The 60,393-nt window shown below is 39.8% G+C and overlaps 1 protein-coding gene across 2 annotated transcripts; it reads left to right on the plus strand.

Moving 5' to 3' along the window:
• The first annotated feature begins 1,089 nt into the window (after positions 1-1,089).
• On the plus strand, positions 1,090-35,808 carry LOC140238867 (acyl-coenzyme A thioesterase THEM4-like). Of its 2 annotated transcripts, XM_072318765.1 has the most exons (5): positions 1,090-1,452; positions 7,822-8,111; positions 10,801-10,914; positions 11,777-11,874; positions 35,537-35,808. In XM_072318765.1, exons 1-5 carry the CDS (start codon positions 1,129-1,131, stop codon positions 35,551-35,553), a joined length of 843 nt encoding a protein of 280 aa, XP_072174866.1. In that variant the 5' UTR covers positions 1,090-1,128; the 3' UTR covers positions 35,554-35,808. The 2 variants fall into 2 exon arrangements, with proteins under 2 accessions (XP_072174866.1, XP_072174865.1); XM_072318764.1 differs by lacking the exon at positions 35,537-35,808 and having other exon boundaries at positions 11,777-12,921.
• The last annotated feature ends 24,585 nt before the right edge of the window (positions 35,809-60,393 follow it).

Below are 60,393 nucleotides of genomic sequence, written 5' to 3' on the forward strand. Positions count from 1 at the left end.
TTCTGAGACTTCATGAAATGAATTTTACTTCTACACATAGCTAAAAATGAGCGAATTTGGCCATACTAAAGATTTGTTCTTATCAGGCCTATGTAAAGACTAACGTAGTCTTTTATGTGATGACTTCATGAAACGGACGCCAGGTCAGAAAATTCAAGCTCGGCAGATTAGAGCCAAATCGTCCAGACCATCTTACAGTCCTCAAAACATCCCAAAGAGCGACTTCCAAGCAGTCGGTGTGACCCGTGATTGTGCTTGAAGCGGCGGGGAATGCTAAATTGCCATGGAATTATGTTACCTTATGTGCCAACTAATATGGTACCTCATCAGCTGACAAGCGAAAAAAAAAAGTCTTTACATATGTTTTTATTTTTGGTGACAAAATGCCCGATCGGCTGACAAGAAAAAACAAAACAAAACACTACAATAACAATGATTGTGATGCCCAGTCGCATTATGGTTCCCAATCGCACTAACATGGTTCCCATTTGCATTGTGGTGCCCAATTGCCCTACCTTTTTCATATGGATTATAGTGCCTAATCAACTGCTGACAAGCAAGCAAAAATAAATAAATAAATAAATAAATAACTAAAGGACCTCAAATTCTACGCTCCTATTAGCCACATGGCGCTCAATCGCCCAAACAAAACCGCACAAAAAAAAAAAAAAAAAAAACGTTTTCTTGACTTTTTATTGTCAATTTCCTCAAAAATTAGCGCACAAACTAACAAACCAACCAAAAAGAGGTACTGCAGTACACAAAACTCCTTGCGATTTCCTTTCTGTAGAAATTATTCTAGAATTATGCTAAAAAGAGCCAAATTATGCCTAGCATAATGTAAGATGCTGAAACGTCTAAAATATGCCAGAAAGCATTATTATTCTATACAATATCAATGCCAACTCTGGTAATTTGCTTCCAAGCGCCCGCACAAACTGAAGTCGGCCGGTAGATGGCGCAATATACGGCGGCACTGACGTACGTACGTACAGCTCCAGCCGGGCCGCGCACGTATGACCCTAGCATAGCAGCTAGCCCTTCTGCTTGTGCGGATTGCGAAATTTTATTGTAGTCCGGCACATTTGACTCGTCTCTGGTAGAGGAAAATTAATAATTGTCCAAATAATGACCTTTACTGGTGTACAAACCGTGCTGCGACACACAAGAACGTTGACATCGACCCAACAAAGCATTTCGCTGTGCTGGAACTCTCAATTAGCTTCCACGAGATTGAGTAAGCTTTCTACGTTCTCTACGAGCAAGAGGGGAGTGGTGGAAGGAACCAGCAGGGCCAGACGGTTTTACACGCATTCGTCGTGCAGGCGGGGTCCCGGGATTATTGCTCTAGGAGTCGCTGGCAGCGTGACTCTTGCAGCAGGAGCTCAAGGGAAGAAGCTGATAAGAATTTCCGGAGTTGCTGTCGGCCAAGCTCAGTCCTTTATGCTGAAGGTTTGTGCCAACTTGACTGCCGTTCATATGCTATAGGTATACGTCAGTCACCAGCTCAAATTGATTCAGCTTATTTTGCCATTCATTATTGTAACGTTAATTTCAGGTGTCCTTACACCACGGACCTAACTATACACAGCCCAGTCGCCGCTGTACATACGTAGCGCGACAGGGCTGTACCAACGAAGCTCCAAACACGAAGAGGGTCCAACGATAGCATGCGATCGGATTGAATTTTGATACTTTAGATCATTTTTTTGTCACTTCAAACTCATCTGACGAACAAAATGATAATGAGACTTCATATCTATGCTATGAATATTGAAATTTAGATTTGATAACTTACCTAAAATGATGGTTATATGCAGCATGTGTGAACGGTTCACGAACGGTACATCGTCTTTCACGCCAGGCCATTTCCAATATCCGGGAGGTCACATGATCTGAATGCCCTTTCAAAAGGTCGCGCTGTCGACCGTGCTGCTACACCAACACTCAAGCAGCGCATCGCACGCACGCAAAAGATTTCCGCAGAGATCAAGGCGCCATTTTGAATTCTGCAACGATGAACCCTGACGGTGTTAGGGAATCCGCCAGAAAGTATCATTTTTTGGTTCCACGGACTTATCACGAGGGCTCTCAATGGACTTACGAACCTTCTGTAATACAAGCATGCACTTAAGGTGAGTAACGTTTGGTAACGTGTACATTGTTTATAAAGAACGTAGGACCCTATAAATTTTCATAAGTTTTGTAGTTGTGTTGTGGTTCCCCACTTTGTAGGTGCCCGCTCGTTGGTCAGACGCTGTATTCGCGTAGCGTATTAACAGCGTCTGGTCGGGCTACCACGGACCTAGACCCCTAAACACGTGTAACAACTACTAGGCCCTCATGCTCACACACAGCTTTGCTTCGGACAAGTTTGGTAAACATGCTAGACTTCCATTGTAAATTTACATAGAGTAGGCCACGAGAATCCGGGGGCATCCCACGAGACCGACACCCACGAGTCATACGGTCCACGAGACCAACATCAATAATAGGTCCATGAGTCATACAGCCCACGAGTTATACGGCTCAGGAGTCATACAGCCCACGAGTTCGACACTACGCACAAAAGGCTCATGAGACCGACACCAAGCAAACATAGCCCATGAGACCGACACTAAGCAATAAAGGCTCATGAGACCGACACTAAGCAAAGAAAGCCCACGAGACCGACAGTAGGCAAAAAAGGCCCACGAGACCGACACTAAGCTAAATTAAGGCTCACGAGACCGACACTAAGCAAAGAAAGCCCACGAGACCGACAGTAGGCAAAGAAGGCCCACGAGACCGACAGAATAAACAGCGCCATGTCAATCACCTGTACAGGGTGTTCCATGAACGGAAAAATAACATACTGGCGGTTGTAATTTCGTCACGCTATCAATTGAAAGATGGTGACCATTTACATAATTATGAACGACATCAAACATGTATTTCTACATACTTCGGGGGGGGGGGGGGGGGCAAATGTGTCAGGGAGCAACATTGTTATCAAGTAGAAAAATAGAATTGTATTCTTCATGCCCCCCCCCCCAAAAAAAAAAAAAAAAAAATTAGAAGAATTACATGTAGTATTATTCTTCATCCCCCCCCCCAAAAAAAAAAAGAGACAAAAAAAAAAAACCACAAATGAATTAAAAAGAGGGCAAGAACAATGTATTGATTAATTTTAGAGCTTTAATAATGCCGTCGCGCTATTCTAAATAGGCTTTCCCAGGTTTTAGCTAGAAGATGGACAGGATATAATTTTTACCGCTTCTCTTTCCCGATTCACTAGTTACATTTTTGTACTTATTCTATTTTAGATATTCTACCCTCCTGCTTGGAAGTTTTGCAGTAAGATCTATTTGTAATTTTCTCTGTAACTATAGTGTAATGCTACTGATTAAAACGTTTTATATCGCAGGGATTCACCTCAATTTGTTGCTTGTGTTATTCTCCTCCAAACAGTACATTTTTTTTCGTGAAATACAATAGCTGTTTTCCTGGATGCAACTAATTTTTCCCGAATCCCTTACGGTACCTTAATAGACGATTACGTTATTATTTTTTTTTTTTGTTAATCAATACTAATTCAACACCCTCGCAGGTTTACTGTGGCAAGATCTGTTACACACTTTTACTGTACATGTACTTTCTTCATTTTTTCACAAACAAACACCCATGGATGCAAACACAATTAAAGATCCTGATCATTTCGGGGGGGGGGGGGGGGGGGGGGGGCAACTGATGGGGTTACACCCTGCCGGAGATGGCAACTCTTCTTTTCCATCTCTCATATCTTCCTATGCTATTATCAGGACACCCTATACAATTTATTGGTCTATAGGTGGCGCTGTTCATCCTGTCGGTCTCGTGGGCCTTCTTTGCTTAATGTTGGTCTCGTGAACCTCTTTTGCGTAATGTCGGTCTCGTGAGCCTTGTATGCGTAACGCCGGTCTCGTGGACCTTTTAAGTGTAGTGTCGGTCTCGTGGGCTTTGATTGCTTACTGTCGGTCTCATGAGCCTTTTGTGCGTAGTGTCGGTCTCGTGAGCCGTATAACTCCTGGGCTTATTTTACTTGATGTCGAACTCGTGGGCTTTACTTACTCAGTGTCGAACTCGTGGGCTGTATAACTGGTGGGCTGTATGACTTGTGAGCTGTATGACTCGTGGGATGTACACGTATTACTTGTGAGCTGTATAACTTGTGGGCTGTAAGACTCGTGGGTGTCGGTCTCGTGACGTGCACCCGAGAATCCTACCTAGACAGTAGACGGATGGTATCTGTCTCTTCACGGTGGGCTTCTTAAGAAACGGGGGGCTGACCATATACATGCCCCAACGTTAGATAAGAAGCCCACCATGATCAGAGACAGATACCGCTTGACCATTGGTCCAAGAGACTTTTAACTATGATACTCTGAACCCTGTTGGTTGAGTGTCGCTGTAGAGAAGTCCGAGATGTATGAGAATCCCAATAAAAATGGGCATTATTGCATGATAGGTCCCCACTCCATTCACTGCCATTCATTTTGTCATAGCCAGGGACTTCTTTCATCCTCCATTTAGCCCGACCAGACGCTGTTAATACGCTGTGCGATTACCTGTCGCTACTTACAGCGACTGGGCTGTGTATAGTTAATCCTCCATAGACTTTGCACATACGTGTGTAGTGGAGACGCACATACAGAACGAGAGGGGACCAATATCACAATTTGGCCTAAAAATGTCTATAAGAGCTAGCAGTGTTCCTAGTAATTGAGTGAAATATGAGAAAGATTTTAATTCGTTAAGGAGGCGGACGGACTGATTTTCACACATTTCCTATAGACACTACCCTGGGGTGCTCCTTCACACAGTGTTGGTATGTATACTCGTTTGGGCTGGTCGCAGTTACATAGACACATACGCGAGTATTTAGGACTCGATCGTCCTCAATGGTTAAGGGGGCCAAGATACCTAACCAGCTTAGTATTTACTTTTAGTACTGTCTTTGCAATCATGCAGAGGTTGCAGAACTTGGTGGGGGGGGGGGGGGGGGGAGTTGATGCAGCTCCCCAACTTTGGTTTAAAAAAATAAATAAAAATGGCACACACACACAGAAAAACAAAACTTGGGGTATTTCAAAGGTTCTGTTTACCTTTGGGAGCAGTGATTTAAAAAATGTTGAAGATATCACATTTGATGCATATGTGTAGGCCAGTTGTATTCACAAAACATCCTATAATATAAAATTTGTGCAATAAAGCATAAAATATAAGGAGGTATCACAATTTTTCTCATTAAACCATAACTGTAGATGGTGGTAGTCTGAAAACATTTTTTTTTTTCTTAACTATCGTTCACATTTTCCCACTTTAAGAATTACTTAACATCAATTATGCTGATTCAAATTTTTACATTGGTTGTTTCTATTACTAACTCACATTTTAGAATGAATATTTTTTTATTTTTTTTTTTTGTTAATCAATACTAATTCAACACCCTCGCAGGTTTACTGTGGCAAGATCTGTTACACACTTTTACTGTACATGTACTTTCTTCATTTTTTCACAAACAAACACCCATGGATGCAAACACAATTAAAGATCCTGATCATTTCGGGGGGGGGGGGGGGGGGGGGGGGCAACTGATGGGGTTACACCCTGCCGGAGATGGCAACTCTTCTTTTCCATCTCTCATATCTTCCTATGCTATTATCAGGACACCCTATACAATTTATTGGTCTATAGGTGGCGCTGTTCATCCTGTCGGTCTCGTGGGCCTTCTTTGCTTAATGTTGGTCTCGTGAACCTCTTTTGCGTAATGTCGGTCTCGTGAGCCTTGTATGCGTAACGCCGGTCTCGTGGACCTTTTAAGTGTAGTGTCGGTCTCGTGGGCTTTGATTGCTTACTGTCGGTCTCATGAGCCTTTTGTGCGTAGTGTCGGTCTCGTGAGCCGTATAACTCCTGGGCTTATTTTACTTGATGTCGAACTCGTGGGCTTTACTTACTCAGTGTCGAACTCGTGGGCTGTATAACTGGTGGGCTGTATGACTTGTGAGCTGTATGACTCGTGGGATGTACACGTATTACTTGTGAGCTGTATAACTTGTGGGCTGTAAGACTCGTGGGTGTCGGTCTCGTGACGTGCACCCGAGAATCCTACCTAGACAGTAGACGGATGGTATCTGTCTCTTCACGGTGGGCTTCTTAAGAAACGGGGGGCTGACCATATACATGCCCCAACGTTAGATAAGAAGCCCACCATGATCAGAGACAGATACCGCTTGACCATTGGTCCAAGAGACTTTTAACTATGATACTCTGAACCCTGTTGGTTGAGTGTCGCTGTAGAGAAGTCCGAGATGTATGAGAATCCCAATAAAAATGGGCATTATTGCATGATAGGTCCCCACTCCATTCACTGCCATTCATTTTGTCATAGCCAGGGACTTCTTTCATCCTCCATTTAGCCCGACCAGACGCTGTTAATACGCTGTGCGATTACCTGTCGCTACTTACAGCGACTGGGCTGTGTATAGTTAATCCTCCATAGACTTTGCACATACGTGTGTAGTGGAGACGCACATACAGAACGAGAGGGGACCAATATCACAATTTGGCCTAAAAATGTCTATAAGAGCTAGCAGTGTTCCTAGTAATTGAGTGAAATATGAGAAAGATTTTAATTCGTTAAGGAGGCGGACGGACTGATTTTCACACATTTCCTATAGACACTACCCTGGGGTGCTCCTTCACACAGTGTTGGTATGTATACTCGTTTGGGCTGGTCGCAGTTACATAGACACATACGCGAGTATTTAGGACTCGATCGTCCTCAATGGTTAAGGGGGCCAAGATACCTAACCAGCTTAGTATTTACTTTTAGTACTGTCTTTGCAATCATGCAGAGGTTGCAGAACTTGGTGGGGGGGGGGGGGGGGGAGTTGATGCAGCTCCCCAACTTTGGTTTAAAAAAATAAATAAAAATGGCACACACACACAGAAAAACAAAACTTGGGGTATTTCAAAGGTTCTGTTTACCTTTGGGAGCAGTGATTTAAAAAATGTTGAAGATATCACATTTGATGCATATGTGTAGGCCAGTTGTATTCACAAAACATCCTATAATATAAAATTTGTGCAATAAAGCATAAAATATAAGGAGGTATCACAATTTTTCTCATTAAACCATAACTGTAGATGGTGGTAGTCTGAAAACATTTTTTTTTTCTTAACTATCGTTCACATTTTCCCACTTTAAGAATTACTTAACATCAATTATGCTGATTCAAATTTTTACATTGGTTGTTTCTATTACTAACTCACATTTTAGAATGAATATTTTGAAGCACTAATTAAGATGGGTTTTTGTTTCATCTGCAAATGGTAAATTTTGCCTTTAAGGATCCACCCAGAGATTCTTTCCGTTTGAGAGGGGGAGGTTGGAGAGACAGCGAGAGGGTCGGGTGTGATTAACCCTTGACTCCCTCAGGGCCCACAGCTCTCCCCCATGCACTTCTTCAATATGAAACTGAAAGATCAGTACTTCAACAAGTATATAATGGTTGTATCTTTTTTTTTTTTTCTGTGCCAAATTTCTAGAAATCTTGTTAAAAGTCTAACATTGTCAGTCATTTACATTAAATGATGGTCATGTGCTGTTTCAATTTTAACTTGTAAACAATGGATGTTATATACACCATCCCATCCACTGCTTCCCCCCCCCCCTCACCCCCCTCCCCACACACACACACCAGTTATTGACCACTGATATTATTAAGTATTCATCAATTGGTCAAAACACAAACTTTATGTAATGATCATTTTTCATCTCCCTTGAATGTGTTTATGCAGAGCTCTTCCTGTGCTGAAATGTCCAAGGTTCAAAGTTTTTCAGAGGAAGACCTGCCAGGCTGGACTGAAGCTTCAAGAGACTTGTACAATCAGTACACTGCCAGGCTGGTGGGGGAGGAAGGGTGGAAACTGCTCCGCACCTCCGTGGGCAGGGAGCGGAATGCTGGTTTGTTTACTCTGAGTCACCCCGAAGTCGGCGCAGTCTTCGAGTATGCCCTCTTCTTCAGTGAGGAGGAGGAGAAGCTAGTATGCATCATGCAGTTTGGGCCCAAAGCAGAGGGTCCACCAGGGTGAGATTTAAAGAATGATGATGATGGTGATAATGATGATACTCGACTTCGATGTGCAAGTGATCTTTTGAGTTGTGCTTCTCATATAGTAGGTGCATGTTTTGCATCATAACAGCAAGAGAAAAGAATTTCACAATTATATTATGCAGTCATATATTAGGCCAAGATGTGTTAGATTTATCTTAGTATGGACAGAGTAAAGTATACAACCTGGTCATCATTTTTTTTTTTTTTTTTGAGTTATGGCCAAGTACAGCAATGCTTTATCCCTAAAAGCATGCTGGCTGTCTATTACCCCACCATCCAGAGGAGAAGATGGGACTGTGGAATGCCCAAAGCAGGCATTTGCCCATTGTTTGTCTTTATTTGGTCTGCTGTCTGTCCCAAGTGTCAAAATTTATGTTTAATTCTAACTTTGTGATCTTTTCTTACGCTTGCAACCACACTTTTTGTCGGGGATGCATCTGAGATGTTGGTGTTGTGTTGCTATTCAAGTTTCAAACTAAAATTAAACATGTAGATCAGAGTCCACAAATGTTGGAGTTCCATGTCCACCTCTGGAATATTCCAAAAAGTTGGGGACAGATACATTGTATGTAAGGAGTTCACGAAGAGCCTACCTCAGGATCTTTTTTTTTTTTTTTTTTTTGGGTAGTATTTTGCTGAAAGGAAAGCCTGAATTTTGAGGAGAAATACTTCCTAGGTTTTGACTGTCGTGATTTTTTTCTTTGAGATGCCCCTGTCATGTAAGATAAACTTGTACATTGTACAATTGACATAATTCCAGGAGTTTACTCCAAGTCTTTAATTGAATTGAATTGGTGTGATGTGTTGACTGTAAGATTTAATAGCAGCTCAAAGGTTTAAAAACTCAGTTTACAATAAGAATATAAAGATTACAATACATGTACTCACAACCTTGTAACAGTTAACTCTTTATGTGCCACGTTCGCACGTCCGACTCAGTCGACGCCGTGCCAACTTCGCATATTCTGCTCAACAAACAAAGCCGCCAAAACCGATTGATAAATCGCTAATCCCACGGTACAGTGAAAGCGTTTCTTGCGCTTTTGTTCCTCTCACATACGGCTTGCATTCTAAGTGGTGATTGACTATCAAGCGGTGATCCCGACTAGATTTGCGTGTACATTGTAAGTTTCTGTCACGGTTTTATGTGCAAAAGTCATGCCTTTACAGTAATGTAGCAACTGGTCATTCTAAAGACAAACTGAGAATAGATTTGTCATACAATTTATATCGAAGCAAAGTTTGGCATTCCTCTGTAACTTTGCTGACTATTATGTCAACCTTAAAGGTAGGGAATCCCATTTGCATGCCTAATCCCATTTGCACGCCTCAAATGAAGAGTTGTATAAATACAGTGGTATGTTGAAGAGAGTATCATTTTAGAAACTCCCATAAAGTATTGAAAGTGGAAGGTGACATTTAGTACATTTTTATTGACCGTTAAATTTTGAATTGAAATTTTTTCGGGGCTCACCGTAAATTCCAGTACATTACTAGGCTACCTTTGCAGACCCATGCACTGCATGTGTGTCCATCATGTATATTTTGTGAATAAAGTTCATCAAAACTTACAAACATTTCTATATACATTCTTGCCACACACTCTATATCAGCTCTTATACTTTTAGATGTTGTGTTTATAGATAAAAAAATACAGAAGACTGCAACAAAAAGGCTTAAGTGTGGCTGACACACAGAACTACTGAGTAGTTGAGTTTTGTGCATTATTCAAATTGTAGATAACTGTTGACTTCCAAATTTCTCAGCAGTGGCCTAAACAAGTCCCCTGAGGTTCATATTTAATGTTTTGCTGCATTTTGGGAGGTCTGTAAAAGGTATCCCCTACCTTTAACAGAAATTTGTAGAAGTTATACGAATTGGAAAAGCAGAATTCTTTCTCAAAGCATGGCTACTTTTGTGTCTCAGAATAACGTGGCACACAGGGGGTTTCCACCATGGCACATAAGAGTTTAAAATGGACTATTAATACAATTTAGAAAATACGCGTGTAATTATCATACATCTGTGTTAACCAACAATTATACAGGTGAAAATAACAATCCGTAATTACATAATCCTCCTTTTTACATCACTGGATTATTGCTTAGGACAGGGACAGTGGATAGTCTTGAGCACACAGGAGAAGTCTGCACAGAAAAAAAAGAAGGAAACTTATGTCCATGAAGAATTAAAAACTTATATATATATATATATATATATATGAAGAGTTTGTTTGCAAAAACCGATAAGTCCATATTTGCCAAATGGAGATATTTGCGATTAAAGTTCAAGAAAAATAAAGAGAATAATAAGAAAATTTTTGCTTCTTTTGACCATAACTTCAAAAATATACCTTTATATGTAGTGATCAATATATCATTTAAAAGGTATTATTTTGTACTTTTTGACAGAGATCGTACTTCAAAATCTTAAAAAATGGACATCGGTTTTTGCAAACAAACCCTTCATATATACAAACATTAAGTTAAAACTGGAGAGTCTATGAAATTAATAGCATGAAAATGATATAAATGGTTATTATTCATCTCAAATGCATCAAGTTGAATTTGTGGCTTTAATCAAAAGAACACACCATGAAATATTGTGTGAATGCTTGAGCAGGGGATAAATTTTGTTTGAATTTTTCCATATGACTACACAGTTTCGTCCACGGGGGAGCTATAGCAACGGCTGCTGACATATGTGCAGGTGTGATGCTGAATACGGGCATGCAAGTTACTAGTGTAACAGCCAGCCTTACTACTAATTACAAACGGTAAGCTTTCCAGACAATCTAACACATTGTAGTAAATAATTCAATTTCTGTTCATTAATAATGCAGTGCCTGTATATTTCTTTGAGTAATTATCAATATGTTATGTGTGTGTGTGTGTGTGTATGCATAAAATCAATAAATAATTCTAAGATTAAAAAGGTTAATGCAATCTTGGGTCTAGTGGGTGTTGTCTATTGGTATTGGCAATCAAAAAAATTAAAAGTACGATTTTTTTGTGTTGCGGTGAATACGAAATGAGGGTGGCAGTGAAAGTTTGGTGCTACTGTTACTGAAGATTTAGCATGTTTAGCCATCAGAATTCATGGTGTGCAATGCTGAAAATACAGACATCCTTTAGAAAACTCTCTTTCTTTTTAAATGCCCCTCTGAAATTAAACCCAATCATTGTCCTCCCTGAAATGAAGTTACTTATTGATGTAATACTAGAGAAAAGTGTCATCCTTGTGATGATATTTATTTGACTATTTTACTTTTCAAAGATGCAAACTCATACATGATTAAAAACACTAGAGAAGACCCAGTTTTAATGGATTACTCGGTAGGCCCTACTTGTGGCAGTAATCCCAATCTTAGCTCCATGGAAGTCATACTGGGATGGAGATCAGGTCATGTGCCTGTGGAGGTGCCAAAGTGCCTAGATTGTGCTGTCTCTGGTATGTACAATAAAATAATATGACACCATGGTACAATGTTATCGAATATCAAATAGTATTTACAAATCAACATGTCATCTAACTTGAGAGACATTTAATTGGTAAAATTCTGTATGCAATATAAATCTGTGTAAAATGAACCCAAGTCTAAGTACAAGGGACTCATTTTCTTGATTTACTTGAAACAGACCCATTCCTCTTGGTTCCTCTGTGATCATCGAGACAAAGCTGGACAGGGTGGAAGGACGAAAGTACTTTGTCACTGGCACAATCAAGAGTCCGGATGGTACTACATTGTTTGATACCATTTCAGCTTTATTTGTAAGAGTTGGTAACAAATAAGTCTGTTTAAGATGCTTTGTTTCAAGAAGTTCCTATCTAGGTTGTCTCCATATCTGATATGATATGATACTTTGGGGTAATACCAGTTAAAGGGACTGTACAGTTCCCAACCTTAGCTCCATGGAAGTCATACTGGGATGGAGATGAGGCCCGGCCCGGCCTTTTCTCAGTGTAAACACAAACTGGGCCGAATGTGGTACCAAATTTAGTCTGGCTTCCAAACCCTCTGCCTGTACTATTTCGCTATTTAAGATATTAACGCCCTCAACGTCAAAAACTAGTATAGTAAAGGTGGTTTTGTCCTGCAGAGGCCTTTGCCTTCAGCAAAGGCAGCAACTTTGTCGCCGCGGAGTCCAGTTGGCAAAGGGACTATACCACATTGCGACCGGCGCGGCGCCCTCCCAATAATAGTGTTTGTTTACAAGCAGAGCGCTACTACGACAAAATATTGAAAGGTTTGAATTAAAAGCCCGAGCCGAGCCCGGCACTGTAAACAGACAAAATTGTGGGGCCAAGTACCCGGGCTCGGCTGCGGCTCAGCCCAGCCCTGCACTGTAAACGGGGTCCTAGTATCCAGTAGACCGTTTCTTTTTCTTTTCCAACAACCTCGTAACTAAGCATTTTTCATTCACCTGCTCTCTCACATTGATTTCCATAGACAAGAATTGGCTTAGTCGTTATTAGGCAGGGCAAGCCTTTTACAAGCTTTGTGGTTGTTGAGGGCAACTTTTGTGAACAAAGCATGTATAAAATCTGAATACATTACAGAACTGGTCCATTACAGCTGAGAGGTGAATGTGTAATATGCTGCGATGTGTAACTTTTCAGGCATGTACAGCTGTATTGATTTACTGCCAATTTTTTAAACTTTAAATACACCTGTATTTCTAATATATATCATGATATTATATTTGTATAAAGTGCAGATTGCAGTACATGTATATTAATGAGCATGTTTATCTGAAAATATGACAAAGATATGTGAGAAAATAAAGCATATTATATGTCTCAGAGTCTTTCCTTACCTTATACAGTCCAGCTTGCTTGTGGGTTGAGAGGAACAAAATGGCCGAATTCCCAACTTCGCCCAGATTTAGTCCATGAGTTCTTGAAACTATGGAATGTCTAGTCCACCGTCTAAACTCAAGCCCACTTAGAATTTCCTAAACGGCGGATTATATAATTCAGAAGATGATCTAAAACAAACTCGCCATATTACATACATGTAATATATATATATATATATATATATATATATATATATATCATATTTATATGTTGAGAATTCACGTATTGGCTCACCGAAGAAATGAAGAAATAAACTGGTAATGCATTTTTTTGCCAATAAAGAATGAGTTTATTTGACTCAAATTTTCAGCGGCCTGCGCCTTCTTCAGGAGTCTTGACAATTTGAGTCGAATAAACTCATTCTTTATTGGCAAAAAACGCATTACCAGTTTATTTCTTCATTTATATATATATGTAACGCCCGTGTTTCGTTGCAAGCGCGACAGCTAACAGCGCACTTGCTTTCCTGTGTGTATAGTCGTAGCCTGCTTGTGGGTAAGGGGACGCAGGGGGCGTTCACTCAACAAAAAGAAGAAGAAGGGGGGGGGGTGACGATGCAAGAACGGGTCCCTAACCTCGCGAGATATGACACCTGTATAGAGAGCAGGGGGAGAACACATCTGGCTTGATCAACACAGTTCTGCAAAGTCTTTATTCACGTTCAACATGATACATAATACTTTCAATTTACAAAAAACCAACAATCGCAAGTTTCACATACACTATGTACACTGACATTACATACAACGCATTATCCAAACTACCCCTTAGTACTATTAACTACATGTTACTCTATCACCAGATGTCCTATTACATTTACTATTTCTCATTAACTCAAACTTCATTTCTGTACACATTGGCTTAACTTATCTCTATATATATACATTACATACACGCTCTCAACTACACTCAACAGAATACTGTACATTGGTAAAAGCCCCGATGCAGAACCTTGCCATGGATTAAGCACTTTGTAAACTCACAAACTAAAATAAAAGCTAAGGCGAGAAGACGCTGGGCTCCCCAGCGTTTAAAAAGCCAAAAAAGTGTACAAAAGAAGTGTTAACCAGCGTGTGCGTGAACATATACTATACAAAAAGTTAGCTCCTCTTTTCGCCTCTTCCAGGCCTAGAGAAAAGGAGATGGGGAGAGACTCCCCCCATTAAGACTTTGAAACAAAAGAGCTACCAGCACATCTTTCCGGCCTCCACAGAGGTAAAGAAACTTGACAATGGCCCTCCGCCGTAGTGCGGTCTTAAAAAGCCGTGGTCAGCCGGCACAGTCTACTCGCGCAGACCCCATTCATACTATAACATACAAACGCACACACATACACACACACCCACAACACACAAGCAATCACACACAATCACACACACACGCACACACATGCACACACAGATGCTACCCTCTACATAACATGATATTGTATGGTATGCTAAGAAAAGCCACGAGTTCCTTCACATGCAATGTAAGTTCAGGATTAAACGAAAGGCTATCCATTATATACAGCATGTACTTTGATTTTGACACTCTACATAGGCCTACATTGAATATTGCGACGGACCTATCTCATAAAATATTCATCGACATATAAATGAATTAAGCTGTCGATAATATGACAGCATTATCAAAATCGCTAACGCTTAACTTACCAATATATGATTACCGCCACAGTATCTCGCAACTGAGCCAGTTACCAAATGCAAATTTGTTAAAGATAACTCCAGGTCAATCCCTAACTCATTGAATATATCAAGGCTATAGAAAAGTGAGAATAATGTATACATCTCATCGGTTGTTTTCAACAACTGGAATAAACTACTATTGCAGGACAGCGACCAGAAGTTAACTGCATTAGTAAAATCATAACTTCATATATTATAACTTGATATAACGGATTCTCAACCATATCTATAATTTGGTAATCCTGTGATTATCAAAACACAACATACTCATTAATGGCATGTCAATGTGTGAAACATACAGAGATAGCAAGAGAGTATATGAAGTAGAATAATTCTTACCTGTATAGAGAGCAGGGGGAGAACACATCTGGCTTGATCAACACAGTTCTGCAAAGTGAAGAACTTGTGCTGACCCACGCCAGATGATGTTCATTCAGCTCTCAGGTAAGAAAGGGATTTGTTTACAAAACAAACGCCGGGTGCTAAGGTGGTCGCCTGGTGGCCTTTTCATCAGGAAACAAAAGAGTTTACCAAGGAGGGAACTTGAACTCAGACTAGAGCAACTGTATGTTCTCCAACATACCCGTGTTACATCCTCCCCATCATTATTGAATGACGTCCTCGTCATGAACAAATTAAAAATTGAAATTATATCAAATGCAATACATAAAATCAATAATTTTGCTCGTCACATCTGCAGGTACAGCAAGGTGATCGTCTTTGAACACTGCAAATACATGCTTTTGTATCGAGCACTTAACATAGTATCCAATGAATACTGATAAAGATTGCAATTGCAAAAAGAGGAATATTTCGAAACCAAATATGAAAATTTTGTGTATACCCCTGATTTTGCTCCCCAAACGTTAACCTATTTCACCCTTCTTATGCCAATCTATCTTTCCTTCTTCCATCTCCCTCCCCTCTACTGAAAAAGTCGCCGTCCTCGGAGACTTAACCATTAAATATATGAATCACTAAATATTTACATTTGGAGTTGTCAAACTTTTAACAAAGTTGCAAGCAGCACGAAAAGCGTCCTGCATTGCTGTGAGTTGGTTTATATTTCCCAGGCTCGTGTATTGCAGACGCTCCACAGGCTGTCTTTGTCTGCGGCTGCGTACCCTCAGTTGACTGTCCTCGTCTACTTGGTCTGCGCTGGAAACAGTCGTGTTGCCGTGTTGTGACGTCTCGCTCGCTGCCTCGGCGGTTGGCTGGCTAGTGACGACCCCCGGAGTGTGCTGGTCGTCGTCTTCGGCTGGCATGTTGATCACCACGTCCTGCCCGTCATCCATCGGAGCCTGTCGTCCCTCGCCGTCGTCAGCGGGAATGGTGGACTGGCCGTCACATGTCTCCTGGTCCTCTGTCGCTGGATGGGGCTGAGTGGTTTCGGTGGTAGGCTGCAGTCCATCTGATTGAACTGGGGTGTCCGGAACATTTCGCTGCTCTATGGGTTGAGTGTTGCGTACACCACCATAGACGAAGGTCTGGCCCACCTCCTCCACGTCAGTCTCCGGCGTCTCCATCTCACGGATATCGTCTGAGGATGTCAGAATCTCGGCTGGTAGAGGAAGCTCCGCAGTATCATGGCACTCAGTCGGGAGAAAGTTGCATCGAGTCAGGAGGTTGCGGTGTAGAGTGCGTTCAGTCTCAGCACCCTCTCGCTGAACAACATAGACAAGTTCACTCACTTTTTTGGTGACCACGTACGGATGAGGCTCCCACTTGTCCGACAGCTTGTGCTTTCCTTGAAATGCGACCCGTTTCACCAGTACTCGGTCGCCTGGGTGCAGAGGGTCGTCACGGGATCGTCGGTCGTAGAATGCCTTTTGTCGGTCGCTGGCTTTCTTCGCCAATGCACTGGTGCGTGCATAGGCAGAGGCTAAGTTATCACGAAGATTCTGCACGAATCCGTCGTGGTCAAGGTCGTCGTCGATTGTAGTCCGGTCTAGTAGTAGGTCGATTGGTAGTCGTGGGTGTCGTCCAAACATGAGGAAGAATGGGGCATACCCCGTCGACTCATGCTTGGTACAATTGTAGGCATGGGTCAGGGTCTCGACGTGGCTCTTCCAGTCTCTCTTCTCCTCGGGATCAAGGGAGCGTATGAGGTGGATGAGGGTCCTATTAAAGCGTTCGGTCATCCCATTTCCCTGTGGATGATAGGAAGTGGTTCGGGACTTGGTAATACCGGCCAGCTTACATAGCTCCCTCACGACGCCACTTTCGAAGCTTCTCCCCTGGTCAGACAGCAGCCTCTCTGGAAATCCAAAGTTACATATATACTTCGACCACAGTACCTGAGCAACCGTTGATGCCTTCTGGTCGCGTGTCGGGTAGGCCTTAGAGAAGCGTGTAAAATGGTCGGTTAGAACCAACACATTCTCAATCCCACCCTTTGACTTCTCGAGAGTCAGGAAGTCCATTGACACCAGTTCCAGTGGCCGACTCGTCTGGATGGTGGTGAGGGGAGCCCTATGGCTTGCCTTCGCAGATCGTCTGAGACTGCAACGTTCACAAGAACTGCACCACTCCTTCACAGTCTCCTCCATCTTAGGCCAGTAGAATCGCTCCCTTAGGAGGTCCAGCGTGCGCTCTGGTCCCACGTGACCCATCCTGTCATGGAGTTCCTGCATCGCCATTGGTCGAAGTGTTGTGGGCAGCACCAGCTGAGTGACATCTCTCCCTTCCTTCGCTATCGTCCTGACAAGGAGGCCATCGCGTAGGGATAGACGCTCCCACTGCCATAACAAGTTCTTGACCTGGCTGGGAAGTTGAGCTCGATGACGCCTAGGTGGCTTGGTTGACTCCCTGATGTACTCGATCACAGCCGCCATGCCGTCATCATCTGATTGCGCCCTCTGGAGTTCCTGTACGCTCATTGATGGCAGGGCCTCGAAGTGCGGTTGAGGAACTTTGACCTGTTGGGCAATTTGGGCAGTGGGGACAGCAGGTTCAACGTTACTATCATCACCTGGGCGGGATGGGGAGAGGTCCTTCTTGTCGGGGGCTGGCAACCGAGAAAGCGCGTCTGCGTTGGCGTTAGCCTTCCCAGACCGGTAGACCACCTGGAAGTCATAGTTGGCCAATTCAGCTGCCCAGCGTTGACCTGTCGCGTCTAGTTTGGCAGAGGAGGTGGCATACTTCAGCGGGTTGTTGTCTGTGAATACAACGAACTTGTTACCGTACAAGAAGTCCTTGAACTTGTCTGTGACCGCCCACTTCAGTGCCAGGTACTCGAGCTTGTGGGCTGGATACCTCGTCTCTGCTGGGCTGAGGCCTCTGCTGCCATATGCGATGACCCTCTGTACGCCATCTTGTTTCTGGGAGAGAACGGCTCCGAGTCCCAGTCCAGACGCATCTGTCTCTAGGGTGAACGGCAACGAGTAGTCTGCGTACCCGAGGATCGGCGCAGAAGTGAGCCTCTTCTTCAACTCAGCGAACGCAGCTTCACACTCATCAGACCATTCATAGGGAACCGGCGCAGCTGTCTTCTTCCCTCTCTTCTTCCTTGGGTCGCCGCTTGTCAGACGGTACAGCGGGGCCGCGATCTCAGAGTACGACTTGACATACCTGCGATAGTACCCGCAGAATCCGAGGAACTGCTGCACTTCCTTCTTGTTACGTGGTCGTGGCCAATCAGCTACCTTCGCCAGCTTCTCCGGGTCAGTCGCTACTCCCTTTGCGGAGACAATGTGCCCAAGGTAGCCAACCTCTCTCTGCAGTATACGGCACTTGGAAGGTTTGAGTTTCAGGCCGTGCTGCCTCAGTCTGTCAAACACTGTCTGCAAACGTTCCAGGTGCTCGTCGAGTGTCGTGGAGAAGACGATGACGTCATCGAGGTAGATGAGGACGGAATTCATGTTCAGGTCCCCCAGGCAGGTCATCATTAACCTCTGAAATGTGGCAGGGGCATTCTGAAGCCCAAATGGCATCCGGTTGCACTCGAAGAGGCCCATCGGAGTCGTGAATGCCGTCTTTGCCTTGTCGTGCTCGTCGACCTCCACCTGCCAGTAGCCAGAAGTAAGGTCCAACGTGCTGAAGTATTTGGCCTTACCAAGCGAGTCCAAGGCTTCCTCGATCCTGGGGAGTGGGTATGCATCTCTCACCGTCTTGCCATTCAGTTTTCGGTAGTCTATGCAGAAGCGTAGACTTCCATCCTTCTTCTTGGCGATGACAATGGGGGAGGCATATGGGCTGCTGCTTGGTCGTATAACACCGGCATCATTCATCTCCTTCAACATGTCTTTCACGTCCTGGTAGAGGGCTGGCGGGATCCTCCGGTAGGGGAGGCGGAAAGGGACGGGGTCGACGAGGGGAATCTGGTGGGTAATCGACGTCGTATGGCCGTAGTCCGTCGAATGGTGGGAAAAGACATCGCCATTTCTCTCGAGGAATTGCTGGAGCTTTCTGTGCTCGTCATCCCTCAGGTGCGATAGGTCAATGTCTTTTAGATGTGTCGTGGTCTGTGTGTGGCACCGGGCTTGATGTCTGCTGGTTTGTTGCTGCTCTTTTGATGACCCAACGTTATGGATTTCCTTCACAGCCCGAAGAATGGCCAGGGAGGTATTTGAAGTAAGGGTTATGGGCAAGCCGCCAATATTTCTGACTGTCACAAAAACGATACCTCCACTTACCGGCGACAGTGTGTGAAGACAGGTCAGGTTTCCATTAGCTGAGGTTGGTTCTACCAGAGCGCAGCAGTCTGGAACCGGAGTCCTTCCGCGCACGCAGCCCTTCACAGTTCTCTGCTCCCCTGGTACCAGCTGGAGAGGTCGCCCATGCATAGTCACGCGTCCAATGAAGTCTCCCTTCCCACTTACATCTGCCATCCCCAGACGCATGAGGGCTGCTTTCCAGATGGAGTCCCTCTCCCCTACAGCATGTAGGAAAGACTCTCTTCCGTGTATCCTCACGCAGTCCTCCTCCAACGCTCTGATAACATTGGTTCCGACCAGCAAAGGGACGTCACGCTTGTACTTCGTCGTGGCTGTCACCAGTGTCGGTACCTTTGTGTACTCGAAGCCTAAGATGGATAAGCTGGAGTCGATTACCCCTAGTACACGCACCTCGTGGTCGTCGGCACCGATGACGGATAAATCAGCAGCCCTGAGAGGTTGTCTGCACAGGCCAGGGTGAGTACGCCACAGCTCCTCAGATACGGTTGTGACCTGCGAACCCGAGTCGATGAGTGCGTTGACCTCTTTGCCGTTAATTGTCACCAGAGTTTCGTTGGCTGGTCCCACGACACCCAGGTCATTTATCCTTGTCGTAGGGGTATGAGTGGTTGAGGTCGTGCTATTTGAGTGGGTTGTGGTTTTGTCAGTCTTTGTCAAGTCAGGGGGGTCAAGGTCAGTTTTATTAACGCCCACAGCCACCGCTGTGGGCCTTACCCGTTTAAAGGATGGGCAGGCACGTGAGAAGGGCAACTCCTAGCGAAATGTCCCTCCAGTCCGCAGATGTAGCAGGCAGTCGACCTCTGCGGGGGAGGGGGAGGGGGGCGTGGCATGGACTGCGGAGAAGGTTGTTGCGGCGCTCTAGTTTCCAGCGCCGTCATCCGTCTCTCCAGGTCCGCCATTCTAGACAGGTGGGCCTGCTGGTCCTTCCGCACGTCTTTCAGCACCGCTAGGATCTCCCTCATCGCCGGATCACCGCTCTGCTTGTTGCTCTCTGCCACCTTCCCTTGCTGGATATTGACACCCCGGCGAGCCTGGCCAAGATGACGTCTGGTTGCCCTCTCTCTGGCGAGGTGACGAAGTTCGTCCTTCAGGGCTCGGAACGTCATCAGTCGCGGCCGCATGGGTGACAGTCTCGCCCGGACCTCATCATCACGCAGGCCCCTCATAAACTGCGTGGTAAGTTTTGCGTCTCTGCCCTCCATTGGTAGGCCGTCGTAAAGTGTCTCCTCTATATTACACAATATACCCTCAAGTGCGATAGCAAAAGAGCCAGCTTCCTCGTGTTGTCGCTGAGTCCTCTCATAAAACTGCGCCATTGGGTCGCCATGGCAACTCCCATCTGCGTACTCAAGTCTCAGTTCATGGAAAGCGGCTTCTGGAGTACGCTCACTAGGGGGAATGTTCAGAACAAGACGCCGCGCTTCCCCGCTTAGATTCCGCACGATGGTGGCGAATGCGAAACTCGTGGGCTGGGGTGCAGCAGCCAGCAAATAGTCCATGTCCCGAATCCAATCGTCCACGCTGATTTTTCCATCACGCTGGCCGGAGAAAATGGGGACGTTCCTCACCTGCTGGGCCGCCATGAACGTCGGGGAGTTCGTCATCTGTCTAGCCGCAGCCACGCCGTCGATGCTGGCGTCCTCTCGAGGGCTAGCAGGTACTCGTCCGTATCCACTCATGTCAACTGCCATATTTCTGGTACCACAATGTCGATGTAGTAAGTTGATAAACAAAAAGTATCCTGCCGACTACGCCAGTTTCGTGTAACGCCCGTGTTTCGTTGCAAGCGCGACAGCTAACAGCGCACTTGCTTTCCTGTGTGTATAGTCGTAGCCTGCTTGTGGGTAAGGGGACGCAGGGGGCGTTCACTCAACAAAAAGAAGAAGAAGGGGGGGGGGGGTGACGATGCAAGAACGGGTCCCTAACCTCGCGAGATATGACACCTGTATAGAGAGCAGGGGGAGAACACATCTGGCTTGATCAACACAGTTCTGCAAAGTCTTTATTCACGTTCAACATGATACATAATACTTTCAATTTACAAAAAACCAACAATCGCAAGTTTCACATACACTATGTACACTGACATTACATACAACGCATTATCCAAACTACCCCTTAGTACTATTAACTACATGTTACTCTATCACCAGATGTCCTATTACATTTACTATTTCTCATTAACTCAAACTTCATTTCTGTACACATTGGCTTAACTTATCTCTATATATATACATTACATACACGCTCTCAACTACACTCAACAGAATACTGTACATTGGTAAAAGCCCCGATGCAGAACCTTGCCATGGATTAAGCACTTTGTAAACTCACAAACTAAAATAAAAGCTAAGGCGAGAAGACGCTGGGCTCCCCAGCGTTTAAAAAGCCAAAAAAGTGTACAAAAGAAGTGTTAACCAGCGTGTGCGTGAACATATACTATACAAAAAGTTAGCTCCTCTTTTCGCCTCTTCCAGGCCTAGAGAAAAGGAGATGGGGAGAGACTCCCCCCATTAAGACTTTGAAACAAAAGAGCTACCAGCACATCTTTCCGGCCTCCACAGAGGTAAAGAAACTTGACAATGGCCCTCCGCCGTAGTGCGGTCTTAAAAAGCCGTGGTCAGCCGGCACAGTCTACTCGCGCAGACCCCATTCATACTATAACATACAAACGCACACACATACACACACACCCACAACACACAAGCAATCACACACAATCACACACACACGCACACACATGCACACACAGATGCTACCCTCTACATAACATGATATTGTATGGTATGCTAAGAAAAGCCACGAGTTCCTTCACATGCAATGTAAGTTCAGGATTAAACGAAAGGCTATCCATTATATACAGCATGTACTTTGATTTTGACACTCTACATAGGCCTACATTGAATATTGCGACGGACCTATCTCATAAAATATTCATCGACATATAAATGAATTAAGCTGTCGATAATATGACAGCATTATCAAAATCGCTAACGCTTAACTTACCAATATATGATTACCGCCACAGTATCTCGCAACTGAGCCAGTTACCAAATGCAAATTTGTTAAAGATAACTCCAGGTCAATCCCTAACTCATTGAATATATCAAGGCTATAGAAAAGTGAGAATAATGTATACATCTCATCGGTTGTTTTCAACAACTGGAATAAACTACTATTGCAGGACAGCGACCAGAAGTTAACTGCATTAGTAAAATCATAACTTCATATATTATAACTTGATATAACGGATTCTCAACCATATCTATAATTTGGTAATCCTGTGATTATCAAAACACAACATACTCATTAATGGCATGTCAATGTGTGAAACATACAGAGATAGCAAGAGAGTATATGAAGTAGAATAATTCTTACCTGTATAGAGAGCAGGGGGAGAACACATCTGGCTTGATCAACACAGTTCTGCAAAGTGAAGAACTTGTGCTGACCCACGCCAGATGATGTTCATTCAGCTCTCAGGTAAGAAAGGGATTTGTTTACAAAACAAACGCCGGGTGCTAAGGTGGTCGCCTGGTGGCCTTTTCATCAGGAAACAAAAGAGTTTACCAAGGAGGGAACTTGAACTCAGACTAGAGCAACTGTATGTTCTCCAACATACCCGTGTTACATATATATATATATATATATATATATATATATGTATACATGAAGGAGGAATGCATTAAATGCCATTTGCCTTGATTTTAATTCAAAATCCGAATTTTCGGGGGCCTCCCCCTTCGTCAGGGATGAAATTGCGCAGAATAAAGGGGGATGCCCCCGAAAATTCAGATTTTGAATTAAAATCAAGGCAATTTGCATTTTATGCATTCCTCTATTGTGACATTATTATTGCTATTTCTAGTACTGCCAATACACGGAGCAAATACAATGTTATACATATATATATATATATATATATATATATATATATATATGTTACATAAAAACACACACACACATATATACAACGTATACATAGATCTATAATATGCACATATTTTGTAATGCTGTTTATATACATATCATTTTATAAAATGTCAATTACACCGTATACTAATAGTGATTATGATATGTAACATGCAGACATACACCTGTACATATTTGCATGTGCCTCTCGTGCGTATGTCTGTTTAACCCTAACTAGGCCGGGCTATTCAGGTAGATGATAGAGCCGGGGGGGGGGGGGGGGGGGGCTCCCAGGCCCCCCCTCCGGATCTCGGCCGTCGACCGCGCGATCGCGACGAAAATTGGCACACGCATTGCCTATGATGTAATCTAAAGTACCATGAAGTTAATTTTTTCAAAAATTATCATTTACACTAAATTATGCTAATTTATGCATAATGATGCATGAAATCAGACAATTTGGTATAAATCACTAAATAAAGCTCAAAACAGGCACATTTTTTGTGTAAATATTCTTTTTAGTGTCCTTAGCAAATGTAAGAGAAAAAAATTGCGCAATCAGAAAAAATTTCCTAAGTATTTTATTGTTTTTTGAATTTCTTATGTATTTCTTTGTTTTTTCGACTTTATGTTTTCCATTGTTTTTTCGATGAAATTTGTCCGTGACATTGTTCCGAGCAAGAAAATGCGTTATTAATTGATTTTAATCAATAAGACCCCAAAATAATCATGCTTTTATGAAATTTGCCTGTAAACACAGTTTGCATTGAAATTGTACACAAATTCACGTTTTTGAGCAATTTTTGGTCTGACATGCACGTGCATATTTATGCGCAACTTCGGAACCGCGCACCCAGGCATCGCAAATTTGGTGTCAAAAGATGCGGGAGACTCGAAAGAAAAAAGTCATGAAACGTCGCGGCGATAGCTTCTCGCGATAGCGATACATAGCGCGAAACGTCGAGGGGGGGGGGGGGGGGGGGCCTCGGAGGCCCCCCCCCCCCCCCCCGGCCTAGTTAGGGTTAAGTGAATTTTAGTCTCGTAGACAGTTTACAAATAAGTTTTCTCATTCAAACGGACTTCATTCGTTTTAGTTCATTTATTATGACATCTTACTGCAGCTGTTGACGTTGTCAAAGCTGTTTAGGAAATAAAAAGGTACATTAGATAATACCTCCTACAAGCGCGCCGGAACACTTTTGGTTTTGGGGGGGCAAAATCTCAACGGGGGCACATTAAGCTTATGTGACGATGTTACATCCTCGGCGCGGGAGCGAAGCGAGTGAGCGGGTGTGGGGGGGGGGTGGAAAGGGGGATTACCCCCCCCCCCCGTAGGGAGCTTTTGTAAAACAGGGTACAAAAGTCGCCTTTATAGATCATTTAAAAGCAAATTTCTAAGGAATTAAACATAGTGAAAAATAATCAGTGCGAAGGACTATGATTATTACATACGGGAGTACATAATAATGTGATCGTGTGAGATCCTCGTCGAGGGAGCGAAGCGACCGAGCGGGGGACTTTTTGTAAAAACAGAGAATGAAAGTCGCGTTTATAGAGAATTTAAAGCAAATTTCTAGGGAATTAACATATTGAAAAAATCAGTTGGAAGGACTATGATCATAACATAGGGAGTACATTAATAATGTGATGGTGCGAGATCCTCGGCGAGGGAGTGAAGCGACCTAGCGGGGGGAGGGTGTGGGAGGGGGGATACCCCCTCCCATGTTAGGGACTTTTTGTAAAAACAGAGTATAAATGTCGCGTTTATAGAACATTTAAAAGCAAATTTCTAGGGAATTAACATATTTAAAAAAATCAGTTGGAAGGACTATGATCTTAACATATGGGGGTATATTATGTGATGGTGTGAGATCCTCGACAAGGGAGCGAAGCGACCGAGCGGGGGAGGGTGTGGGAGGGGGATACCCCCTCCCACGGTAGGGACTTTTTGTAAAAACAGAGTATAAAAGTCGCTTTTATAGAGCATTTTAATTAAATTTCTGAGGAATTAAACATAGTAAAAGAAATCACTGCGAAGGACTATGATAATAACTTACGAAAACTTTTCATTTTACTGTAAGTATGGGCAGAACGAGCGAGCCACTTTTACTTTGCAATTTATCTGAAATGTACTCATTAAAACTTAAACGTGATCGCATCGTTCGAACAATAAAAAATATTCTTATAGCAAAGAAGAAAATGAAATGTGTAAGGTTTACTAAAGGTATGTTTCAGCGGGCACACTCGAGGACACTAGGCTACCATCTATACACTAAATTTACTCATAAGTTACTATTAGTGTATAGATACAATAATGTATGTTGTTAGTGTATTATAATTTTCGCCCCGTTAGGGGCGAAAATTTTTGCATTTTCAGTTATGAAATTACAACATTTAGACAAGAAATATGCCTTTATTGTTCATTTTGGTCTTTAAATCAGTGATTAATTATTTGTTACAGGGGGCACTTTGGGGGGGCAAAAACTCGTTTTGCCCCCCCAACATTTTGTTTGGGGGGGCAAGTGCCACCCCTGCCCCCCCGCTTCCGGCGCCCTTGGACCTCCTATGTAGATACATGTATACATATCTTCGTCATATGGCTAGATCGTGATTCACGTCTCGATCTAAAAGTGTAATGAGCCTATGGGGAAAAGTACTGAACGGGGTAGGGTGTGGGAGGGGGTATTCTCCCACACGAGGGTGATTTTGCATTTTGATTTGCCCCTCCCCCCCCCCCCAAAAAAAAAAAAAAATCGACGCCCCTGCATATTGGACGTATTGCCTTGTCTGTTGATGATAAGGAACAATAATTATTGACATTGCCATCATGCAGTTGTATTTTCTCCTCGAGACAATATTTTTTTTTTTCCCGGCGCTATGTAGGCGGAAATTATGATTTTTTTGTTGTGTGTGTGGAAAAATAACTCCCACGGAGCTAGATGGTAAGCTATACCAACTCTTATATAAACAAGTAATGTATGTATGATATTTTGTACAGAGCTACCTCTCACAATGCATAGGCACTCTGTCCTTCCATACCCTGGCCGAAATTCTAATAGGCGTTAGGCCATCAAGACCAACAAGCCTGTTGGTTTCAATAGGGAAAGTGGTATTATAGATTGGTCCAATATAATATCAACAGCCAATGTTCTTGTTGGCCCAATACAAATCCAATAGAACTCCAATAGACACCAATATTAAGTCCCATAGGTCCAACAAAATACCAACAGACAATTATTTTCTTGTGTGTGGTCCAGAAAAATACTTCCTGTGCATGGTCCAATAGAAAACCAATTGTCATCAATTGAAAGTTCTGTTGAAGACTACAGGGACCAATACAAATATTTGAGTTTATACATGAATTGTCATTAATGACGTCTATCGAATATCTAGTTCTTTTTATACATAGCCAAATAATTGTAGAGCTTTTAGGAGTTGGTACTAACTAGATCATTGATTTATTATCAAAATAATATGAAAACGGTACGTGATAACAAAGGTGTAACCACAATTTGTAATAGAGTTTAAAGTTTAATTTTGGCATGTATAGGAGCCTACTGAATTTTTTTCTGTACTTTCACTGGTATTCACATTTTAGATGAATATGAAACCAACAGAAACCAAACAAAAACCAAGAGAAACCAATGAAAACAACAAAACCAGTGAAAACAAATCCAATAGAAACCAATAGGACCAACAGAATCTTATGTCTCTTTGTTTCTGTTGGACTTGCGTGGATCTGATGAATCCATTTTGTTTTATCGGAATTCTATTAGCCACTTTGGGGTTTTTCTATTGGTCTCAAATTATACCAAAAGAAAAAAGTAATAGATCATAAATATAGACACTATTAGAAACCAACAGAAATATATACTGCTGAAACAGTACAGAAACATTTTGAAACCAACAGAAATATATTTCTTTGGTTTCTAATGATGTCTATAATCCTGTGTTAGTTTTCTAGGCCCTGTTGGTTCTATGGGATTTTTGACCTGGGTAGGTTTGTTCTGAGTTTTTCTGTTGGTGCTAACTATACCAACAGAAACTAAAAGATTACCAATAGACACCTTTGGAAATAAACAGAAATAACGCTGTGTTGATTTTCTAGGCCATATTGGTTCTGTGGGATTTTCGACCAGGGTAGGGTTCTTGCTACACCGCCCTCTTATTGTTAAAAAAAAAAAAGGAAAAAAAAGTGAAAAAAAAACCCACTAATACACCAGGTTTAGGCCTATATAGGGAACATGATGGGCTGAAAATGTTGTCCCCAAGAATGAATGTATCGGTCACGATTCATACTCGGATCTGTAGTTTGAAAGTCTTTATCCATGCACTTTTAGTTGCAAGGCAGCGAGATGTTAGCAAAAACGATTTAACATTCATATATTTACATACGATTATACATATTCTTTCACCCTTATCTTCATAGGATTATGATCACATTTTGACAATCCTATTTCATTCAAGCACACACACACACACACACACACACACACACACACACACACACACACACGAACAATAACCTCAAACCAGTACAGGGCCTAGACTTAGGACTTGGTGTTTCAAAAAACATTTACCACTTTTTATTCTTGATAATTCAAAAGCTGTATCAGATAACACTGACATTGATATGAACAATAGCTGAATACTGTACAATTTTCTTGGAGGTAATTTAAAAATAAAAGTTTTATTCAGTTTCATTAAATCTAAAATTAATCTTTAAGTTAGGGTTCGGATTTTGCTCCATTTTCAACCCTCCATCTTAACAAAACTTTTAATGGGTGGTATAGTATTGGTTGAGGTGAGGATTCAGATTTTAATGCTTTTCGAGATATAGAAACCACTCTATGAAAATTCATGTTAAAGAGCATTCAATTTCTTCTAAGGGGAATTCAAAGTTTATTTGATGAAAATCGGCTTTGAAATGACTGAGATATTTCCCAAAACAAGGTAAATCAAAGAGATTCTAATAAAAGTCATGGCCTGTCGCATTTTAGGATCACTTTTTGGGGATACCTCGATCTCCGCCATTTCAAGACCAATTTTCATCAAATAAACTGTGAAATCCTCTAAGACTTACACATTCTTTCATATTTCATAAGAGGTTTATCATTATCTCACACACACACATACGCAAGTTATAAACCTGCGCCAACCCCATTATGTACCAATACTGTACCATCCCTTTACTTTGCGGCACATCAGAGATCAGTTAGTATAATTATATGGGAGTGTGTAGTTAACACCCAGACAGTGGGCCGAATGCATAAAACCAGCAATTGCTTGTAAGCAATTGCTTCAAGCAAAAGCACAAGCTCGTCTAGCAAAAGGTCTAGCTCAAGCAATTGCTTTTAAAAATCTATATGCATAAACTTAAATTGCTTATGCTATTACCTTTTGCTTGTCCCGCACAAGCAATTGCTTGCGTTTTCAACAAAAGGGACTGTGCGAACACAAGAACAAAGCCGAGTGTGACAGCATGTATTTGAAAGGGCATGTGTGTGAGGAAACATTTCCTGACATAGCAGAAGAGCTATGAAATGCACATACAAACACATACACACACATCTATACACACACACACGTATTACTGGCTGATTCCCATCACTGCGGCTTATAGCAGCCCCCAGCCCGGATCTGCCAGATCGCACGCGGAGAGAGGTCTCCTTTATCTCCACCGAAGTCAGACATCCTGATTTTCATCACATTTTGCGTGCTAACCACTGGACATTCCCGGTGTTGAAATGAAAAAGTGTCTTACACTAAACAAGAGTAATTTCTTGTAGATTTATACCACTCCTTCACAAGTGTGGTCTTTCTTTCATGTATATGAAAATGATTAAAAAGGGGAACATTCCGGTTAAGCAAAAGCTCAAGCTCATTTTACAGAGCTTGGAAAATCGTAAGCAATTGCTAGCAAGAACTAGCAAAAGGTACGTTTTATGCATACGTTTTTAAGCAAATGCTTGGTCTCTAAGCAATTGCTTGAGGGCAGCAAGCAATTGCTTGTGCTTCCTAGCAAAAGCTTCTGCTCGCAAGCAATTGCTTGTTTTTATGCATACGGATTCGAGTAAAAGGCTAGCACAAGCAATTGCTAGCGTTTATGCATTCGGCCCAATGGCCAGGGTTGGAATGCTTATTATTTAATCATGAGGAATTCCACTATCACATCAGCTAGTCTTTATTCATCCTGAAATGTTGTGTGTGCAAGCACATGATGAAAATATGAAATATTGTATATAAAATGAGCTGAATGAGGGGAACATTCCGGTTAAGCAAAAGCTCAAGCTCATTTTACAGAGCTTGGAAAATCGTAAGCAATTGCTAGCAAGAACTAGCAAAAGGTACGTTTTATGCATACGTTTTTAAGCAAATGCTTGGTCTCTAAGCAATTGCTTGAGGGCAGCAAGCAATTGCTTGTGCTTCCTAGCAAAAGCTTCTGCTCGCAAGCAATTGCTTGTTTTTATGCATACGGATTCGAGTAAAAGGCTAGCACAAGCAATTGCTAGCGTTTATGCATTCGGCCCAATGGCCAGGGTTGGAATGCTTATTATTTATTCATGAGGAATTCCACTATCACATCAGCTAGTCTTTATTCATCCTGAAATGTTGTGTGTGCAAGCACATGAAAACATGCGCTTACTTTTTTTTTTACTTTTTTTTTTCAATCATGCAAGCATTCTTCCCTTTACCATGAATTCATGAATGCAGTGCCCGGGGCAATCCATCGTGAATTGGATAATGTTAATAAAGCATTCATGTGCCTTGGAGCACCACGAGACCAGGGTCCCGTTGCATAAAACTTTTTTAGCAACCTTAAAAAATTCAGGTTGGGATTTGCCCAACCTGAATTTTTTAAGGTTGCTAACATAAGAATGTAAAATCCGTTGCATAAAAACTCTGGTTGGGAGCTTCCAACCAGAATTTTGTGATTTCAACCGGAAAAAAATCCGGTTGGAGTTTTATGCAACGGGCCCAAGCAGTCTAGTCAGCAGAGCTCTGAAAAGGTGCCTGGGGCCCGTTGCATAAAAGTTACAATTATGGTAACTTTGCCATCCAATGGTAACTTCCATGGAATTCTTGATTTTGATTGGCTGTTGAGTATTGTTGCCATGGTAGTTACCATTGGATGGCAAAGTTACCATAATTGTAACTTTTATGCAACGGGCCCCTGGTATCATGTCTATTGTTCAGGGCACACACACACACACACACACACACACACACATCATTGATTCCTCTGTAAAGTTCGAGTTTTGCACAGAGGGTTAAAATTGGACCAAAATATGGAACCTATCTTTCACATTAATCATGGATTTTATGAAACTAATAAATTTCGTATTCAAATCACCTCCAACTAACCCATACGCTATAGAGCCTACTCATAATGACAGTGTTATCTGGGCCCCGTTTCATAAAAAGTTGATAATAGCAACTCTTGCGTGAATGTATATTGTCATGACAACGACAAGAATCCAGCTTCCTGATTGGCTGTTGCTATTGGAAGTTGCCATTCCAGCAAGAGTTGCCATCCTAACACCTTTTATGAAATGGGGCCCTAACATATATATTTTTCCAACTATAAGGATCAACAGTGGGAAATGTTGGTGTCTTTTTTTCTAACACCTAGTACAAGCTGAGGAAAAGGCGGAAAAACGTTTTTCTTTACAAAGTTTTTCTTTAAAAGATACCACCATTAAAAAAAAAAAGACTTGCTGTGATCGATATAAGATCATCAGATCAGTCGCTGCGCTCGTGTCTGCCGCACTGCCTTGAACGTGTTTCGTACGGTGCCGCTCTGGCGCCTTCTGTAATCTGGGGCCCGTTTCATAAAACTTGTCATCAGTGACAAGTTGTCATAGATGTGACAAGCTACTGAAATCCTTGCATCTGATTGGCTGAGAGCAAATTTGTCATAGAAATGTGGCAGTTGTCACTGATGACAAGTTTTATGAAGCGGGCCCCTACAAACCTTTTGTACCAGTGCGAGGGCTGGTCTCAATGGGCAAGAGGTGCTGCTTCGAGGAATTAATTCCGTGCAACGCAGCAGTTTACTAGTGCAAAGCTCAGAGGCACGTCAGATAGCGGACTAGCTGCGATTGACATAATACCACATGGTTTAAACTGTCGACACGGCTGCATTTGTACCGGACTTTGGTCTCACTCAGATGCAAATATTCTTCTTGGCTCTTGGTTCATAGTATTTAGAGTGAGTTTAGTGCATGTTTGTGCGAGAGCATACTGCGATAGAGCAGCTCATTGTCAAGGGGAGAAGCTGAGAAGAATTTGCGAATGTGCTGTCGGCCAAGTTCAGTCCCATATGCTGAAGGTTTGTTTCAATCATCTTGCCAGCTTGAGTGACGTTCATAAGATTGCCAGGTAGTCTCCAGCTTAATTTGATTCAGCTTTTACCATATATTACAATTTGGATGTCCTTTAGTAAACTTTAACATGCAACTGTACACCTATACATATAGATTACAGACTCCCAATCAGAAATCTACTGTATGAATTATTACGGTAATTGTGTTGTTTAGGGTCGATTCACCATTCGCCAGTACTTATAGCTCTTATCGGGTCGCCACCGCACAGTCATGTTGCCACTGTCGAGCTACCCCCCCTTTTTTTTTCTGTAATTGTTCAAAATACATCAGTCTGTAAATGGTTCGACCCAATGATGCCGATGCTGTACATGCCAAAGTTTAAAATGATTATGTGATTTAGCTAACTTGCATTCAAAATATCTCCTTTCCCCTTTGAAAAACTGCAGTGTCCAATCTGTTGCGTGGTTCAAGACAGCGTTATGTGGTTGATGATTAATTACTGAAGTAAAAAACAAACAACCAAACAAACAAGCAAGCAAAACACATACAGTCAAGCGAGAAGAGCTAATTTAATTTGATTTGTACGACTAATTATTATGGTTACCATTATAAGTATATACAATGTGCTCTTCTTAACAGCTTGTGTCATTTTTTTTTTTTTTTTTTTTTTATGGGAGTGAGATTTGGGGGTTTTGAAAGCTGGATAGCATTAAATGTTTCATTTAAAAAGAAAAATATTGAAAAGTTGGCCTATTTTCAGGCTTAACCGTGGCGGTGGTACATTGTACCACTGCAAATTGTAGGCTATGGTGTAGGTACGGGGATTCGGGCAGGTTCTCTTTAACAAGTACAGTGGAGAAGCGTTTGATTCATTTGAGGGCAATCGGGATTAGTCAAGGTAAAAAAAAAAATCTAAGGTTTCTTACATTATTTATTTATAGATTGCTACGCCACCTATGCATGACTGTGATGATTTTGAGTCAGGGTGGAGAAAGAAAGATGAAAGTGTTTTATACAAGTGTGTTATGTCAAATTTATAGTTGGAAGATAACCCATTGAATTTAAAATGGGTAAAATTGTCTTTCGAATCTTAGGTTGGACGATATGGATAAACTAAATTGAAATGCTAAAGTTAAACAGTTTATAATGATATTTTTATGTTTCAATTGCAGGATCTTTACACAGGAGGAATGCTGGCAAAATAATTAGGTGGATTTAGGCGATGGGACCCTTTGTAAATTTCATTGTTGGAATCACAGGATACCTTATTGCAAATTGTTGATATTCACCTCATTGAGTACAGACATTAATTTTGTAAGCCCTACTTGGTGTAATATGCAGGTTCAGGGGGATGAATTCCATTCTCTATAGTTTGTCTATTCTTTGGTGAAACACGTAGGCACAATGATATCAAACTGTATTAAACAGTCAAAGAATGTGTCTAGATTTTGTGAGGTTATAACAAGACAGGGGCCGCGGAACCGGGGGAGGGGGCTGGAGGCTGCAGCCCCACACGCACACACACACACACACACACACACACACACACTTTTAGTTCGTAAAAAAAAAAGAAAAAAAGAAAGAAAAAAGGGAACAAATCGGGGAAAAGAATCACAACACCCGTGAATTTGAATTTCCTAAGATTCCGCCCTTACATAAAGTTCCCGTCTAAGCACCGGCGTAGTAAGGGGGGGGGGGGGCGATGGGGGCGGTGCTCTCCCCCCCCCCCCTTAAGATTCTGAATAATTCTGAGTGCACAAGACTTATCACTTACACTCCGAAAAATCAATAGTTCCCTCATGTACAAGGGGAATATCCCCTTTTAATCAACCCTTTCCTCTCTCAGTTTCCCCCGATCATTTTTTTTTCTATAATTTCCCAAATATTCCATCAAATATGCGTAAATTACACCCTTATGTGCATGCCTTTTCTGTTTGATTGCTTAACAGACAGCGTTCATGAAATTCACTGTAAGAATGAATACAAGAAGTTTATTATAAATGCTACCACTTTATAGGCAAATAATTATTGTTCAATAAAAATCCACATCAAAATATCCTGGTACCTTGAAACAAGTGGGGCCGTTTCAAGTCGATAAAACACGCAAAACATGCATCAAATTGCACCATTTACAACATCAAATTGCAAAAAATTCTCACCGTGGGAGGGGGGACACCCCCCCCCCCCCCCCCTCCCACATGCTCCCCCTCTCGCTCGCTCCGCTCGCTCGGGCTCGGTCGCATAGTAACCGCCCCCAAGATCATTATTCTGGCTACGCCGGTGCGCCTAAGCGGTCCCGCAGCCCCTGTATTATAAGATTATGTCAGAGTTTGTCTAGAAACGTAGTTGTTTAAGTCATTTATGTAGTAACTAGTCGTAGTGCTGCAAACTGTAAAGTGTTGATAAACGTGTTGAACCTAAATTGTTAAATCTTGCCGATTATTTATGTGTTTTGACTGCCAGTAAGATTTATGTGTTTTCGTTACACTCAATGTATTTCTTCGATCCTCCGGGAGGACTGGCTTTAAGAAATAAAATTCATTCTTGTCATTGCCATTGTAATTGTCAATTGTCACACTCTAGTGTATGTGTGTCTAATGGATAGTATACCTAATTCGAACATGTACGCGCCAAGCTCTTCCCGCCTACATTCTGTGCATTCTATGTGTGTCTAATGTTGTACCGAATTCGAATACATTGGAACACGTGAAAGCTTGTCCTGATGCCTAGACAGAAGTTTTCATTTTGGCGGAAGGACATATAGGACGTTCTACTTTTCACTCCATGTAACCAAGGGTCTATACATGTATAGTGAGATTTTCGAGAAGTGTAATTACATTCTTTTAATTTAAAGTTAATTGGAACCAGACCTTTTTGAATAAGTCAAGTAGGTACCTTAAAAAACTGGTTTCTGAGCGAAATTCCCAGTAAAAGAACATCTAATTTGCATTTCAAAAAATTTGAGGTATCTTGATCTATCTTGAACATCACACATAATCTCTCAAAAATTTATGTCATATCTCTAGAAAAAAAAAATAATGATACTAAAAAGTGATGTAATATAAATTTTGGCACGCCGCGGCGCCGCGCCGTTACGCTGAGGAATGTGATTTTTTTTTTCTTCTATATAGTTAGACAAATAGCTGACAAATAGTATAATTCTCCATACATCATGAGTCGTGGTTGGCATTACTACTAAGGTTTCACCCTTTAATGGTATCTATAAGACTTCGCTCTTTCACGGGCGGGGGGGGGGGGGGGGGCGAGCACGAATCTGAACTTCAGCAAGTCCAAATCTATTATAGAGCCATGTCTTTCGGCTGTCACGCCATTACGCTACCCTTCAATTGCATATTGCATAATGTTATTAGATGGAGCAGATTCTGATTGGTGGTATTGATAGGTCCTTCCGATTCGTGCTGCTGTGGATACAAAAGGGTAGTCAAGTTACAGTTATGAACTGGCAGGAATAAGACGAAGCCCCCCCCCCCCCCCCCCTCAAAAAAAAGAGCAAACAAATATAAACAAACAAACAAACAAACAAACAAATCAAGTGTCACCCCGTTACCATTATGTAATTGCCCATAATTATGTCATTTACCCTGTATTAGAAAGCCCACCTCCTTTTGTGGACTTCTTCAACATGAAATTGAATGATAAGTCCAATGTGTATAATGTTGGATCATTCTTCCTTTTGTAGCCAAATTGTTAGAAATTCGTTCAAAAGTTTAGCATATCCTGTCTTAAAGTACAGTATCTTACCATTGATGATCATGCACAGCTTCCGTTTCTAACTTGTAGACAATGGATACAACACCACGTCCCACCACCAACTCCTTATTATATTGATAACTGAACCTATCCAATATTCATTGGTAAAAATACAAACTTCATGTATTGTTCATTTTTCATCTCCCTTGAATGTGTTTATGCAGAGCTCTTCCAGCGCTGAAATGTCCAAGGTTCAAAGTTTCTCAAAGGAAGACCTGCCGGGCTGGACCGAAGCTTCAAGAGACTTGTACAATCAGTACACTGCCAGGCTGGTGGGGGAGGAGGGGTGGAAACTCATCTACACCACCGTGGGCAGGGAGCGGAATACTGGTTTGTTCAATCTGAGTCACCCCAAAGTCGGCGAACTCTTCGAGTATGTCGCATTTTTCGGTGAAGAGGAGAAGAAATCGATTGCCATCGTACAGTTTGGACCAAAAACAGAAGGGCCTTCAGGGTGAGATTTGGATGATGATGATGATGATGATGATGATGATGATGATACTCGACTTTGATGCGCAAACTTGTGATATTTGAGGTGTACTCTCATGTGGTGGGTGCATGTTTTGCTTCATAACAGAGAGAAAAGAACATCAAAATTTGTATGTGATTGATTTGGGTCAAAGGGATGAACATAAAATGTACTCGATATAGCAAGCAACCCAGGCATTGTCTTTTTGAGTTATGGCCAATACTTTACCAGTCAAAACTTTTCAGCGTTTTAGTTGTCTATTACCCCACCCTCTGGAGGAGGAGATGGGACCACCTATGGTAAAAGGGGCCATATGTTCACCACCTGTCTTTGTTTGGTCTACCTTCAGTCCCAAGTATCCAAATTTATGTTCAAGTCTGTCGTAATACTCCCCTTTCAATCATACTTTGGTCAGGAATGCATCGAGGAAATGGTAATGTTGTGGTGTTACACAAGGTAATAAACTAAAATCAAAGTTTATGTAAGTTAGAGTCAGCAGTGTATGATTTCCATGTTCACTTCTAGAATATAAAAGAATAAGAATAATCAGGGATCGATGGTAAAGTTAAGAAAGAAGAACCTTGATTTTTATAGAGAAGTATAAAAGAAAGGTCCTAGTTTGTTACCATCACAACATATAATTTAGTGACTTATTGTTCCTTTAATGTAAGATTAGTATACTAAACATTCTTGAGATGTTAATTCTGGTTATGATTCATATCAAATGCTGTAAATTGGATTTGTGTCTTTAATCGAAATGAGACCGAGAAATATTTGTGAATTGCTTGACCAACGGATACATTTTGTTTGAAAAATTTCGATTTAACTATGCAGTTTTGTTCACGGGGGAGCCATAGGTACATCTGCTGATATCTGTGCGGGTATTTTGCTGAATGAAGGTGCGCAAGTTCCTTCTTTGACAGCTAGCCTTACTGTAAATTACAAACGGTAAGTTTTTCCGGAAGCTCTGACGTGTTGTAAATAATTTCATTCTTTTCATTGGTAATGCAGTACCTTTATACTTTCTTTAAATAATTATTTATATATGTGTATGTGTGTGTGTGTCTGTCTGTCTGTCTCTCTCTCTGTCTGTCTGTGCGTGCACAAAAAGCAACAGCTATAATATTGAAGGAAACCTAAACCCAAAGAGAATTTATGTGGATTGAGTAAAATCAGCTACATTAGCGGAACACACATCAGGGAAAGTTTGAGGAAAATAGGACAATTGATGCGAAAGTTATGAATTTTAGAAGTTCTGGTGTTGGAACCGCTGGATGAGGAGACTACTAGAGATTATGACGTATGTGTGGACAACAATTATGAAGAAAATATTAATGGGAATTCCACAATGAATTCACTTTTCTAGCATAATGAAAGAGTACTTGACTAATCACTTTCAGAAAGCAGGGGGAATAATTGCTACCCTTAACATATGTCAGTATCAAGTTGATGGAATGTGAAATTTTCATGAAAAATAAGTTTCTTCTTTTTTCATGAAAAATACATTCTTTTTTGAATATCTATTTGAAATCAGATCCATTAATTGACCTCCCACAATGAATTGAATCCGAGATGTGACGCTAGAGAAAAAAAAAAGTATCATCATTTTTATGAGATTTGTTTGATATTTTGCTTTTGAAACAACACAAACTCATACATGATAAAAAACGGTAAAGAAGACCCAGTTATGAACAATATGAAACAATACAACATTCAACTTGCATGAAGGACATTTCTTGCTAAACATTCACTTACTAACTCCCTTGCAAGACTCTGTGCCTTTGAATGATTTTAGTGCTTAAAGGACACCAAACCCGAAGAGAAAAAAAAAATCATGAAAAGTACGCATTCCATCAACTTGATTATGTTAAGGGTAGCGATTATTCCCGCTGCTTTCCGAAAGCATTTAGTCAAGTGCTCTTTCATTATGCTAGAAAAGTGATTTTTTTTTTTTTTTTGTGGAATTCCCTTTATATTTTTTTTATATTGTTGTCCACACATGACGTCATAACCTCTAGCAGTCTCCTCATCCAGCGGTTCCAACACCAAAAATTTAAAAATTCATAACTTTTTGATTTTCCTCAAATTTTCACTGATGTGTTCTACTAATGCTGCTGCCTTCACTCAATCCACAATTCTCGTTGGATTTTGGTTTCCTTATGTAGAGCCCCGACTGAAGGGAGAGTTGCCGAAGCAAATTATGCCATTGCGGCCTTTCCTTTACCCTACATCAGAAAAAGTATGCAGGTAGGCTTGTCTTTAATAGGAAAATACTAGGAATCCTTGTGGACTGATTGCAGACATACCTCAGACAGTCCTATAGGAAACGACTGGGAAGGGCATAAACTGCCATTGAAATGGTGAATATAGCAGGACAGCCAAACGCATCTATAATGCGGATTTCCTAAATTTGTAATCCATGTCTTGTCCGCACCCTAGTGGCGCCATTACAAATGCTGTACAATCTGTAATGATTTTAGCCCACCTTCAGTTAAAAAGGTATTAATTTTCTTGATTTCTTTACTTAATACAGACCCATTCCTAATGGCTCCACTGTCATCATTGAGACGAAGCTGGACAGGGTGGAGGGACGAAAGTACTTTGTCACTGGCACAATCAAGAGTCCGGATGGTACTACATTGTTTAATACCATTTCAGCTATATTTGTAAGATTTTTATGAGTATTTACGAATAAGTCTGTTCAGGATGATTTACTTGAAGTTCATGTCTAGTTTGTCTGCATATCAGTTGATTTGAGATTTTGACATTATATATCACTTTAAATCCAATTAACAAAATATTTGCAGATATTTTTTTAACTCTTTTTGTTTGTGCCATAATGGGTTACACCTCTCTGCGTGCCATATCATTCTGAGATTTAAAAACAAAACAAAACAAAACAAAGAAACATGAAGCAGTTTTGGAAAACTTTTTTTTTTCTTTTCAGTCATGCACCTTTTTTTTTTTTTTTGTAGAAGACTTTATGCTATATATAAAACACCGTACATTATGATTCTAGAGAAAACTATGGTGAAAATTTTATGACAAAACTCTTTGTATGATATCACGATGATGCTATCAATCCGTTTGCGTGTGTTTGTGTACTTTAGCAAATGCTCGAAATGTGATGGTTGAAATGAGCCAACACCTTGTTTAAACAGGGTGTAAAGTTGGTAGACTTTACAACAGCAAATCATATGCATCTGAAATAGCAAACGTCTCTTCTCAGTTCATCTCCAATGTCATTGTTGCATTTCTTTGCGGATGATTACCATGTGGTCACATTAGGCAGATGGTCATTATGAACAAGGTGGTCGTTAGAACATTTATCAAAGGAATATATTATGTATTACACAGAAATTATGTGTTCCACACATATTACTCTATACTTTCTGTGTTGGCATCATTGCAATGTGAATATTAAATCATTCTATGCATGGGATGTAAAGTAAGGAAAACAAGAAGATATCTGTCCTTGTGTCATTAAACTGAATGCTGCAACTGTGATATACCCCGTACGTATAGGGATACATCATTATTAATTGAATTCTGACAGCAGATGTGTCATATGCTGCGACGTGCATCTTCTTACTCAGGCGAAATAATGCACTTATATTGATTTTATGCCAATTTTAAACGTTAAACACACATGTATTTGTTACTGATGTCATGGCATATTTTGTGTAAAGTGCACATTGCATTATAATGGACAAGCTCATCGAAGCATGATTATGTCAAAAGTGTTTGAGAAAATAAAGCATACATACTTGACGTGCAGGCTTTCCTTGCCTTTATAGTCCAGCCAGCTTGTGGGGGAATTCCCAACGTCGCCTATATCAAGTCCATTGGTTCTTGAAACCATGGACCATCGGATCCAGCTAGTTTCAAACGACTGATCCTTTCCTAACCGGTATATAGACTAAACAATCCACTGACTAAATAATTCCGACCTTGATTTAAGAAATGATGTCATTTGTGGCGCAGATAATCCATGAACTTAATTTAGGCGATGTATGGGGATTCGGGCTGTTTGTGTTCAGGTTGTTAAGTGTATGTTTGTGCATTAAGGGGTGTTAACGCTTTTTGTTATCAAACTTACCATATATCCAGAAGTAATTGACGTATACACGTCAGTGTTTCTTCTTCAGTTTTTCTGTTCCTAATAAGTAATATCAGAAAAAAAAATATATAATGATAACTAACATGTACTACTGTAATGTGAATAGTGTAAGTTCATCAGGAAATAGGAAAGGGGGAAACCACAGAAATCTCAATTAAAATTGTACACATGAGAATTAATGGAACTTTTTTTCTAATATAGAATATGTTGCTGTTTCTTAGGGGGACATGGCAACATGACAAAATGACAGTTATGTCTGACATTTTTTTTTTTCGTTTTCAGGGAACAGACATTAACATAACCTCGGTTTTTCACTTAGCCACGGAAGCAGTTATGGGTGCATAGTGGAATTCCATTGTTTCATCTATTGAATTGTAGACTACTTCATTCTGTATTTGCGTTTGGTGGAAATAATATTGCCTCCATCTTTCTGGAGTCCCATGTAGTATAGATTGTCTACGCTGTATTATGTATTGTTTTTAATGGAGTTTGAGATCCACTTATTGGTTGCTAAGTAACATAGGAAGAGATTACAGTGTTACAAGTGCAAAAACTCCATAGTCTCCGACAAATTCCACACGGTGCATATGAAGAGTTTGTTCGCAAAAACAAATTAGAACATAATTATATCATTATGGCAATTAACATTTACATTAGTTGTGGAGAGACCATTTTGTCTGATGGACTTGGGTCGTTCTTTGATTCATATACATGATATTCTGCCATAGAGATGAGAGGACGAGAGAGGGCGCTCTAATATGAGTGTAAGAATGACCCAACACTCTAAAAACGCAAATGTTGAATCAACATTTAAAAGGGCCGAGGAGTGACAGCATTTTTTGAAGTGTTGCATCCAACTTTTAAGATAACATTTTAAATGTTGAATCTAGCAGGAAAACCAACACTTTGAAAATGTTGTCACTCCTCGGCCCTTTTAAATGCTAATTCAACATTTGTGTTTTTAGAGTGAAGTCCTTCATTCTTACATTCATATAAGATTTAACTCTTACTCATTTATTTCAGGCACTTCCGGGGGTAATTACGATTTACCATTTATACACAAGATGAGTCCATGCATAAGCTACAATTTCCCATGTCCAACTGAATTTGGCCAAAAATTGGACTTGGGTCGTTCTTATATTCAGGTCTATATACAGGGCTCCACACTAACTTTTTTAATTTTGGTGGCCCGATGGGGCCACCAAAATCATCAATTTCAAATTTTTGGTGGCCCGAGAGAAAAATTTGGTGGCCCCCCAAAAAACAATAAAAAAACATTACAATTCCTGGTTTTTTTTTCCAATATTTAAGTTTTATCATAGTAAGAATAATTGGAAGCTGGACATATCTACTCATAAATAAACCTCAGCAAACTCGCAACACTCACTCTCAGGCACTCATTCAGTCCTTTTCATCCATCCTTTAAACGATTTAACTGCTGAATTGTGAAGACCAAAGTATAAATATTCACTGACAGGCACATCGGTTGCAACACACTTTTCAAAAAATTTTGGTGGCCAAATTTGCCCTCTTTTGAAATTTGGTGGCCCGACTTTCATTTTTGGTGGCCCCGGGCCACCGGGCCACCGTTAGCAAGTGGTTAGTGTCGAGCCCTGATATATACAATACAATAGCTTGGTTATAGGCATTTTCACATGCAGAGGAACACAATAATCACAGTCCAACACATGCAAACATCATTATCATGGATACATTAATTGGAAGACGACAACATGGTTCCTTCAAGGAGGTTCTATAGAGCTGGAGTTCCAACTAGCCATAATAATTATTCAAACAGTTGTCAGATTTCTATATGGATGCACAAAAGAATTCTACAGGTGCATTTGTACTTTTGACGTTCGATGTTTGAAGCCGCCATCATTCTGGGCAATCAGAAGAAGGATTTTGAACTCTAACATTATATCGGGTATATTATGCTTGTTTATTCACTAAATGACATGAAATTTCTCCTTATGATAAAACATTTAAAACAAAGGTCAAACTCGTCCAGAAATACCTGCAAAAGTGTAAATTGGAGCTGTATGTTGTGAAAGTATTGAAAGTACGCCCTCTTTGAATGCCGATTTTAACATTTTCCGCTAAATTCCGACAAATAAAACTGATATTGAATAATCTTCGATAATAGTTCTTTATAAATCAATATGTCAGATTTTATGCCCGGACATGCCCATGTCCAGTAAACTTTATTTTCATTTCATCAATTTCTTTACGATTTCTATCCGCGCATCCCCTGCCTATACCTTTTTGTATTGCTCATATTCCACAAGTAGGGATGGGGAAAAGTTGTTACCATCATAAAGACATATATTTCCTAGAAGGTAGCAGGTCGTTTTGCAATGACACATGAATCAATTGTCTTCCTATCTGTGGGGCAGCTCCAGTTTGGTACATACTTCAAATATTTTTTAGTGGCGGCTTCGAACATGGTTTCAAAGGGAATAAGAGTTGTGACTCCGTTCCCTTGAACCCCCTTCGTTCCGTATTCTCTTCCTGCCTCACCACACTCAAACACAGACAGGCAGGCAGACACATAAACACACAATGCAGGCCAAACATACACGCAGGTGCACACATCCACACACATCTGTTTGCCATACCCCACAACATATTCATGTAATGATTGTTTTATACTGAAAGCCCAAATTTGTTCAGAATTTGAAATAGTTGTACAACTCTTAATTTTTGGTTATCATGGCAACGATGATTTCAAAGATCATCCAAGCCTTGGCGGAAAGACATACATTTTTTTGTGATTAACCATTGACCAAAAATGTGGGATTGTTAAATGAACTGTTAAAGGGGCACTGTGTTTCTCCGTCCACTACTCGCGCGTAACCGCGTCAAAAGTGGTAACATTTTGACAATAAATGATTTAAAAAAATGATTATATAACTGGGGCACTTAAGAGTGGAATTTCAGAGGACAGTTTTAATATCTAAATGCGAATTGTACGTCAGATTTCACTCTACGATGTGCGGTGAAAACTCCATTTCTGTATTTTATGCCCTAAGAGCCCTTATCTCGCGTCACATATTATATATATATATATATATATATATATATATATATATATATATATGTATATATACTTATATATATAATCTTATATATATATATATATATATATATATATATATATGCCTCTCGTGCATATACTAGTAATATATGTCTGGGTAAGTGACATTTAGTATAGTGGACAGTTTATAAATGACGAGTTTTCTCAATCACTTTTAAGATTCATTCGTTTTCTTTCATTTTTTATTTCATCTTACTGCAGCTGCTAACGTTGTTAAACGTGTTGAAAAATAAAGATTTATTTTCCTTCTATGGCTAAATTGCGATTTGCATTCCAATTAAAAGTGATCAATATTATGCGAATGCGGCAGTGATGTGTAGTGATTATAATACACAAGCAAACGGTTATGCGGTTAAAGCCCCGGCAATATCGAGTAACATTTCGTTTGCATTACACCTATCGTTGACGACCCAGTGAAACGCACTAACGATTACGAATATCGTAGTAAGCTAGTAAGGTTATTAATAACAGCATTATTATGAAAATGGTCATCATGAATACTGGTCGGTGATTGGTCACAATGCATTCACGTGACTAATGCGGCGAGGATCGAATTCAGGTTATAATTCAAGAATTTGACTTTGCTGTCAAAACGGGACTACTATGAAATGATGTTTATTTGTATAGACCATATACTAGTAGTATAAGAAATATTGCTTTGTCTGTCGTGATTTGATGAAAAGCATTTATCACTATTATTATTATTATCATTATTATCATTATAAGAAGTTATTATTATCATTATTATTATTATTATCATTATCATTATAAGAAGTTATTATTATTATTATTATTATTATTATTATTATTATTATTATTATTATTATTATTATTGCTATCATCATCATCAGGGGCGGATCCAGGAATTATCTGTATAATATTTTGTACAAAGTTACATCTCACAATGCACACTATTATCCCTCTTCCATAGGGCCATTAACACACCAGTGTTAATACAGGGAAAGAGACGGGCAGAGCATGTTCGAGAATGAATGAACCAAGCGCGATTCGAACTCGAGATCTGAAACTCTTATCCATGCATTTTATAGGAATTCCCAACGCCCCCATTCTAGAGAGCTCATATATTCAATCCGTCATTCGTTTTCAAGCACGTCCATTCATTTTTCTTTTCATAAATTCATCTATATTATGTACAAATTTTTTGTTCCTTTCATTTATTAGCATTAGCAAAACTCAGAAGTAAATCTAAGAAAAAAGTGCCGATTTTAAAGAGAAACAAATTGAAGCATTTAGAATGTTAAAAATTAGTAATAAATAAAACAATTAAGAGGCATTTCTATTGTACCGTTACAAAAAATATGAATAAAGGGGACCCTTTGAATTAAAAAAAAAATGTTTACTCTGCTTTATGAAACATTAACATTAAAGCAATGTTAAATACATAATAAACAGGCACAGCAAAACACGCGGATTATTTTGGCCTTGTAATGGAGTAACGGAATGCAATAAATTCTTAGCATTAAGGCATTGATAGGATTTGCCGAGATTCATAAGGTGCTCATGCTAGGCAGCGATATGATAGGTCCTAATCTATTTTTTTTTTCTTTAATTTGAACTCCCCTTCCCGAAATTTTAATCTAATTTCGACGTCCGCGATTTCGTCGAGATTTCTTCCTCTTGGGCGGAGGCACCCGCATCGTAACTGTCTCGGTCAGCTCCGCCGGTGGGGATTCGTCTTCCTCGCCTTTTTTTTTTTTTTTTTTTTTTTTTTTTGAGAGAGAGAGAGAGAGAGAGAGAGCAGAGACGGACGAAAAATTATGTTAACATTTTTGCATGATAGTGGTAATAATGAAATGAATATTCTCAAACTGCAAGTAATATAATTGATAATTAGGTTTATTAGCAAAATTGATGATGATACAGTTATTATTATAATAACAATAAAAACAATATGAATAATGATGATTACAATAATAATTATAACAATAAAAATGATATGAATATTGAAGATGATGATAATACATGTAATAATAATGATAAAAAATGATGAAATGAAAGTAATGAAAACAATTATATAACAGTGCTAATTATATAGAGCAATGTATATTCAAAATGGTCACTTTTCAAGAGTATTTTTTTTTTTCATATTCATTTTTTTGGGAGATATGCAACGTTCTGCTTTGGGAGTATCATTAATTGTTGTTGTTTTATAAACCATCCTTTGACCCCTCACACCTATCCTGACACTTGTTTTGCTTTGTTCTTATGGACAGGTAAACTAAATTTTAACTGAAAAATCCATTCAATATATTGAAAGAATTGACATGACTGTGAACAGCATGTTACAGCAAATTTTGTAAGAACATAAGAGGGAGTCCTTGGGTTGTGGTTGAGTGAGCACACAGATAGAGCAGGAGTTTATAGAATGTTTATGGCATAAGGGGGAGTCAAACTTGGATGACAACACACCAACAGCACTTATAAGTATTCATTAGAAACAGACCCCCATAATTCACTTTTGTGATTTTTGACAAGTTACCATTACAATGTTATTACGTTTAATGTGTGCTCACTCATGCATAACTCCAAAAATACATTGTATTCTCATTTTTACAAAAAAGTTAGTCAAAGGTGTAAGAATACCCTTGTCTAAACCTATTCCTTCAAACGTTGCGCCATTTTTAAACCGAGGGGTGATAGTGATATATAACGTTTTACTGCAGAATCAACGTCTTTTCGAGTTTCCAAGTACACAACTTAACTGTTACATTTCAGTCCTGGCGTTTGCTAGGTTGGAGGGCAGCTCAAACTCCGTTCAGAGCTCGATGAAATAAGACTACGGTTTTACCTATGATTTTTGTTCATAAATGTGAGCAGAAAAAAAAACCGACAACAACTAAGAGTTCTTTATGAAAGCATGCATGTCCAGCCTCCAACTGAGCTGTATTTTACAGAGCTAAGGATTCATTCAAATCAACCCCATAGCAAACTATTACGGATTTTTTCCCTTCTTCTAATCAGCTTTTCCTTCTGGTTTAGTTAACTAGTATGTATATAAGACTTGTCTGAAAACCACCCAAGATAAAGAAGAACGGATTTTAACTGTGCTAAATCTTGAAATGGGAACATGCTTTAACTTGCATTAGCTGAAAATAATATTTTCTTTTCCGAATTTCATATGTGACATACATAATAACTTGTGAGGTGTGACAATACTATCACCAACTCATTAATTTCAATATTTATAAGGATTGGTCAAGAAATGTTTTCTGAAAAAAACGTGAAATGTGTTCAAAATTTCATATCTTCCTTATTTCTTATTCGAGTTTTTTTTTTGTGTATCATTCTGAATGGAATATTTTTTTCTCTTTCTTTTGAAGTTTATTAATTTTGGGGTGGATTTCTTTTTTTTTAAAGAGGGTAAAAGAACGAAAGGGATGTACCTTGGCATCGCATCGAGAAATCGTTCATCATGATTATCCACATGTGAATGGCATTTTGCTCAAAAGTCGGCCTTATACGAAAGCATGAACATATTGTACGTCCTTTCTATTCAAGCCATCAACCCTTTCTGCACCAAAGAACTTTGGCAGTGTGTTCAAAGTTAAAGGGTTTCCTGTATCGATCCGCACTGCAAAGCGCACAAAAGGGTTAAAACACCAACAAGCAGGAATCACAGAAACTCCCTTACTTGATACTTTCGTCAGAGGGCGCTCCACGATCCGTTCAGCTGGCGCCACCTCCAGCCGGCTCGGTAATGGGGCTGCTCGCTGTGGCTGGGAAGGCCGAAGTTCTGACAGCGCCAACTGTCCGTCGTCTGCGGCAGAGCGAAGGAAGAAGCATGGAGATGTCAATTTCGATATCAGGATTTTTTTTCCTCAAACTGTTATCATTATCATCCTTACTGGCACGCTGCCAATGCCCGAATGATGTGCCACGCTAGATATAATAATATAATGCCTTAGGCGTTTGTTAGGAAACGGTGTGAGTGTGTAAAGTTGCAGGTGAGTTTTGAACTGGACGATAACAATAGGGTCCACGTACTATCAGTAAAATGCAGAATGCACAATTATTTGAGATCCTGCCTACCAAGCTGGGTGTTGAAAGTTGATATTTTGTAAAAATTTTGTCGAAACAAAACCTCGACGAGGACAAAATCATTGCTAGCACTGTTTGGGATAAATAGCGAAGTAGTTTTTTTTTTTTTTTTTTTTTTTTTTTTTTTTTTTTTTTTTTTTTTTTTACTCCTGTCAGTTCATGATTATGTACATGTATATTACAGGTTTTATAAGATTGTTATTTTTTTTTCTGGTTTTAAAAGAATTTTACTATTTATTTCCCCCTCGGATACAACTACGATAAATTTATTATATTCTTTAAGGTCATTTCAAGATGAAACATCATAAGCATGTGAAATGTCAAATTAAGACCACTGCATTTAAGATGGAGAGGGATTTTGATTGATCAGAGAAGCACACATGGTACCTTAACTCGCAGACCTGTCTGAGTGCAAGGTTTGTTACATCATCAGCATTTTTATGATTCAGAGTTCAGAATAGAATGTGGTCGACATTGGGTCAAAACATCCAGATATGCGTTGTAGTTTAATATTCCTTATCTCATCACCACTATTGAATTTCAGACGCTCGTCGGCTCGTGTTGTCAGAATTTTGATTGGGGGAAATAAAATCCTTAAAAACTATTCTCGCTCTGCGATCGCAGTTTAGTAAAGGATTTATTATACTACAGAAAGAATGAAGAAGTCCGTCAAACCAGGGAGGTGCCTCTCACCTCCCTGGTCAAACATAGACGTGAGAAGATTGTCGCTAATGAATACTGGCAATGCACTGCTCTTGACTCCAAGTTTTCTTTTTTTCCCTTTTTAAAGGATTGATCCCAGATGATGTAGAATGTGCCCGCTCTCGTTGAGACCTGTCCGTTTCCACTCAGTTTTTTTTTTCCAAAATCCATTTCTGAACTACCATACACAAGATATATTACTGAGTCACTCTGTGATTAATAAATTCATTGATCTGTAATATCTATTCATGACGGCATCATCATCATCATAAAGAGTTTTATTGCAAAACGTGCTAACTCGATTCTTGTTACTTGAGTTGAGATATTTGCGATTAAGGCTGCTAAGAAACAGAAACAATCTTAACTTCAAGAATACACCATGATTATGTTTCAAGCAAGGTTTCACATGGAAAAGTTTTATTTCGCTCTATGTGATAATGGACCGACTGATGTCTACAACATTTTCCTTAGCTCATTTTGCGATGAAACTCAGCCTTCATATATATACTCACATATATCTTTTTTTTTTAATTCATTTTTCAATCTATCTATCAAAGCGTCCATCTATTTATACTTTCATCTATCTGTATGCTGATCTTATACATGCATTCAACATCTGGCGATAGTGCATGTTCACTAAGGCTCTTCCGCCTTCGGTTTGTTGTAGATTTCCTTCAGGACGGGGATTGTCCTGAAAAGGACCTGATGTAACACGGTATATCATACTGATTATACTCATGATATAATATGGGTATAATATTATATTCTTTATCCGGAGGAAGGTTGGGGTTAAACAGATTGATCACTCGATAGGTCGAACGATCGATAAAATCCATGATGAAATAAAATCAATCAATCAATCAACAAACAAACAAACAAACAATCAGTCAATCAATCAATCAATCAATCAATCAATCAATCAATCAATCAATATCAATTAATCACTCACTCACACTCATTCACATAGGAAGATTTTTAGATAGCTCAATAACAGAACTTCTATCTTATTCATTCATTTATTAAATGTATGTTTATGTATTTCAGCTACTGTGTACCTATTTTTTCATTCATTCATTCATTCTTTCATTCAATCATGCATATTCAATCTTTCATCTTTTCCAGTTTTCTGTAGTCATTTTGTATATAATACGCATGGAAGGAAAAAGAAGAGAGAGAGAGAGGGAGAGGGTAAATGAGTGAGCTAAAAGGGAGAGCGGGAGACAGACGGACAGACAGGGACAGACAAACTGACAGACAGGCAGTGACAGGGAACGAGAGGAGGAGGAGGAGGTGAGGAAGGTGAGACTAGTCCTTTGACATGATTATCGCGAAGAGTCGTACCATTTGCGTCGAACGTTGTTAGCAAGGTCAGGTAGAGTATCGCCCACTCAGCCACCGATATCTTGCCGTCATCGTTGGTGTCGATGGCGTTGAATGTTTGACTTAAAGGCAAAGTGTCAGGTAGGCTGTGGAGGTAAAGAGTAAGTGGTTTTGTTTTGTTTTTTAAATTGCAAATCATTTTTATTTAGGTGATCCGAGTATCCTCTCTGATCACATTCTGTTTGGCCTTCTGTATCTGTACGAATTCTTTCTTTATTTTATTTCGTTCCGCCAAGAAAAAAAAATCACTTGTTTGTAAAATGTTGAATCGAGGATACGATTTTGCATATATGTCATTTTAATGATTTGAACATATCAGAACATACAATCTGCCTGCGTTTTTGTTGCCTAATATGGCCTAATATGGCCTAACGCAGCCTAACACAATTACATTTGCTTTGTCATTACACAAGTAAGGTATCTGCTGTTTTATTTGACAATCATGCAGTGCTTGCTCGATTTCTTTTAAAGTCAATTACATCCCGCCATTATTCTGTATTTATCTTGTACTAATAGAACATTAATAACGTAAAAACTGTAGTCAAGCTGATCACGAGGCATTGAATATTGATTATTTATTGGTATCAGAAATTATACAAATAAAATCATGATACTCATCATAGAATACTGAATATTCGTGATCATCAGAAATCATGCAAATAGAATTACGTTAATGATGCTTATCATGAAATAATGAAAATTCATGAACATCGGAGATTTAAAAAAAGATCATGGTAATGATGCATATATAATAAAATTGTTAAAAACATACATGAATATCAGAAATTATACAAATAAAATCATAATAAAAATTCATCAATATTAATTCATGTTACTCCGTATATATACTTACGCAGACTTTGAAGGTCATCGCAATGAATAGAAAGAAAACAACAACAATGAAACACATGTTAAAAAGAAATGGGGTACTATATACAGTGGTAATCGTATTCTGAGTGCATAAACATGGCAATAATAGATGCACATATCACACAACCTTTAGACCATTCCCCTACAACAACAACAAGAACAACAACAACATACGAACGAACGAAATGGATTCGATTCAGATCACTTTTTTGTTTGTTTGTGTGTATGTTTGTTTATGTGTGTGTCATCTCTCATCTCGTCTGGCATAGAAGATAGGCCTAAATAAGTTTCAGTCGTGTCTCGTGTGTGTGTGTGTTTGTAATAATGTGAGTGTATTCTATTTATAGGGCCTATATTGATACGCATAAAAAATTATGACATATGCGTATACGTGTTTGTGTGCGTGTGCGTGTGGGTGTGTACAGCTTGTCAAAGTAAGCCGAGTTTCCTAATTACTTGTCATTACGTACCTAGAGAAACAACGCCGACACATAGCGGATGTTGCACTTATCCCTACCGTGTCATAGCTTTAATGCGTTTAATTTGTGCCTATATACTATTTATGACACGTGACACCGATGGATGCCCTGGCGTCAACGCGATGACATTGGTACAACACCTGCGATTTTATGTTCCCTCCTGTCCTGAAGAGAAAATGACGGATGAAAGAAAGACGACATGTGCAATCATGATTCATCGTGCCGTGAACGTGATATCCTAACCACTCAAAGACGCTTCCTACATCTTATGCCTTGGTTTATTTCCATCACGACAACACTGTTGTTCATGTGTAGGGCCTACAATAACGAGCTTTATAGATCTGACACGCTTATTTTACGCTTTCTCGGACCTGGTTGGACAATGGAAACAGATGTCGCGCATGTGCACAACAGCATGTTTGTTTTATTTTGTTTTGTTTTTGTTTCTGCTTTGCCTAATAGCAGCGTCATAGGATAAGCATCGCAGACCTATAACTTGATGTGATCTACTGCGAAGATATTTCGCTCTTTTGGACATAATATTTGCATGAAATCTGACCCCCCCCCCCCACACACACACACACACAAAGCAAAACAAAACAAATACGAACAACTCAAGTAGGCCCTACTATAATACCCTTGCGTTTTCGTACTGGTTAGGTATTTTGGGTGTAACGAACTTTTTGGGGGAGGGGGCGGGGGAACAGACGATTCGCTTGAAATTGCCATAGATATGCTCCGCTCGTTCCTAATCGTCCCGGGTAATCTGAAAAAAAAAAAATGTTTACAAAAAGTTTAATGCTCTTCATCTGTGGCTCGGTCTATCTATGGTCTATCTTACATTCTTCACGGAGAATAGTGCTTATGCACGTGTGGATCCGGTCTTTTCCCCTCCCTTCTCCTTCTCCCAACAACTTCTTTTCCTTTGCATACATTACAATTAAATGTATCACACAGAATCCAGGGGACCCATTGCATGGTGTAAATGAATTACAAGTAGAGGTGGGCTATAGAGGGTCAATTTTTGGTCACATCTTCAGAACATGCTCATCACACCTTAGTTTGATGACTTTGTGCCTACTGACACCATTTTTGAAAAAAAGAACGAAAAAAATGCGAAATCCAGGGTGCCCGGCCGAAATCGTTAAAAATCCAAGATGGCCGCCGTTTCGGCTTAAAAAAGACATTTTTTGCTATAACTCACCTATTTTTTGGTCAATTGTGATGGTTTTGGTGTGTAACCCCATGTTTTAGGGGTCAGGGAAGTGGATTATAATAATGATTTTAGTGTAAAACCAGATCTTCCACATGATACTAACCTTTTTGCCATATTTAAGGTTAGATTTTCCTTGTCCTTTACCCCTACCCCAACCGCCATTTTTTGCACTTTTTTCTGTATTTTTTTCAAGTCGTGTTGACTACCATACTCTTAATATCGAGTTCTAGCTATCAATCTGGTGTTTTCTACCAATAATACAGCAAGAAATATACAAATAACTTACGTTATACGTGTATGTGTCATGCAGGTACCGTTATGTGGCTGGTGCATTCAGGATGCATGGTCACTGTGAAGCCAGTGGCTATACTTTATGGTATCTGCTTTATTAACATTTGGTCTTTAGACGTGTAGTCATACACTGTATTGTACAGTTCTACTGTAACTTTCAGTCACAGAGAGTGAGATGATGACTCTACCATTATGATGCTATAGATGTGAGGAACATACATTGTACATAACATTTGTTTGTCATAGAACTGGTTGGATAATCACTCAAATGCTATCAAATTTCCCATGAAATGTGAGGACTCTTGCTTTATAAAAGTACAGCAATATACCATACATGGTAGGGAAAAGCAGCCATGAGAAATAAGGGACCAAGTGGTGATGGAGAAACACAAAAACTAGGCTGAAAGATGAAAAAATGACTGAGTTATGGTAAAAAATGTGTTTTCTAGGCAAGACGGCAGATACAATGTACATCATCCAGTCAAGTACCTTTGTGCAGGACAATTGGCATATATAGAAGGCTTATTCAAGTCATTTTACAAAATTGTACACATACAGTAGAATTGTACCTGTATGTACTTTGACTATTGTTAAAATCTAATGACCAAATGTCAATGGGCACCATAAAGCAGATACAGTATTAGCACTGGCTGCACAGTTACCATGCATCCTGAATGTACCAGCCACATACCGGTATCTGCATGACACATGATACACATACACGTAAGTTATTTGTATATTTCTTGTTGTATCGTTGGTAGAAAACACCAGATCGATAGCTAGAACTTGTTATTAAGAGTATGGTAGATAACATGACTTTAAAAAAATACAGAAAAAAGTGCAAAAATGGCGGGTGGGTAGGGGTTAAAGGACAAGGAATATTTAACCCTAAATATGGGAAAAAGGTTAAGTATCATGTGGAAGATCTGGTTTTACACTAAAATCATCATTATATTCCATTTCCTTGACCCCTAAAACATGGGGTTAGACACCAAAACCATCACAATTGACCAAAAAATAGCAGAGTTATAGCCAAAAATGTCTTTTTAAAGCCGAAACGGCGGCCATCTTGGATTTTTAACAATTTCGGCCGGGGCACCCTGGATTTCGCATTTTTTTCGTTCTTTTTTTCAAAAATGGTGTCAGTAGGCACAAAGTCATCAAACTAAGGTGTGATGAGCATGTTCTGAAAATGTCACCCTCTATAGCCCACCTCTATTACAAGACAGATTGTGCAGTGACGGGAACTTCCAGCACTCTTTCTGTGGCAGCAGCCAATCAGAGTTCAGAATTCCTCCTTGTTGCCATTGTGATCACATGAGGGCGTGTGATATTGACAGGTGGTTATAACGGAGCGTGCCTGTTCTGGTTTACTCAATCATTACTTTGTTTGCTCCGTTACTGCATGTTTCTCTTACTTTGTTTACTCCGTAAAACAGCTGTGTCCAGTGTTGACCCAAATGTCTTGGTAAATGTTCCAAAACGCTTGGAGTTACTCCAAATTGACATCAGGTGTTTGGTATATCGCGTGTTGACAAGTCACTTTAACGAAACTGCAGCACGCTATCAAAACCTGGTCCTTTATCTTTCCCTTTTTTATCATAGTCCAGTGACTCAACATCATCGCAGCCACAGTACAGCGCAATGGATGTAAGAGATATGATCTTGAAAATAATTATCTTGTAGCACACAAGACGGTTCAGGCGTACATGCGCGGCTATTTTTAGTACAGTGTATAGCTACAAACTACCGTTATCAAGGATAATGATGTGACTCCGTTTTTTAGTGAAATTATAAGATCTCCGCGTTCTCCGTTACGACTAAGACCTGCTTATTGATTTTGTGTGAATAAACTGGAATATAATGAAGATTGTTTGTAGACCAATAGTAGACCATATTGCATTATCTTCGCATGTTCAGTTAATTGCTACATGCTTTATGAAAATACAATACAAACATTTCAAACTTAGTCATCATGCATGGTGTAAAATTGCACTTTACTGAAGCGCTAGAAAAGCAAAGCGCAGGAAATATCACAAAATTTAAGTTACTTTTTACTGAAACTAGCAAATACTAATTTTCAAAAAGTTTGATTTGCCACTACAATTATGGTTCCTTGAAAACGATGTGTCGTCTTTTGAATATGAAATTCTATACCCCACGTTATCGTCCTGCTAGTATTTTGTGAGCAATCATTGAAATTAGAAAGTAATAATATTAGTTGATAAGGAATCATGTATAACATCAAAATATTTTAAATCCATGTCATGTGTATGAATTGAAATGCTTTGTTTAAAAGTTTTCTCATATTGATTATAACGTATATTGATACACGTGAATGATATTCATGCATTTATGCCGGCATATCATCTCATTTCATTTATTCATTTTCATTTTCATAAAGAACATAATATCATGCAGAAGAGCAATATACATGTTCTACCTAGATGTATCGGAAAAGATATAAACGTATGATAAAATTAATCATTAAGCCCATCATAACATTATGCCATTTCCAAAACTTTGTTTCATTGTATTAACAATATAAAATGCAGAAATAAAACTGTACTGAATTGAACTGAACAGGGTGTAGATAATGAGATATCTAAAGTCTGTGCATGATTTCCAGCCAGTTTACATTAATTTTGATACTTACACCACCCTGGTTCAATGGCACGACACGCTGGTCCCTCGAAAAGGACTTTGATGCCGACACCTCCCATGCCTGCCCCTGCTGAGAGGCGCAGCCGAGATTCCCGGGGACGAAACAGGACAAAACGGAGACAACTACGGTTACGACGACAAGGTACGCCATGGCGATCGGGGGCAGGACTTCTCACTGTGTGTGCTGTTCCAATTAGTTATTTAAGATATCAAAGTATCAATTCGATATGGAAATGAATAGCTGACCAGATCATCAACCATAATTTCTTATTGATTTTTGTTACAAAGTCGACAAAGAAAATATTTAGGTATAACACACAGGTATACAACGATATAGATCAATTTTGATCTTAATCATTATTATTTACGCGAGTCAATGGACATATCTTTTAGCGTAATGAATATCGCATTGAAAAGAAATCTTATATCAAAACCATCCAGGTATTATACAGGAAACGTCAACCTCGAAGTGCTTTTGGTAGGCCTGCTTCCTAGATTTTCGGTAAAACTTCCATTGAAAACGCTGCCACACTTGATTTTGAATTTATGTACTTGTTTCCAGACCTTTAATCCAATTTTCTACATTACAAAACAATATGTGTGATTCGACATAAACCGAGATCATGTTCATTTCCTTTCCCGTTGGTGGGCGGGAGTCTGCACTTTTCATTCAACTATACAAGGCCTAAGATTGAGACTTGTTAGAGCCCAGAGCTTTATTACAAAGTGCAGGGTATCAGTCTGGTATAACGGACATATACAAGGTGTGATTGACACACTATACTCTGACAGTTTCCCTTGTTTGCCAACTGACATAAACCACGCTAGAAGGTGTGATTGTCACTGGTGATACAGTTTCCCGGGACCTTCCGCTGCTCCAATGAAACTTTCCACTCCCGTTCTTCCTGCAATCACAGTATTACTTCCTCCGAATAGTACGCTGCACCATATTATGCTCTTATGTCATTGAACAATGGTATTCTATTTCGTGAGCTAAATTGTCGTAGATTTAGCGCTATCGCATCTCGTACTGCTCACTTTACACACACGCCCCACACAAAAAAAAAACCCCAAAACAAATATAACTATATGGAATATAAGAGGAGAGTGAAATGAACGGGAAGAACAGAAGTGGAACATACAAAGAAAAATTGTTGAAAGGAGAAGCAGCAGCATCATTGCCTACTTTTCTTCTTCATTCGCAATAATGATAATTTAACGAGCCCATTTAGGCCTACCTACAAAATAAATATCATCAATCTTAAATTTCCAATGGACATTATAAGGGCACACTCTTTGCTAGAATGACTCCATATTGTTGATTTTGATCTTATATTCTCAAAATCTTAAGAATGTTTCATTACATCATCAACGGGGTATCGCCGAAACTAAAAAAAAAAACAACAAAACACAAAAAAACAAAACACAAAATAAAAACAAAACTACAAACAAACAAACAAAAACAAAATAAGATTCCAAAATTCCCAAAGCCGAAATGAAATACATGTATAGGTATATAATAAGTATACGTTTCCTGTAAGGAATGCAGCACATTATCTTTATTACATGGTCGAAAAATATCCATCCCCAACAATTCTACCATTTGACTTATCCCATACACAGGAATAATGACTTACGCCAATTGGACACATAAGTCATGCTTGGACCAAGGATGTGTCCAAATTGATGGTAAGATGTAAAAGAAAAGATCGCTAAAAAAAGAGCGATTCTCGTGTCAGAAAATTCACTTCAATAGTATCGATCGACAAAGCACACGCAGTGGTCAGTAAAACAGTTAATATAATATATTAATATAAAATATTATTTTGTAAACTGAGGATCGACTCACCTTTATAGGAAACAGCTCTGACTTTTCAAACGCAACGAAGTGCAACACTGATATTATAAAGAAATCAATGGTTTTTCAAGATGTACTTACGGTGAGAACTTCTGGATCTAGCCCCAGCTGAAAGGCGGGAGGAAATAACCTCTGACGAATCAATTCACCTCAGAAATTAAACAAAGGATGGGATTCATTTACCCCCATGCAGAGGTACCCCTCCAAGTATTTATCACACGCACATTGGTGTTCGCTAAGCCCTCACGCGCGAGGACCAACTGTGCAGAGGTAACAATATTTTTAATACCTGGAGCTGGTGTTCTATTTCGAGGATGAAAATTAGCCTCTTTCAAGGCGTTGATGAAGCGTAAATTGATAACATTTTTCAATCCATGGTCAATTATAACATGAAGGAAAAAATTAAACAGAGTGACAAAAAGAAAACAAATATAATAAAATACACCCCACCCCACCCCCCCCCCCCCCCAAAAAAAAGCACAACAACACGAGAATGATACTCACTTCCAGAAATTAACTTTACTAAATTATTTTTTTTCAATCATTCATTGTTTCAGCAAAATAATACACCCTAGGACAAGTCAATTAAAGTGTAATGTGAGTTCTAATCTTTCAATGTTGACATCAGCATACAAGCATTAGTAGCTATGTTTTAACATCCTGTTTTGATTATCTGACTAGGAAAAGATAAATCAATCGTTTCTGGTTTTGAGATATCCAATAACTCTTAGCTGGGTTGTGGGCCTTTGTCATCGCTGAGAATTAATGCATTATATACGTATAAAAATAACAAGGAATGTTGGAAACCATGCAAGATGAAAACGAGCTTAAAACTGCACGTATATATATATATATATATATATATATATATATATATATATATATATATATATATATATGTGTGTGTGTGTGTGTGTGTGTGTGCTGTGTGTGTGTTTTATATAACATTCACTGCTTATATATAACTATTAAAAAATATTTATGTATAAAATGCTGTATGATGTTGCTTCCATCCTCCAGTGTGCTGTAACTGTGAGAATATTCTGTTTCATGTCCCAAATACCCCTATACCTGTCACTAATCATAGTAATGACAATAATAAAATAATATAAATAATATGATATAGAATAAAATTATAATAACATAAATAATAATAATAAAAACAGATTCGTTAGCTTCCCTCGAGATAAAATCTATTACATGAATCATATTTAAGTGATCTTCGATCTCAGTAGAAGAGTAAAATCAAGTAAATAGATTGGTCAATGTTTCATGAAAATCGGACATATTGACATGAAGGTCATATCATTTTCAAATCACATATTTTCTCCGAAGAGTGATATTATTCGTAACCATAAGGGCTTTTTACACTTGTGTTTCTTAACCCCGGACTTTCTCTGACCCAGGACTATCGTTAGTCCCGTACCAATTTTTTCAGCTTTTTACACTCGCCAATTAGTCCCGTACTATCTCTTGTCCGGGGCTAAGGAGAAAACTGACCTTTTTACACTCGTCTTTCTTAGCCCCGGACTTTCCAAACCACATGAATATTCATAATTACGCTGTGTACTGTACACGTACACGCACGCACCGGCAGCACTTGATTACCTCGTTTCTGATTGGTCAGTGAGGGTCGCACTTCGTCTCCGTCGCTTAGCCCAGGATTATTTTTTCGTTCTGTTTACACTCACTTGCTTGGCACCGCAATTGCGGTGCTAGCACCGCAATTGCGGTGCTAACCCCTGCTATTTTGCAGGGCCAGATAGTACCGTACTATCGGTGGGGCTAGCCCACTTTGGCAAAAACGAGTGTAAACAGAAAGTGGGCTAAGGATAGTCCCGTACTATCGGTGGGGCTAAGGCCCCCCCTTAGCCCCACCGATAGTCCGGGGCTAAGCAAAAATTTACAAGTGTAAAAAGCCCTATACAGTGCAAATCATAAAAGGTAATTATGCTATATATTCCTAATACTGCTCACCCTGTGGTGTGTACACAAAAACAACTGTTCAATCATGTTTTTGGTTGATGATTTCACCCCTAAAAGTCATCAGTGCGAGATTATTACTATCGTGAGTACGTGTTTTAAATCCGATATGAAAACATTTTGAATATTGTGCAGGGCCCTGCTGCATAAAAGCTGAGATCAAGTATAAGTAAGAAAATCGAACTTAAGTCTCTGAATACTCGATTCTGATTGGCTGATACCCAGGTTACCAGGGCCCTGTTACATAAAAAGCTGCAATCAAACATAAGTCAGAAAATCGAACTTAAGTCCTTGAATACTCGATTCTGATTGGCTGATACCCAAGTTACCAGGGCCCTGTTACATAAAAAGCTGCAATCAAACATAAGTCAGAAAATCGAACTTAAGTCTCTGAATACTCGATTCTGATTGGCTGATACCCAGGTTACCAGGGCCCTGTTACATAAAAAGCTGCAATCAAACATAAGACAGAAAATCGAACTTAAGTCTCTGAATACTCGATTCTGATTGGCTGATACCCAGGTTACCAGGACCCTGTTACATAGAAACCTGCAATCAAACATAAGTCAGAAAATCGAACTTAAGTCTGTGAATACTCGATTCTGATTGGCTGATACCCAAGTTACCAGGGCCCTGTTACATAAAAAGCTGCAATCAAACATAAGTCAGAAAATCGAACTTAAGTCTGTGAATACTCGATTCTGATTGGCTGATACCCAAGTTACCAGGGCCCTGTTACATAAAAAGCTGCAATCAAACATAAGTCAGAAAATCGAACTTAAGTCTCTGAATACTCGATTCTGATTGGCTAATACCCAGGTTACCAGGGCCCTGTTACATAAATAGCTGCAATCAAACATAAGACAGAAAATCGAACTTAAGTCTCTGAATACTCGATTCTGATTGGCTGATACCCAGGTTACCAGGGCCCTGTTACATAAAGAGCTGCGATCAAACATAAGTCAGAAAATCGAACTTAAGTCTCTGAATACTCGATTCTGATTGGCTGATACCCAGGTTACCAGGGCCCTGTTACATAAAGAGCTGCAATCAAACATAAGTCAGAAAATCGAACTTAAGTCTCTGAATACTCGATTCTGATTGGCTGATACCCAAGTTACCAGGGCCCTGTTACATAAAAAGCTGCAATCAAACATAAGTCAGAAAATCGAACTTAAGTCTCTGAATACTCGATTCTGATTGGCTGATACCCAGGTTACCAGGGCCCTGTTACATAAAAAGCTACAATCAAACATAAGTCAGAAAATCAAACATAACTCTTTTATCAGCCAATCAGAATCGAGTATTCAGAGATTATGTTTGATCTCAGCTTTTATGCAAAATGGCCCTGGTCGTTTAAGGACTGGCAAGGTGATCCGGCGTCTTCACCTCATCAGATCTGCAGTATGTCCTTGCGACTGACGTCACTTTATAATTTGAGAAATCACGTGAGGATTTTGATCGCAAAATGGATCAAGCGCCATTTTTAAAAATTTGAAAGTCCATCATCAGATTTAGATTAAATAAAACCTTTCTAGTGATGCTTCTCTAAAAATTGTACCATGAGAAGGAAATCAATGTTCTTTAAGTTGTGATTAAAATGTCTTCTATTTTCTTATTATTTTCTTTTTAAAAACATCTCTAAAGGAAACCTTCGGATGATTTTCAGACTTTTACATTAGAAATACTATGAATTAGTTATACTGAGCACAGAGTTTCAGAATTTATAGTGATTGGGATGAGGAATAAGGATGTTTTCAAAATTTATAACATTAATTGCAATGAACAAGATGACGGCATGGCAGCCTCACCATAAGAATGCAGGAGTTGGAA

The sequence above is a fragment of the Diadema setosum genome, chromosome 15 (assembly GCF_964275005.1).
Source record: "Diadema setosum chromosome 15, eeDiaSeto1, whole genome shotgun sequence".
NCBI classification, from domain to species: domain Eukaryota; kingdom Metazoa; phylum Echinodermata; class Echinoidea; order Diadematoida; family Diadematidae; genus Diadema; species Diadema setosum.

What these genes read in the sequence shown, in the direction of transcription:
- LOC140238867 (XM_072318764.1), top strand. Translation starts at nt 1,129, where the DNA reads ATGACCTTTACTGGTGTACAAACCGTGCTGCGACACACAAGAACGTTG. An exon ending in CTCAGTCCTTTATGCTGAAG is followed by an intron (nt 1,453 to 7,821) that starts GTTTGTGCCAAC and finishes GTGTTTATGCAG; the next exon opens with AGCTCTTCCTGTGCTGAAAT. An exon ending in AAAGCAGAGGGTCCACCAGG is followed by an intron (nt 8,112 to 10,800) that starts GTGAGATTTAAA and finishes ATGACTACACAG; the next exon opens with TTTCGTCCACGGGGGAGCTA.